The sequence below is a fragment of the Callithrix jacchus genome, chromosome 10 (genome assembly GCF_049354715.1).
Source record: "Callithrix jacchus isolate 240 chromosome 10, calJac240_pri, whole genome shotgun sequence".
Taxonomy (NCBI): domain Eukaryota; kingdom Metazoa; phylum Chordata; class Mammalia; order Primates; family Cebidae; genus Callithrix; species Callithrix jacchus.
Window position 1 is genome coordinate 103,702,341 of NC_133511.1, and position 72,089 is coordinate 103,774,429.

The 72,089-nt window shown below is 35.9% G+C and overlaps 1 pseudogene; it reads left to right on the plus strand.

The window, feature by feature from the left end:
• The first annotated feature begins 42,101 nt into the window (after positions 1 to 42,101).
• LOC118145674 (vacuolar fusion protein CCZ1 homolog B pseudogene) lies at positions 42,102 to 43,319 on the plus strand (annotated as a pseudogene).
• The last annotated feature ends 28,770 nt before the right edge of the window (positions 43,320 to 72,089 follow it).

The following is a 72,089-nucleotide window of genomic DNA, read 5'->3' on the forward strand; positions in this document are numbered from 1 at the left end:
TCCAGGAACTAACATAGTAAATTGTATTACCTTCATATTCAAAAATAGGAAACCATGATAATTGTCACTCTTATATTAGCAGTGAAATTCTGAGCTCAAAATGTTTGTCAGTCTTGGCTTTTTTTTTTTTTATAAGATGTATGTAATTTTTTTTTTCAAGATGTATGTGGTGATGGCATCTAAACAAAATTCTTGAGCCAATATTAACAGAATCAAAGCCAATTTCGACAATTCAGTATCTCCCTCATCTCAATTGCAGTTTAAAAGGAAATCATTTTTTTGTTTCTAAAACCTGAAACCAAGTAGAAACTGAGCACCCACCTTATTACAGAGACACCTGCTGAATTGTCCATATTCTTAGCTTCTGCCTTGATATAGAAATTATTTTAGAAATAATCATTGGTTCATTGAGCTCAAAATTCATGCTTGGTGATTTGTAAAATTTCAAATTCTTACCACCACTTTGAAAGGTAACTGTTACTAAACTCATTTAATGAATAAGCAAGGTGGAATTTAAAAAATACTGTTTAAGTAATTTTTAAATTACACGCCCATAATCCTAGCACTTTGGGAGGCCGAGGGGGGAGAATTGCCTGATCTCAGGAGTTTGAGATTGGCCTGAGCAACATGGTGAAACCCCATCTCTACTAAAATACAAAAAATTAGCCAGGTGTGGTGGCGTGCGCCTGTAGTCCCAACTTTTCGGGAGGCTGAGGCAGGAGAATTGCTTGACCCCAGGAGGTGAAGGTTGCAGTAAGTTGAGATCCCGCCACTGCACTAAAGCCTGGGTGACAGAGGGAGACATCATCTCAAAAAAATAAAAAATAAAATAATAATAATTTTCAAGGTAGCTAGCAGAGCAGAACTCAACATAATACCAATGGGATCTGATAATTATTAATGATTATGCAAGTTGATATAATTAATATTACTGGAATAAACATAAATAGAGCTTATAATGGTCTGGCACTGTTTTACGTATTAAGTTTCTCAAAAGTATTCTGCCCACCTCAAAATATGTTCATTTTACAAGAGGAAGCTGAAGAAGAGATAGTACAAGTAACTTGACAGTGCCTTAACAGGTAGGACTAAAACCTAGATATTCTGGACATCAAATCTGTGCCCTTACTACATTACCCTACATTCTTAAATCCATTAACTCTTCTGATTAGAATTCTAGTTCCGTCCCAGGACCAAAGCCTTACTCAAAAGCCTGGCCTAAAGGCTAAAGACAAAAGACTTGCTAACATCCAAGGTTTTGGACTTTGTCTGATTCTATCACCATTCAATTTTGCTTGTCTAAGTAGGGACACTGAGAATAACTCTTGCCTGAATTGCAGTTGTACTTGCCACTGCTTTAGATTCACCTACCCAGACAACTCATGAGATAGAATTTTCAAACCTATCAAATGTCTCCAGAACTTCTATCCTTTTCTCTTGGGTATCTATGGTACTATGGTGTACATTAAACCTAGAGAGAATCAAGACCAACCCCCTCACTCCTCTCTGGGAGAGCAAAAATATAGAGAGCTAAATGTTACCTCTAGTCATAAGTGCTAGGTGAAGCAGCAAAGGAAAAAGGCCTAACAGAGTACCTATATAAATTGGTTATGAGTAACATATAAACAAGGAACAATAAATTGTGAAAGGCTGCCGGAGGCCTCTGAGGAGGAAGGCCTCTCCACGCCTCATGTTCTGGTTCAGGGTGACCTAGGCTGTGTTACCATAAACATTATGCTGAAGGACGTAAAACCTCTTCGTAGCACTATGACATAGCCAGACATGTAGGCTCCTTATAAGGCCCACATTCCGTCAGCCGCACATTGATAATAAGCTAAAGATAACCACATGTTCTTGTTTTGTGAAACTCCCAAACCACCACTGTTATCAATCCTTAGAATGACACACCAGTTCCCTCTCACTGTTTCACCCCACCATCACGTCACCCTCTCCCCACCATCACTCCACCCCACCCTATAGATCAAAGTTATTGTCATCAATAAATAGTGTGGATGATCAGAGATTGGGGCCTTCACTGTCTCCCCCAAAGTAATAAAGTGATGGCCCCTGGTCCCACTTTCTCTCTCTTTATCTGTCTTTTTCTCATTCTTCTGTCCTATTGAACTTGGGGTACCCATGGGTGATGTAGGGCTGGTTCCCTACATTAAGGAAATGAGTAAAAGGAGAATCTGGATATGTTTTTGGAAATGTGTTCTTGCCCATCATTTTAGGCTATGACATTATAGTTACAATATATGATTGGCATGCCTTGGCTGGAAATGTGATCTTGCCTGTAATTTTAGGCTATGATAGTATAGTTAGAATACCTAATTGGCATGCCTTCCCTGTAATTCTGTTCTAGAGGCAGATATTTTGAAAAACAATTTAAGGCCAGGTGTGGTGGCTCATGCTTGTGTGTTACCAAAATATAGTATAAAGAAACATCTCTTTTCTGTTCCATTGGTCTACATTTCTGTTTTGGTACCAGTACCATGCTGTTTGGATTATTGTAGCCTTGTAGTATAATTTGAAGTCAGGTAGCCTGAGGCCTGTGAAGAGGGACATAGGTAGCTTGATGGGGATAGTGTTGAATTTATAAATTACTTTGGGCAGTATGGCCATTTTCACAATATTGATTCTTCCTAACCATGAGCATGGAATGTTTTTCCATCTGTCTCCTCTCTTATTTCCTTGAGCAGTGGTTTGTAGTTCTCCTTGAAGAGGTTCTTTACATCCTTTGTTAGTTTTGGCTCTCTTTAAGTCTCAGAGGCAACACTACACATCTATAATCATCTGATCTTTGACAAACTTGACAAAAACAAGCAATGGGGAGAGGATTCCCTGTTTAAGAAATGGTGTTTGCAAAACTCACTAGCCATGTGCAGAAAGCAAAAACTGGACCCCTTCCTGACACCTTACACTAAAATTAACTCCAGATGGAATAAAGACTTAAACATAAGACCTAACAGCATGAAAACCCTAGAAGAAAACCTAGACAAAACCATTCAGGACATAGACATAGGCGAGGATTTCATGACTAAAACACCAAAAGCATTGGCAACAAAAGTCAAAATAGACAAATGGGATCTAATTAATCTTCAGAGTTTCTGTACAGCAAAGAAAACAATCATTAGAGTGAATCTGCAACCAACAGAATGGGAAAAACTTTTGCAATCTACCAATCTGACAAAGGGCTAATACCCAGAATCTATAAAGAACTAAAACAGATTTAAGAGAAAGAAACAAACCCATTCAAAAGTGGGAGAAGGACATAAACAGACACTTTTTAAAAGAAGACATATATGAGGCCAAGAAACATGAACAATTTCTCATCATCACTGGTCATTAGAGAAATGCAAATCAAAACCACATTGAGATGCCATCTCATGCCAGTTAGAATGGCGATCATTAAAAAATCTGGAGACAACAGATATTGGAGAGGATGTGGAGAAATAGGAACACTTTTATACTGTTGGTGGGAGTGTAAATTAGTTCAACCATTGTGGAAGACAGTGTGGCAATTCCTCAAAGACCTAGAAATAGAAACTGCATTTGACCCAGCAATCCCATTACTGGGTATATATCCAAAGCATTATAAATTGTTCTATTATGCAGACACATGCACACATATGTTCATTGAGGCACTATTTACAATAGCAAAGACCTGAAACCAACCCAAATGCTCATCGATGACAGATTGAACAAGGAAAATATGGCACATATACACCATGGAATACTATGCAGCCATAAAAAACAATGAGTTCATGTCCTTTGTAGGGACATGGATGAATCTGGAAACCATCATTCTCAGCAAACTGACACAAGAACAGAAAATCAAACACCACATGTTCTCACTCATAGGCAGGTGTTGAACAATGAGAACATATGGACACAGGGAAGGGAGCATCACACATCAGGGTCTGTTGGGGGGATTAGGGTAGGGACAGTGAGTTGCAGGGATATTGGGGAGGGTTAACATGGGGAGAAATGCTAGATTTAGGTGACGGGGGGATGGAGGCAAGAAACCAACTTGCCATGTATGTTCCTATGCAACAGTCCTGAATGTTCTGCACATGTACCATAGAACCTAAGGTGCAATTTTATACATCTGTGTGTGTGTATATATATTCACCCACCTTGGCCTCCCAAAGATGTCCTAAATAAAGAGATGTTTCTCTCTCTCTCTCAATCTCTCTCTCGCTCTCTCTCTCTCTCTCTCTCTCTCTCTCTCTATATATATATATATATATATATGTATGTATATATACATGTATATATATGTATATGTGTGTGTATGTGTGTGTGTATATATATATATGTATGTATATATACATGTATATATATGTATATGTGTGTGTGTATGTGTGTGTGTGTGTGTGTATATATATATATATATATATATATATATATAGAGAGAGAGAGAGAGAGAGAGAGAGAGAGAGAGAGAAACATCTCTTTATTTAGGACATCTTTGGGAGGCCAAGGTGGGTGAATCACCTGAAGTCAGGAGTTCAAGACCAGTTCAAGACCAGTCTGGCCAACATGGTGAAACCCCTTCTTTAATAAAAATACAAAAATTTGCTGGGTATGGTGATGTATGCCTGTAATCCCACCTACTTGGGAAGCTGAGGCAGGACTGTCACTTGAACCAGAGAGGCAGATGGTGTAGTGAGCCAAGATTGTGCCACTGCACTCCAGCCTGGGTACCAGATCAAGACTCCATTTCAAAACCAAAAAAAACCAAAAAAACAACAAAAAAGCAACTTCTGGGTAAGTGCTCTCAATTTTTTTTCTACTACAAAAAAATGAAAATCTTATGCAAAACAGAGTAGTCACTCTCCTCTCAATAGCATTCCTTCTATCAAGAATCAATAACAGAGCATAATCCCACTTGCTTGAATGCTATGATGTAACAGTAATTAGGTGTGTTAATGTATGATGTAAGGAGCAAGGTGAGCAATCCATCATAGGAATATGGTTGTTCAAACCTTCATAAGTCCTGGATTTTAGCCCACATCTGGATCTCTATAGCTTTACAATGTAATTTGAAATCAAAAAGTATGATATCCTAATGCATGAGGTAAGGAACAAGGTGGGCAATTCATCATCAGAATGTGATTGTTCAAACTTTCATAAGTCCTAGATTGTAGTCTACATTTGGATCTCTATAGCTGTATAATGTAATTTTAAATAAGGACGTGTAATGTTCCCAGTTTTTTTTTTTTTTTCAAAAATACATTGGCTATTTGAGGTCTTTTGAGGTTCCAAATAAATTTTAGTTTTTTTTTCTATTTCTGTCCAAAAAGACATTACAATTTTTATAGGGATTGCATTAACTATCTAGATTAGTTTGGATAGTAGGGCATTTTTAAAACATTAGGGTTAGTGGTCATTTGATACACAGATAATCTTTATAAACATTTAAAAGCAGAATATTTATTTTATTCTGGATTATCAAATCTCTGCATACAATAATGTTGTTTAATTTATGTCTGTATTTTTGGTACTTAATTATGAGCCACACAGAATTGATGTCCAAGAAAACTTGTTGAAGATGAACTGAAAGAAGAAAAACGTGTTTTTCTACTGAAAGGTGCCAGTGTAACTTAAGAAGAAAAAAACTCACCTGATTATTAAAAGGAAGTACTGGATTTTAAGAGAAGTGGAAAATCCCTGTTTCTATGATGTCCTAAGTAAATAGATGTTTCTTTATACCATATTTTGGTAACACTCTAAAGAGAGAATGCTATGCAGACCTGTTCTGTCTATTTATATATTTAGTGTAATAGTATAATTATTGGATTACAGTTGTCATAGGGTGAAGAAGGGCATGGAACACTTTTGCTACAAGGTTAGAAACAAGAAAAAATTCACAAAACAAAAATTATTTTTATAAAATATTACTAAAATGTGGTAAATATAATACTTTGAATAATTGAATTCCAAAAAAGAAATACTTTATAAAAGAGAGAAATGTTTGTAAGGTCTCATGCCTGGGGCAAGCACCTGATCCTGATATAAGTTGTGAAGAGTACAGTTTGAAATAGATGGAGATACTTCCCGGGTATGAGGAAAAATCCAGTGAGTCTAAGAGGAACGTGTGAGCATTCCATATGGAATCTTTAGGGCACAAGACATAATAAAAATATTTTCAACTGGACAATTTTATCTCATGCCTACTATGATGGTTAATATTGAGTGTTAACTTGATTGAATTGAAAGTTACAAGGTATTGTTCTTGGGGTGTTGCCAAAGGAGATTTACATTTGAGTTGGTGGACTGGGAGAGGCAGGCCCATCTTCAGTCTGTGTTGGCACCATCTAGTCAGCTGCCAGTGCAGCTAGGATAAAATCAGGCAGAGGTGCCAGGCGCAGTGGCTCACACCTGTAATCCTAGCACTTTAAGAGGCCAAGGTGGATGGATCACTTTAGGCCAGAAGTTCAAGACCAGCCTAGCCAACATGTTAAAACCTATCTCTACTAAAAATATGATAATTAGCTAAGCATAGTGGTGAGTGCCTATAATCCCAGCTACTCAGGAGGCAGAGGTGGAAGAATTGTTTGAACCCAGGAAGGGAAGGAAGGTTGCAGTGAGCCGAGATCCTGCCAATACACTCCAGCCTGGGCAACAGAGCAAGACTTTTAATGAAGAAAAAAAAAGCAGGCACGGGAACTGGAAGGACCAGACTGGATGAGTCTTCTGGCCTCCATCTTTCTCCCTTGCTGGATGCTTTCTGCCCTCAAACATCAGACTCCAAGATTTTCAGTTTGGGGACTCTTGGACCTATACCAGTGGTTTGCCAGGGGCTCTTAGCCTTCAGCCACAGACTGAAGGCTGCACTGTCAGCCTCTCTACTTTTGAGATTTTGGAGCTTAGACCAACTTCCTTGCTCCTCTGCTTGCAGACAGGCTTTTGTGGGGCTTCACTTTATGATTATGCGATTCAATACTCCTTAATATATACATCTATCCTATTAGTTCTGTCCTCTAGTGAACGCTGACTAGTTCACCAACTGTTGTAGACTGAATTGTGTTCTCCCAGAATTCAGAATGTTGAAGTCCTAAGCACTCAGTGTGGCTGCACTTGGAGATAGTTGCCTTTAAAGAGGTTAAATTATATCCTAAGAGTGATGGCCTAATCCAACAGGACTGGTGTCCTTGTAGGAGGAGAAGGAGATACCAGGAATGCATAGCATAAATAAAAGGCCAGGTAGGGACAGAGCAATAAGACAGCCACTTGTCAGTCAAGCAAACAGGCTTCATGAGAAAATAATCTTCCTGACACTTTCATATTGGACTTCCAGCAAGCTGTCAGAAATACATTTCTGTTGTTTGTTTAAGCCACCCAGTTGATAGTATTTTGCTATAGCAACCATAGCTGACCTATGCACCTACTCTCTCTGCATTCCTGGTCTGAATTTTGCTGTAAAAGCTCATGACAGTGGGCTAACAAACAAGAAGTTGCATGCAGTTACAGTGCTTGGGATCTGGTGTCCTTTGAGTATTTAATACAAAGGTGGCCAAATAAAATATTACATTATAGTTCATATCCCTCTGAGCTCAAATATTATTTAGAAAAAGGAAGAGAAGGAGGAGGGGGAGGAAACTACCAGTGAGCTGGAAAGTTTCAGTCTGGTAGGTCAACTTTTGAATGTGTATCATTGTCTTCGTCTCCTAGAATTCAGTTTTGTGTAATCTTCTCCCTTCGATTGTGCTCTCGATCTGTTGATTTTCTTCAACAAATGGAATATGCCAAAGTGATGAGATGTTGCTTCCATGATCAGATTACAAAGACTATAACTTCCTTCTTGCTAGCACTCTCTCATTTGCTGGAACTCCTTTTTCTTCTCTCTTGCTTGCACTGATGAATCTTGTAGCCATGTTGTGAGGTGCTTTATACAAAGGCCTTTGTTACAAGGGACTGAGGGAGGAATCTCACCAAAAACTTATGGAGAACTAAGTCTTTAAACCCACAATTTATGAGAAACTGGGTCTTGTCAACAACCATGTGAATGAGTTACAAAGCATATCCTTTCTAGTTGAGTGTTGGCATAGATAGAAACTAGTACGAAACTCAGAGCCAGAGGTGCTAAGCTGTATCTGGTCACTGACCCATAAAGACTCTGAAATTGAAAAAACTATTATTGTTTTAAGCTATTTAGTTTTGGGCAATAACTTCCTTGACAATAGTAAACTAAAGCATGTGGATTAACAAATGAACTTCATCTGAATTCAAAGCACATCTCTGTGAGAATGGGAAGAAGTGGAGTGTGGAACTCATTTTCCCAAGTGTTGAACAGAGACAATGGCTTGCATTCTCTTGAAAAGAAGCAAACTTCTTACCCCATTATTTTATGTACAATAAGTGGAATAATCAAAATCAAAACAGTCTATACAAGAAGACTCAGCTATCTATTGGAATTAGCTGACCACAAAATTAAGACAGTTATAAATATGTTAAATAATATACAGAAAAATATTAATGTGCTTTGTAAAGGGATGGGCAATTTCAGGAGAGAAAAAAATTAAATAAATACAAAATTCTAGTCCTGAACAATAAAAATATTAAAGAAAACATTTGTAATCCAGAAAATTAAATTTTATAATATTATGCTATTTAAAACTGAATTATACAATCAAACTAAATTATATATAACTGAAATCCCAAAATGACTAAAAATGTAATAACCAAAAGTTTTAAAATATCATAACCAAAGTCTTTTCAAATGTGATGAAATACATTCAAAGAATTTAGCAAATCCCTGTAGGATAAATATAAAATTAACCAAACTAAGGCACATTATAGTAAATTTCAGTTAAAAAACAAGAAGTGAGAACTTTAAAATCATGAAGGAAAGATAAGACAATTGATTTAAATAAAATCTGAAATCATTCCTCACCTTTGAATTCTAACTTATGTGAATTCACATAACTTATGTCTAATTTATATTAATTCCTAAAAGGAATTTCTCAGAGTTAGAGAAATAATACTTGGTAAAATTTAGATTTACAGGAAGAAATGAAGGGTGCTGGAAGTGATAAAAATATATGTAAATACAAAAACTGATTTATTTAAAGTAGTAAGTGTTTAAATCAATTATCTTTAAAAGTAAATGTCCACAGAAATAAAATGTAAGGTGAAGTAGGACAAAACAGTGAGGGAGGTAGATTAAAGTATACATACAGTAATAATGAATTTCTATTTTTTTAAAATTAATATAACACTTTTAAAATAAAATGTGATAAATTAAGAAAATACATTATAATCTTTAGAGCTACCAGATGTCGTGAGTCATATAGGTAAAACAGATGACAGAGGGAGACAAGGAGGAGGAGACAGAGACAGAAGCAGATAAAGAGGTAGAGAAAGACAGAGGGAGAGTGAATAATAGAAACATATCAATAATACTAAGCTGAAATGGACAAAGTATTCAAATAAAAGGAAAAAGTATTCATAGTATCAGAAATGTTCATAGGAAATAGTATAGTAGATGTAAACATAAAGAGTTCTTTTTTAAAAGGCATTTTCATCGTACATGGTTCTATTCTTAAAAGTACAGTAAGTCAAGTTTTAAGAATTATAAATATCTGTGAATTGCACCAAGTAACTTATATTTATTTACAGAGATAACTCACTTTTTAATCCCAAAAGTTCCCATGTTACCCTTTGGAGTCACTTCATCCCATGTGAAAAAACAACCACTGTTCTTATTTAAATCACCATAGGTTTGTTTAGCCTGTTTTAGAATTTCGGAAAATAAGAATCAACCAATATTTACTCAACAAAATGTCTGTAAGATGTATGCTTGTTGTTTTTTATAAAAATTAAATTTTCGGGCCGGGCGCGGTGGCTCAAGCCCGTAATCCCAGCACTTTGGGAGGCCGAGGCGGGTGGATCACGAGGTCAAGAGATCGAGACCATCCTGGTCAACAAGGTGAAACCCCGTCTCTACTAAAAATACAAAAAATTAGCTGGGCATGGTGGCGCATGCCTGTCATCCCAGCTACTCGGGAGGCTGAGGCAGGAGAATTGCCTGAACCCGGGAGGCGGAGGTTGCGGTGAGCCGAGATGGCGCCATTGCACTCCAGCCTGGGTAACAAGAGCGAAATTTCGTCTCAAAAAAAAAAAAAAATTATATTTTCATTGTGAGTTAGATCAAACTGGTTGCTGAGTCTGTCTTGTAGACCAGGCCAAGCAATGAATGAAAGGAGAACTCAGACACAGGGATTTTATGTAAGAACAGCTAGGGGAGTGCTGGAGAGTGAGCATCCCCATAGGCTGGAGCTGCTTGTTGTTTTTTTTTTTTTTTTAATTGCATTTTTTATTTTGGGGTACATGTGAAGAACATGCAAGATTTTTGCATGCGTACACACATGGCAATGTGATTTGCTGCCTTCCTCCCCATGACCTACATCTGGCATTTCTTGTATTTATTCAGTACTGGTGTAATGTCAAAGGCCTGAAGCCAACAGAATTTGCAGGTAATTAACATTGTTGTCCACCCTTGCAGGGAGCAGTTTCACCTGCTGTTGATCAAAGATTGGTCTCCAGATGACATTAAGTAAATACACTTATGTAGATAGATTTCTTTACACTCCCTTATTACCTAGGCCTCACCCTTAGCTTCAGGTAAGAGAATTAGCTGCCTTCAGCTTTATTCTCACCTGAAGATTTGCAGGGCCTTCTGACCTTTCAAAAGGCCTGCTTCTTTCCCTCTAGCCTCTCCCACCACTCTGACAGATGATCTTTTACATCTCCCCCTTTTCTGTTTCTTTTTGCATCAGGTTTGTTGACTGAAGATTACAGATGTGTGCTGCAACAGGGTTGTCAGGCATAATGGTTACAGCTCATTTTCTGGCTTTGCATTTTAGAATTAATCCTTCCTAGCCAATCAGTCATGTTGTAAGAGGCTGGAGGAGGATGTCTGCCCAAGTAACAGGGCGGAAGAAAGGTAGATTCAGAAGATGGGCCCAATAGAGAGTAGCAGTTGCAGGTTGCAGGCAGAGTGAGAGAATAAGAAAGGTTAATACCCTACAAGAAAGGTTAAATACCATACAAGGGTTGGAATGTACAACAAAAAGCATAGCAGGCAACAAATTATCTGGAGTAAATGGTGTCTGTTTCTGGAACAGGAATTGCTCAGCCTCCTGAGTTGTCTTCTTCAGCATCCCCCATGTAATGTCTGGGGCCTGTGTCATCTGAGGAAGCCACATCTCCAGGGCTGTGGGTCCTGCAGGGTCTTTTCTTTCATTTCTGGTACCATGTTGGGTCCTAGCCATGCCATGGTATGGTTTGATGGGTCACACTGGAATCCAAAAAGAACCTGAGGGGATGTGAACATAAGCATATCCTCTTCTCCATGTTAGCAAATTATTTGGACCACACCACACATTACTATTTACATCTTTCAATAAAACTGTGGGTTTTATGTCTTGAGAGGTTTTAGCAAAGTGCTTTTCTATAGCTATTTGAAATGTATTATTTAAATTTAAGAAACTAAGGATAGATAAGGATTGTGCTGGTAGCGTTGCAGGGTCCTTACCCATATTCCCCCTTTTTTGTTTCTTGAGTATTTTTTTTTTTTAGACAGAGTCTGGAGTACGGTTACACTATCTTGGCTCACTGTAATCTCTGGCTCTGGTTTCAGACAATTCTCCTGCCTCAGTCCACGAGTAGCTGGAATTACAGGACATGTGCCACCATGCCCAGCTTTTTGTATTTTTAGTAGAGAAGGGGTTTCACCATGTTGGCCAGGATGGTCTCAATCTCTTGACCTCATGATCTGCCCACTTTGGCTTCCGAAAGTGCTGGGATAACAGGCGTGAGCCACTGTGCCTGGCCTTTTGGAGCATATTTTTAAGGGTGGAGTGGCCATGTACTACTATGGCCTGTCTTTGGGGTTTATACAGGATGCCTGTGGAGCGCAGGTACTCCATGTGTGATAAAATTGTTGAATTTGTGACCTGGTGTAAGCTGCCATTATCAGTTTTAAATTTTGTGAGTTACCCTATAAATGCAAAAGTTAAAAGAAGATGTTTAATGACATATCAGGTGGACTCTCCAGGAAGAGCATGTGTGCTAATTAGGTGGGAATTGCTATCAATGGATACATGTACATATCTTACTTTTCCAAATTCAGGAACATGTGTAACATCTGGTTGCCATAACTGATTAGGTTCTAGTCCTCTAGGGTTACCACCTGTTGAAGGAGGGGACAAGCCTGTGAAATGGCAATCTGGGCATTGCAAAATAATTTGTTTAGCTAGTCTTTGGGTAAGTTGAAATTGTTTAGTTAAGTTTCTGTGACTTTGGTGGAAAAATTGATGTGGTTGGGTGGCTGGGTCAAACAGTGACATCATAACCTGCAGGCCTGCTTGATCATTGCCTGGTCAAACAGTGATGTCACAACCTGCAGGCCTGCTTGAACATTGCCATAAACCAGTGCGTGAGACAGCCAGCTGTGGGCTTGAATATGCCTGATAAAAATAGGATGTGTTTGTAGATCTAGCAATTGCTGAAGCTGAAGAAAAAGTGCACACAGGGTGGGCTTGAGAGTGGACTTAACAAGGGCTGTCTGAAGGTTCTGTAATAAATAAACAGAGTAAACAGTCACTAACAATATTGATAGGCTGAGCAGAAAATGTTTATAGGGCCTGTATTAGGGCTCCAACCTCAGCTCTCTGAGGGCTAGTAAATCTGGATGGAAAGAAGGAGCTATGCGGTTCCCACCAGATAGCCGCTTTTCCATTTTTACCAGGGCCATCAGAGAATTAGCTGCCTTCAGCTTTATTCTCATCTAGATCTTTGCAGAGACATCTGACCTTTAAAAAGGCCTGCTTCTTTCCCCATGTATCCTCCCACCATCCTGACTGATCTCCTTCAATTGGTGACAATTAAGTTTAAGTCCTTTTTATTCTTACTGAAAATTTTTTGGTATGTTTTTCTAATAATTACTGGGAGAGGACTGTTGACCCTTTAGAGTAAACTTTGCCATAAACATTTTGTCAATTGTAGTGTTGTTTAATCATATACAAATTAGGAAATAAGGGAGAAAAGTTTGGTAATTGAATTTAAATATTTTACTTAATTTAAGTGTGTAAAGTTTGAGCTATCAAGATATAAGTAATGTGAAAATATTGAGTAGGTAGCTGGAGGTTTGAAAAAATAAGTTAATGCATATAAAATAATTAGTATAGCTCTTAGAGGATAGGAATGGCCTAATAATTATTAAGTACAATATTACCTATAAGGTTTAAAAATTATTCATTTCTGTCCTTAGTTGTAAAGAATGAGGATATACTACAATTTCCTTTTTTTTTGTTTTTTTTTTTTTTTGTTTTTGAGACGGAGTTTCGCTCTTGTTACCCAGGCTGGAGTGCAATGGCGTGATCTCGGCTCACCGCAACCTCCGCCTCCTGGGTTCAGGCAATTCTCCCGCCTCAGCCTCCTGAGTAGCTGGGATTACAGGCATGTGCCACCACGCCCAGCTAATTTTTTGTATTTTTAGTAGAGACGGGGTTTCACCAGGTTGACCACGATGCTCTTGATCTTTTGACCTCGTGATCCACCCGCCTCGGCATCCCAAAGTGCTGGGATTACAGGCTTGAGCCACCGCCCCTGGCCCTACAATTTTCATTACTATCTTGGGGGAAACAAAAACTCTTGACTTTCAATATTATATAGTCATATAGGCTTTTAAGCAAACTTAAACATAACATATATATATATATTAACTATAGTCACCATGTTAAACAATAAATCTCTTGAACTTATTTCTTATGTCTAACTAAAATTTTATATGTTTTCTCCAATAGCTTCACAACATTTCTCTCAGCCCATAACCATCCTAGCCCCCTGGTAGCCACCATTCTCTCTACTATGAGATCAACTTTTATATATGCCACATATGGGTGAGATCATATGGTATTTGTCTTCTTTCAAAATGCTAAAAGTGTGGATGGAAAGTGTTCTCTCTACAAAAATGATAACTAAGCGAAGTAATGCGTATATGAATTGGCTATATTTAGTTATTCAATATAGCCTGTTCATATACGCATTACTTCAAAACATCATGCTATATACCACAGGGCACATAACAGACCATTAACTTTCATTATGCTGAAGTTTGCTATCGTACTCTGTACTTTTCTCTATACTCTCTCTTTTTTTTTTTATAAATGTGATATTATGATCACTTTCTCATTTATTTATTTATTTATTTTTAGTAGAAAAATCTAATCACTGTTTGGGAGTGTCTTAGAGGGATAAAGAAACATAGGGTCAGACTAACATGGGAAATAAAAAAAGGAAAATACAATGTTAAATTTTACACTTTCTGTTTTAGTTCACAAAAATATTTTTTTTTAAAGAAAGGAGAGAAGGAAAGAAAGAAAAAGAAGGAGTGAAGGAGAGGAAGAAAGAGGAAGAAAAAGAGGGAGAGAAAACGGGAATGTTGCTTTATCCTAAAAATGGGTATTGAATACTTCTTATATGCCAATAATTGTGCTTAATAATGGCCGATCAATATTTCATTTAAACCTATGAGTAGGTGCGATGTGGTACTGACAAGAATGTATATTTTGTGTATTTAAAGTGGAAAGCTCTATAAATGTTTATTAAGTTTACTTGTTCTGGATCTGAGTTCAAGTCCTGGATATCCTTATTAATTTTCTGTCTCATTGATCTATCTAATATTGATATTGAAGTCTCCCACTATTGCTGTGTGGGAGTCTAGGGAGTCTAAGTCTCTTTCTAGGTCTTATGTATCTGGATGTTAGGATCATTAGCTCTTATTGTTGCACTGATCCTTTTACCACTATATCTTTGTTCCTTTAAAATCTATTTTATCAGATGCGAGAATTGCAACTCCTGCTTTTTATTTATTTATTTATTTTTGCTCTTCATTTGGTTGGTAAATGTTTCTCCATCCCTTTGTTTTGAGTCTTTGTGTATCCTTGCATGTGAAATGGGTCTGGATGTAGCATACCGTTGCGTTTTGGCTGTGTCTTTTGATTGGGTGATTTAGTCGATTTAAATTTAGGGTTACTGCCATTTGATGTTAACTGGCTGTTTTATCCATTCGTTGATGTAAATTCTTCTTTATGTTGATGCTCTTTACTTTTTGGTATATTTTTAGAAAGGCTAATACTGGTTGTTTCTTTCTATGTGTAATGCTTCTTTCAGAAGCTCTTGTAAAGCAGGCCTGGTGGTAATAAAATCTCTGAGTACTTGCTTGTTCGTAAAAGATTTTATTTTTCCTTCAATTGTGAAGCTTAGTTTGGCAGGATATGAAATTCTGGGCTGAAAGTTCTTTTCTTTAAGGATGTTGAATATTGGCCCCTACTCTCTTCTGGCTTGTAGGGTTTCTGCTGAGTGCTCTCTATATTCATTCCCCCATTTCTGTTTTTGACTTGGGTGGATTCAATGGCTACATGGCTAGAAAATCTAAAAGCACATCTTCTAACAGCTTTGATATTTATTATACTCCATTTCATACACATATTTCTACTGTGAGATGCAGGATCTGTCATGTTATATACACTAAATATGTACGATTTTATCTGTCAATGTAAAAAACAAAATAAGGTTCATTTTTAAAAAAGGAAACACTTGGGCCAGGCACGGTGGCTCAAGCCTGTAATCCCAGCGCTTTAGGAGGCCGAGGCGGGTGGATCACGAAGTCAAGAGATCGAGACCATCCTGGTCAACATAGTGAAACCCCGTCTCTACTAAAAATACAAAAAATTAGCTGGGCATGGTGGTGTGTGCCTGTAATCCCAGCTACTCAGGAGGCTGAGGCAGTAGAATTGCCTGAACTCAGGAGGCAGAGGTTGTGGTGAGCCGAGATAGTGCCATTGCACTCCAGCCTGGGTAACAAGAGCGAAGCTCCGCCTCAAAAAAAAAAAAAAAAGAAAGAAAAAGAAAGAAAAGAAAAGACTCAAGATATTTTACTTAGAATTTAAAAAAGTATGATTGTTACCTTGAGGAACATACATTATATTCTATTTGGAATTATTAGACATCTTTAAAGAATAACTCCAAAACACATTTTTTCAACATATGTATTATATTCCCCAAGCTTTACGTAAACTAAAATTTTACTACTTTTCACAGACTTAACCTCATACAGAGAATATTCATTGATAATAAATGTACTGATCAAGAAGCATTTATTCTTTGAGCTCAATAAAAATTCTACTTTTCTTTTCTGAAACATGATGTATTGGTACCCTCTCTCAGCCTAACATGACTCTTTTTGTTTGTTTGTTTTCTTCCTGATATATCTTAAGTTTTGTAATTAGTTGATTTTGCTATTTAGAACAAGCGCCATGATGAGGATTGTCATAAGAAGCATTTCTTTCTATCCAGAGAGAAATATGTGTCATGTTTTTCAGGAGCAGCATCTCAGATGATGACAGGTTCCAGCATCTCCCTATTATGTTTATGAAATGGAGTATAATAAATATTAAACCTATTAGAAATGTGGTTATAGATTTTCTAGACATGTAGCCATTGAGTCTACCCAAGTTAAAAGCAGAACTGGGCCGGGCGCGGTGGCTCACGCCTGTAATCCCACCGCCTCGGGTGGATCACGAGGTCAAGGGATCGAGACCATACTGGTCAACATGATGAAACGTCGTCTCTACTAAAAATACAAAAAAATTAGCTGGGCGTGGTGGTGCACGCCTGTAGTACCAGCTACTTGGGAGGCTGAGGCAGGAGAATTGCTTGAACCCAGGAGGCGGAGGTTGCGGTGAGCCGAGATCGCGCCATTGTACTCCAGCCTGGGTAACAAGAGCGAAACTCCGTCTCAAAAAAAAAAAAAAAAAAAGCAGAACTGGCAGAAGGGGGGTATGTATAGAGAAAAGTGGCAATTACAATAGCAAACTTTTAGGTAATGAAAGTTAATGGTATCAACTTATGTTCCCTGAGGAGAGGGAGTGAAAACATGAGTATCAGAGGAAGATAGTATTTAGAAAAATAATGCCACATGAATGTTTTAAAAGTAACATTAGAAAGTGACAGAATTAGTCCAAAAAAGTGGACTTCTTTATCCAATAGGAGAACTGTGAGGGGCTGTAGAATATACTTCTGTAATTGAAGTAAATTAGTCTTTGACTCTACCTACTGACCTCCACTTGAATAACATGTCCTGTTCATTTTTCAGATAGGAAAAATCTTCAAGTCTTTGTCATAAGCATATTTTTGTAATATGTTAGATTCTATATATACTATAAGAAAAAAAGTATTTTTTTTTCAAAATTCTAGGGGGTAGGGGATATGTAAATATCATTAGAATAAAGAATAGTAGTTTCAATACAAAAGAAAGTTTCAGATTCCCCATGACTGAAAGGCTGAGCTTTGCTGTGGGGTTTATTCAAATGAATAATTCACTAAGCTACTATGAAACCCTGGTGTACCACTGGCTTCCTTTTCATGGGTTACACAACCAAAAAGTGAAAAGAGCATCTCACATAAAAATTATACTTTTGTGAGACGTTATGAAAAGTATGAAGGGTGTATAATATGTGTCCTCAAAGTGTGATCTCAGAACTAAGTGCACTTGAATCATTTGGTTTTTGATGAACAACTTATATATCTTGGACAATCTTCAGACCAACTGAACAAAAATTTCTGGATTTAGGACTGGGATTCTGGACCTTACTACTTGCAAAAGAATCTGCCATGCATTCCAATGCTTGAGAATCACAAACTACTCCTGTAAATATTCTTAGAAATATGTTCTGAAGTATCTTGTTCATTTTGACATCACTTACTATATCCCTCAAATGCTGTCAGAGATTAGTTTCCTTTACATTTAATTTAACATCTAATTAATGCATAAGTAAACTTTTCAACTTTTATTGCAGAAAAATGTATTTTGTGATGCAGTTCAGTTAGTAAGTTAATGATTCATGAATTAAATGATTTATAGAATATGACTATAATTCTATTATAGTTAACTTTTTAAAATTTTATTTTTAGTTTTTTATTTTTTTTTGTTACATTTTTAAATTGCATTTTAGGTTTTGGGGTACATGTGCCGAACATGCAAGATAGTTGCATAGGTACACGTGGCAGTATGTTTTGCTGCCTTCCTCCCCTTCATTCACATTTGGCATTTCTCCCCAGGCTATCCCTCCCCAGCTCCCCCCACCGCTGTCCCTCCCCTATTCCCCCCAATAGTGTGTAGTGCTCCCTTCCCTGTGTCCATGTGTTCTCATTGTTCATCAACCACCTATGAGTGAGAATATGCGGTGTTTCATTTTCTGTTCTTGTGTCAGTTTGCTGAGAATGATGTTCTCCAGGTTCATCCATGTCCCTACAAAGGACACTAACTCATCATTTTTGATTGCTGCATAATATTCCATGGTGTATATATGCCACATTTTCCCAGTCCAGTCTATCATCGATGGGCATTTGGGTTGGTTCCAGGTCTTTGCTATTGTAAACAGTGATGCAATGAACATTCGTGTGCATGTGTCCTTATAGTAAACCAATTTATAGTCCTTTGGATATATACCCAGTAATGGGATTGCTGGGTCAAATGGAATTTCTATTTCTAAGGCCTTGAGGAATCGCCACACTGTCTTCCACAATGGATGAACTAATTTACACTCCCACCAGCAGTGTACAAGTGTTCCTATTTCTCCACATCTTCTCTAACATCTGTTGTCTCCAGATTTTTTAATGATCGCCATTCTAACTGGCATGAGGTGGTTATCTCAATGTGGTTTTGATTTGCCTCTCTCTAATGACCAGTGATGATGAGCATTTTTTCATATGTTTGTTGTCCTCATGTATGTCTTCTTTTGTAAAGTGTCTGTTCATATCCTTTGCCCATTTTTGAATGGGCTTGTTTGTTTTTTTTTCCGGTAAATCTGTTTGAGTTCTTTGTAAATTCTGGATATCAGCCCTTTGTCAGATGGGTAAACAGCAAAAATTTTTTCTCATTCTGTTGGTTGCCAATTCACTCTAGTGACTGTTTCTTTTGCCCAGCAGAAGCTGTGGAGTTTGATTAGGTCTCATTTGTCTATTTTGGCTTTTGTTGCCAATGCTTTTGGTGTTTTGATCATGAAGTCCTTGCCTACTCCTATGTCCTGAATGGTTTTGCCTAGATTTTCTTCTAGGGTTTTTATGGTGCCAGGCCTTATGTTCAAGTCTTTAATCCATCTGGAGTTAATTTAAGTGTAAGGTGTCAGGGAGGGGTCCAGTGTCTGCTTTCTGCACATGGCTAGCCAGTTTTCCCAACACCATTTATTAAACAGGTAGTCCTTTCCCCATGGCTTGTTTTTGTCAGGTTTATCAAAGATTGTATGGTTGTAGATATGTTGTGTTACCTCCGATGCCTCTGTTCTGTTCCATTGGTCCATATCTCTGTTTTGGTACTAGTACCATGCTGTTTTGATTACTGTAGCCTTGTAGTATAGTTTGAAGTCAAGTAGTGTGATGCCTCCCGCTGTGTTCTTTTTGCTTAGAATTGACTTGGCTATGTGAGCTCTCTTTTGGTTCCATCTGAAGTTCAAGGTGTTTTTTTCCAGTTCTGTGAAGAAAGTCAATGGTATCTTGATGGGGATAGCGTTGAATCTGTAAATTACTTTGGGCAGTATGGCCATTTTCACAATATTGATTCTTCCTAACCATGAACATGGAATGTTTCTCCATCTGTTTGTGTCCTCTCTTATTTCGTTGAGCAGTGGTTTATACTTTTCCTTGAAGAGGTCCCTTACATTCCTTGTGAGTTTTATTCCTAGGTATTTTATTCTTTTTGTAGCAATTGTGAATGGCAGTTCGTTCTTGATTTGGCTCTCTTTAAGTCTGTTATTGGTGTAGAGGAATGCTTGTGATTTTTGCACATTGATTTTATATCCTGAGACTTTGCTGAAGTTGCTTATCAGTTTCAGGAGTCTTTGGGCTGAGATGATGGGGTCTTCTAGATATGCTATCATGTCATCTGCAAATAGAGACAATTTGGCTTCCTCCTTTCCTATTTGAATACCCTTTATTTCTTTTTCTTGCCTGATTGCTCTGGCTAGAACTTGCAGTAGTATATTGAATAGGAGTGGTGAGAGAGGGCATCCTTGTGTAGTGCCAGATTTCAAAGGGAATTCTTCCAGTTTTTGCCCATTCAGTATGATATTGGCTGTTGGTTTGTCATAAATAGTGTTTATTATTTTGAGATATGTTCCATCAATACCGAGTTTATTGAGGGTTTTTAGCATAAATCACTGTTGAATTTTGTCAAAGGCCTTCTCTGCATCAATTGAGATAATCATGTGGTTTTTGTTTTTGGTTCTGTTCATGTGGTGAATTAAGTTTATAGACTTGCATATGTTGAACCAGCCTTGCATTCCTGGGATGAATCCTACTTGATCATGATGGATAAGCTTTTGATGTGCTGTTGCAATTGGCTTGCCAGTATTTTATTGAAGATTTTTGCATCTATGTTCATCATGGATATTGGCCTGAAGTTTTCTTTTCTTTTTGAGTCTCTGCCGGGTTTTGGTATCAGGATGATGTTGGTCTCATAAAATGATTTGGGAAGGATTCCCTCTTTTTGGATTATTTGGAACAGTTTCAGAAGGAATGGTTCCAGCTTCTCTTTGTGTGTCTGGTAGAATTCAGCTGTGAACCCATCTGGACCTTGGTCTTTTTTTGTGTGGTAGGCTCTTAATTGCTGCCTCAACTTCAGACCTTGTTATTGGTCTGTTCACAGTTTTGGCTTCCTCCTGGTTTAGGCTTGGGAGGACACAAGTGTCCAGGAATTTATCCATTTCTTTTAGGTTTACTAGTTTATGTGTATAGAGTTGTTTGTAATATTTTCTGATGATGGTTTGAATTTCTGTGGAATCTATATGGTGATTTCCCCTTTATCATTTATTATTGCATCTATTTGGTTGTTCTCTCTTTTCTTTTTAATGAATCTGGCTAGTGGTCTGTCTCTTTTGTTGATCTTTTCAAAAAAACAGCTCTTGGATTTATTGATTTTTTTGAAGGGTTTTTCGTGTCTCTATCTCCTTCAATTCTGCTCTGATCTTAGTTATTTCTTGTCTTCTGCTGGGTTTTGAATTTTTTTGATCTTGCTCCTCTAGCTCTTTCAATTTTGACGATAGGGTATCAATTTTGGATCTCTCCTTTCTTCTCATGTGGGCACTTATTGCTATATATTTTCCTCTAGAGACTGCTTTAAATGTGTCCTAGAGATTCTGGTATGTTGTGTCTTCGTTTTCATTGGTTTCGAAGAACTTCTTTATTTCTGCCTTCATTTCATTGTTTATCCAACCAACATTCAAGAGCCAGTTGTTCAGTTTCCATTAAGCTGTGTGGTTCTGACTTAGTTTCTGAATTCTGAGTTCTAACTTGATTGACCTATGGTCTGAGAGACTGTTTTTTATCATTTCAATTTTTTTTGCATTTGCTGAGGAGTGCTTTACTTCCAATTATGTGGTCAATTTTAGAGTAGGTGTGATGTGTTGCTGAGAGGAATGTATATTCTGTGGATTTGGTTTGGAGAGTTCTGTAGATGTCTATCAGGTTTGCTTGTTCCAGGTCTGAGTTCAAACCCTGGATATCCTTTTTAATTATAGTTAACTTTATGGTTGAAAGCATTCTGTGTTCTTTTAACCCTTCAAAAGAGGATAGAACACATTTTGTTAGAAAGTATCTGATAGAAAACTCATTAAGATAGTTTCCTCTATCACTAGAAAAAAAGAGTGAATTGAAAAAGACAGTGATAAATTAAAATCCAATAGACAAAGATAAGTAAGTCTGAAATTTATTTGGGCAAAGGAAAGAAAATGCTTATTTTGAGCCAACTCCACCCATATTAGAACTCTTTCAGATGATTGAAATTTCATTCAAGATTAACCAGTTCTTAAAAATTTACCTGCAAACAGTATTACCAGACCATTATTAATGATGTACATAGAACAATGAAAATATCTGATATTGAAATGTATGGCAGCTATTCTGGTCTTCAATTTTTATTTTGCAGTTTGAGACCTTCATATTCAAAAGATGCAAAATTCTAGCTTGGTTGTGTATGCTACTCATGTTTGTGAGTATCTCAAGGAGGAAACAGTGATCTAAAGGCTATTGCCTTAAAGACAAGCCAAATAAGTCATCCTTGAGGTCAGAAATTCAAGACTAGTCTGGCCAACGTGGTGAAACTCCATCACTACTAAAAATATTAAAAACCAGGCAGGTGTGGTGGCAGGTGCCTGTAATCCAAGCTACTCGGTAGGCTGAGGCAGGAGAATCACTTGAACCTGAGTGGCGGAGGTTGCAGTGAGCCAAGATAACACCATTGAACTCCAGCTTGAGTGACAAGAGTGAAACTTCATCTCAAAAAGAAAAAAGAAAGCATGTATGTTTATCTACAACACAAAAAGTCCAGCGGTTGAAGAAAATAAATATGAGTATAAGTGTGAAACATTTCACAGAAGAGTGTGGCATTCAAATGACCACCATCATTGAAGTTGTATGCTGAAGGTGCTGAACAGAATTTAATTTAAAAAATGGGAAAACACTGCATAAAGCTTAAAATGAAGATCTCAATTGTGTATTGAAATAGTGGATCTGTCAGTGTCACAGTGAACACATGCCACTTAATGGTGTGCTGGCAATGAAACAAAGATTAGCATGACTAACTGAAAATGGAAGGGAACTGTGAATATTCAACAGACTGGTCACAGAAAATTAAGAAAACACATGGTATTACATTTTTAAAAATTTGTGCTGATAAAACATCTGCTGATCATCAAGCAGCAGAGAAATTAATCAATGAGTTTCTTACAATGGTGAAAATATGACAACAGAAGAAGTCTAAAATGCTGATAAAAAACCTGTTTTGGCATTATTACGCTGGAAGGACACTTACTACAGCTTATGAGCCAGCCAGCAGAAATTAAGGATGTCAAGGACATAATAACTGTGCTGGGATGTGCTGATGCAGCAAGTATATGTAAGTATAAACATGCTGTGATAGGCAAAAGCTTGCATCCTCACTGTTTCCAAGGAGTGAAACTTTTACAGGTCCATTATTATGCTTACAAAAGGAGTGGATCACTAGGGACATCTTTTCTGATTGGGTTCACAAACATTTGTAAAAGCAGCTTGTGCTGACAGCAGGAAAGCTGGTTTGGATGATGACAGCAAGATTTTTTTTCTATTCCTTGACAACTGTTCTGCTCATTCTTCAGCTAAAATTCTCATCAAAATATAGCTGATGGCAAGAAAGGCAGCAAACCACATTGCCATATATGTACCTATGCAACAATTTTACATGTTCTTCACATGTACCCCAAAACCTAAAATGCAATTAAAAAAATATGTATATATAATAATAATAGTAATGTTTACAATATGTACTTTTCTCCAGTGTGACTTCATTAATTCAGGCAAGTGACTGGAGTATCCTTAAAACAATAAAAAGTAAATTAAAAATAAACAAAACACTTTCTCGAACAGCATGCTAGCAGCAATGAATAGGCGTGTGCCTGTGAAAGGTTTTCTAGAGGAGTTTAGCATGAAGTATGTCATATATGAGTTGCCAATGCTGGGAACACCACAGTGAACAAGACCTCCATGGTGCATGACTAACACAACATACTCAATTGTAATAATAAACAGGGTGATGACTTTAAAAAATTCTGTTTGTCACAAGAGAAAAAAATGAGGTCTCACCTTGCATATGCAAAAAAATTCCTTCAGGGTCTATCAGAATGTAAGCTGGAAGAAGCAAATATCAAAGTTTTTAACAATAATAATGAGGTTACAGTTGTTCATTCATTGACTGAAGGTGCAATAGCCAAAAGGATTTTGAATGAAGGTGATCACGATAATAGTGATAACATTGTTAACACTGCAGGTAAGGTGCCTATAGATAGCATTGATAAAATGTGTGATGGGCTTATTGAAAGACTAGAGCAATAAGCATTCATAACAGAACAAGAAAACCTGATAGTTTATAAAATCAAAGAAAAAATATTTCATTTAGGAGTCCAATGACTCTGGAGGGAACATTTTAATAGCCATTCGGTAAAATGCCTCCTCATCCCTAGATGACTCTGGTCCCTCAACTCTTTCTGATGTTTCTTCTCAACTGAAAAAAAAGTTGAAATACAGTGTATGGTTACCTTTTAATCAAAACACAGCATTGAAGGCGGAGACAGGGAGGCTGCCATTGTTTTATTTTTGCTATTGTTTAACAATTGATACAGATATTCTGGTGGTGCTTCTGTGCTGCTTAGTTACCCTGAACACATTTTTTTACACTGTACTAGTAGTATACCAGTCATACATTTTACTGTTAAGTACTTGTGCATGCATGAGTGTAAGAAAATGATTGCATATTGATTGCAAATAAATTCAGTCAAGAGTGATGTTGAGGCCAAACAATCACAGATTGTTCACATGGGTGGCTAAGATAGTGACACCTTTTTTTTCCTATGATCAATGTACATAATCTTTGTTGCATGCACAAAATTATTAAAATATATAAAGTTACCTTTAGGCTATGTGTATAAGGTACATGTGAATCATAAATACATTTTGTGTTTAGATTTGGGTCCTATCCGCAAGATATCACACTATGCATTGGCAGATATTCTAAAATCTTAAAAAATCTCAAATCCAAAACATTTCTGGTTCCAAGCATTTTGGATAGAGGATAGTCAACCCATACAGAGAGTGCTTTGGACTCACAAAGGAGGAAGGAACTACTTCTAACACAGACACATATAGTAAACTACAATTAAATGAGGGGTTATGGTGGAAACTCACTAAATTCCCATCTATATCAGCATAAAAAGGGAAAAACAAAGATAATCATTCGGAAAAACACAGTGTAACCCAAATTGGAGTTGGTTAGAGAGAACAAAGTAATGACATAAAATTGCATGTGGTTTGATAACTTCTCATCGGATAAAAGTAAGCAGGAAAGATTTCTAATGCAAAGGGAGATGAATTTAGATCTCTTAAAATCCAATATGAGACAGTGATAATTAATTTATTCTGTCAATTTTTGTTATAGTCACCAGAAAAAAAAATGATATACTCTTGTGCATACTGTTGCATTCACTTCTGGGTGACAAGTTAATAGTTGACACATTCTGAGACATTGTACATAATTACATAGTAGTAATGGCTGCTAACATTTATAAATGCTTTCACTAAGTTGGAAAGTGTATTGGATATTTTTCATGTATTATCAATTCTCCAAATAATCCTATGCAGATGCAAATTACTGCTGAATTTTTAAATGATGGTGGTACAAACAGGTTTGTATTTATAAATGATGAATTTACAAATGATGATACAAAAATATTATAATAATTTCCCTTGGAAATAAAAATATATATACAAGATCAAATATTAAAAAATGAAGCACCATCTCAAATCTAGTTTATTTTCCTAAAGTTAAAATTTTCCATGTGCAGCCAATAGAATCAACTTATTTCTGGTCTTAACTAAGACTTTAGTTTGGTAATCATATTTGCTCTTCTCTGTTGTAAGGTTTTCATAAAATCAGTTTGCTATCTTACATCTTTTTATGGTGCAGACTCTAGCTCTTATATTTCTAGGCCCACATTATAAAACAGAATCCCCATGAAGCCTGAGTCTACCTCCTTTGACTTTGTCCAACACCATGTGTCACTTGGTCTTCCACTATAATTTCAGCTTATTTTCTTCTGGACATAAAGTTCATCACAAGAGGAGAGAAAGAAGACCAAGAGATCACATTAAAGCTATGAAAAATAAAGCCTTGAAATAATGTGTTTTTTCGTATGTAGCTGAGAGTAGGAACATCATACTTGGAATATTGGTTCAAATGCCACTTTGAATTGGGTTATCTTTGAACATGCTTTATTGGTTCTGAGTTTCAGTACCTCTCTGGATAGTCTGAAAACAAATTTTCTCTATAACTACTTCACTAATTACTTTAGTATGTACAATGTATTTTTTTATGTATTTCAATTCACTTTTTATGAATTTAAATTTGCGCTTTAGAAGGGCAGATTTGAAATGGTATAAAGTTTAAATTAGTTCCAAAAGAAAGTCTTGTACCACATTTTAAAAATCAGAACTAAATGGCTAAAATTATATTTTCCTTTTATTCATAAAAAATGAAAAATTTTATAAACTATGAATATATCAAAATCACAAATTCATAGCTTTGTGATATTCAATATTCAAATCTTATAATTTTAGGAAAGAAAAGTATTTTTCATTTAAAAATGCAGGATAATGCAAAATAAACAGATATATTTAAAGAAAATATTTTAAAAGGTATTAATTTAGTTAAGGAACAAGTATTAGGTACTTACTATTATGTCAGATAGTATGTCAACATACTTAGTTTACTTAGTGCTTATATGATAATAATGTGTACAAAATTTCAATTGAAATTCTAGTATAGCTTTGCTTTTGACTTCTTAGTATATACCACAGACTTGTGTCCTCAAGACTTCATGAATTTAAGAGTGGGAACCTCAAGTTAAACCATATACTTGGCCACAAAATTCATTCAGAGAAACAAGTGGGTCACAAGGATGATCTCTATTTACAAAAGAGAGTATTAGTAGAAATTTCAGTGAATCTTTGTTTTCTAATTTTCTTGATGTATCTCAAATTCCAAACCTCATTCTTCCCTACCACATAATAAATAGTTGTCATGCTTGTAGTTTGTGTAGACAGTCTAATTAAAAATATAACTTTCACTCCTACATTTTAAAAAATTCAATTTCTCCTGTCATGTTCCTTGGCAACTAATTGTGAGAATTTTTATGACTCAATACCCTTTGTCCAGTAATTCCATATATACCTTGTTCTTTCTTCCAATGTGTAATAAACATATCCCCTTTTCCCTCTATTTACATAAAGTTTAATTTGTTTTACCTTTTGCATCTCTGCAAGTGTTGGTTTTCCTTAAGGTCATATGGTTTTACTGAGAGGCATTATTTAATTAAGTAGTTTCTTCTGACAAATGAGGTCATGTGTGTGCTTCCATGCATGTATGCGTGTGTACATGCATGTATGCACTCATGTACATACTCTCACAAATGTCCAAACACTGAGGAGTTGTTGAACTTTAGTCCAAATTCAATGAATGGTTGGTTTGGCCAATAATTAAGGGATAAATGTATTTTCTTGAGACTAAGTTTTGTTTTTGTTTTTTTTTCCCCACAATTGAGTAATTGTTCACAGAAAATTATTAATTTCTCTTCAGTTTGAACCAGGTGGATTTGTGGTATAAAGCTATCTGCTATGATAAAGTGGAAGATTGTATTTTGTTCTTTTTTTCTCATTTAACGATTTATTTTAACTTGTTACATTTACTTGGTTATTTCTATTTTGTGTCAAGCTACGGAATAAACATTGCATAAAACTGCAAAGCTTAGTTTTTCAAATTCACTTGTTATGATAACTTATTCTATGTAGGAATTACATATTTCTATAATTGCATTATAATTGTTAGTATCAGAAAGTAACTTATAAGAAGGAATATAAGTAATTTTTATATTATGACACAAAGATGAGTAAACTCTATAAAAATACATATGCTGAAAGTTTCTGATTAATATGTTCAATGCCAACTGTTTCTCTCTTTCACACATAAACACATGTGCGCACATGCACACACACACACACACACACCCACATCCACATACAAGCACAGATGTTTAGCTGTGTAAATCTTGTAAGCATTACTCAACATCTTTGAGCTTCAATTTTTCTCATTTATGAATGGGAAAACATATATAAGAAACTTATAAACACCATAAAATAAATCTAAGTAATTAGCAATTCTCTGAAAAAGGAACACCCAGGCAAAACAATAGGTTCTACAGATAATGACCACAGCAATTATCTTCATGACAGCTGATTGCTAAGTTGCTTTGTACATAAATAGCAACATTAATATGTGTATTGACTAATCAAGGTCATTCCTTTGCAGAATTCTGTATGACACATTATCATACAATTGGAACAAGATCAATGCAATGAAAATAAAAATATTTTACTTCCTTTTATTTAATAAATGGTAAAATAAGTATTATATGTGCTATAAATACAACCAGTGAATTATGACTCTAAGATACTAAGATTTCAAAATTCATAATATTGTATCTTAGAACTGAAGTGACTAAGAATAGGCCTTAAATTAAATTATATCCAACCACACTTTACATACATTTCTACAACAACAGCTATACTACTACTATAACTACTACTGTTCTTAAATTTAATACTTGCTATTTACATGACATTGTGCTATCTGCCTTATTTTGATTGCTTAATTTGATCCTATAGTACTTTTTATGATTTCTTCTATTATAAAGATGAAGAAATGTAAGCCAAGGACTTTGAAGCAAATTGTCCCATCCAAGTCACCAAGTAGTAAACTAGAGTAATTATGTCCTGAGAAACTGAATATGGTCCAGTATCACATTTTAGTAGAAATGAGAGTCTTTGACAACAACAAAAACAATGATAGAAATAGATATATGTATTGAGAAAATTGTTTTTGTTTTTTATTGCTGACATAACAAATGACCATGGTAAACATACTTCATGTGGAAAATTACAGGATTAATTGTATTGAAACCCATGTCTGTTATTTAAAGATCTCCAGTATATAAAATTAATTATTTTGGCTGGGTGTGGGGGTTCATGCCTGTCATCTCAGCACTTTGGAAGGCTAAGGTAGCACTTTTGAGGCCCTGGGTTTGAGACTAGCCTGGGAAAAATATGTCTCTCCAAAATAATAATCATAATAATATAAAAATTAGCAGGGCATTGCGGTGCAGGCCTGTAGTCCCAGGTACCCTGAAGGCTGAGATGGAGGTTTGCTTGAGTCAGAAGGTTGAGGCTGCAGTAAGTAATGATTGCGTCACTGTACTCCAGCCTAGGAGAGAGGGTGAGACTTTGTCTCAATAAAATAAACAGTATTTTAAGCCTTAAATTTTTTTTTGGAAAATCTCTTTAATATTTAATGGTAGAATTTGGGTGATGCTGGCTACTTAGTAGAATAGAGGTAAAAAGAGCATTGTCATTCAAACCCTGTGTTTTGGAAAAGTGTGAGAACTGAATTCCTTATTTACATAGACATAGTACGATAAATACTCTGCCATTTTTTAAAAAATAGAAAACTCCAATGTCCTTGAATCTGAAAATGATCTTGGATATTATGTTTTCTTTAGTAATGAAAACTTCAGGCAGTCTTTAGATAGACTAATCCTTGAGAAAGAAAGATAAATAATTTCATATGAAAGAGATTGTTTACTGGAATGCTGGTGACCACAAAATGGGAGTGATTCAGATTAATATCTAAAGCTTTGAGGAGCCTTCTGACCTTTACTGATTGCATTACATAATTTGCCTTCAGCTGTTAGGGAGTTAAAAGTGACCTGGAGAAAATCAGTTGCTTTGTGAATCTCTGAGTACAATTTGTGTCACACACTTGAGCATGAAGTATGGCTGCAGAGACTGAGCTACAGCTTAGGAAAACTGCAGGAGTGATCCAGACTTTCAGGCAATGAAATCAAGACTAATTCATTTCAACTAAGTGAGCAACCTGGATGTCCTTGGGCATATCAAAAAGTTTAAAAAAAAAAAAAAAAAGAGAGAGAGAGAGAGAGAGAGAAATAATTCCTAGGAAAATAATGGGCTACTTAACAATTTGCAGGGTGGGGACTTCTATGAAAAAAGATGCAACTTCATTTTTTAGCAAAATTACTGAAGCAGGTCATACCCCACCTCCAGCCTTTAGAATTAAATGGATGGGCCTACATCCATGTCCTTTTGAAATTTTTATAATCAGAGACAGATACATGTTCTTCAAAATCATTCTGAATTTTAGAATAATCTATCTTTATTTAGTGAAACACATTTAAGGAAAAACAGAAGGAGATAATATGATTGGCAAAATATTCTAGAGAGAAGAAAATATCAGACTAGTTTTTTCAAACTACTCAAGCTGGGGACTTTCCATATTGCTTAATGTATAAGAGGGTAAGCTCTAGAATCAGAATGCCTGGGTTAGCATTTTCAAACTTTTACTTGCCAAGTTACTTAGACAAGTCACTCACCCTCTCTTCCATTTAGGTTTTTTAATCTGTAATTTGGAAGAAAATAATAGTAACACTATTATAGACTTGTCGTCAGGTTTAGTTTAATTGAGGGCTTATTTCTGCACACAATAGATGATCAATAATATTAGCAAGTATATGTTGACCCTCATTCAGTCATCTGAAGACAAATGTTTATGTTCAACAAATCCTAAAATCCCTTATGGTTCAATCCCACTAATTTTGATCTTTTTGTTATTGATAAAATTGATGAATGGAGCAACTATCTTATGATATTATGTTTTTAATTATGGTCAAGGAAAAAAAAATGTCTGGTCTCATCTCTGGCCCTAAGGAAGAGAAGCATAATTATTCAAAATCAGATAACAGATGTTATAAGATCTAATAATCAACACAGAGTCTTTGATTTTATCAGATTTTCTCCAAATAAATTCTGACATTATTTCACAATGTATCATACAAATTGAGTATCACATTATACTCACATCAGAAAATTCCATATTTATTTCTTTTTTCTCATTTGCAAATTTAATGTAACTCTGATGCCAAAATATGACAGCATACAGAAAGCAAACAATAAAGCAGAAACAGCAAACAAATTTTTCATAATGTGACACCCTGAAGCTGATTAGTTGTAACTGCTTTAGACTGCTGTGTGGATGAAGATTCCAAGAATGTACCTTGGCTTCATGGGAAGGGCTGATGCAATCTATTGGTGGTATCTGTAAGCATAGGAAATAAACCTGAAATCTCACTAGCCATGGGTGAAGTCACAAGTACCAAGGCCAGTGGCTTCACTGCCACAGTCACTATTGGTGCTCATTCCACCACCAAACCTAGCACCAATGCTCAGTCCACCACCGAAGCCACTGATGTTTGGTTCACTGCAGAAGCTAGGACCACTGCTTGGTCCACCATCAAGGCCAATAATAGAACAGGATCCACTATTGAAGCTGTTGCTGGAGGTGGGTTTGCCAGTAAAGCCAGTGTTTGGACTGGGGTGATTCCCAAAACCAATGATGGTACTCAGTCCTCTGTCAAAGCTGACATTAGGCCCACTGCTAAAGCTACTGCTGGTGCTGAGGTAATCACTAAAGCCAGCATTAGTGCCAACTTTGCTGTTAAAATTAGCATTGGTGAATTTTGTAAACAGGCAATCAAAATTCAGAATTATAAAAGAGGGCTCTAAAGCGCTAAAATAGGACTCAAAGAGCTAAAACTCAGAGAAAAACCTGTACATGTGAAACTTTATTTTGGGCACTTTATTCTGAAAAATTGGTCTACATGTCTGTTTTTATACCAGTACCATGCTTTTTTGGTTACTGTAGCCTTGTAGTATAGTTGGAAGTCTGTAGTGTGATGCCTCTGGCTTTCTTCTTTTTGCTTAGGATTGCTTTGGTGACTTGGTTTCTTTTTTGATTCCATAGGAATTTCTTTTCTAATTCTATGAAAAATGACATTGCCATTTCAAAAGAAATAACATTGAATCTCTAAAATGCTTTAGGAAGTATGAATATTTAATGACATTAATTCTTTCAGTCCATAAGTATAAAATATTTTTCCATTTATTTGCATCATGTCTGATTTCTTTCAGCAGTGTTTTATAGTTCTTGTGGAGATCTTTCATCACATTGGCTAGCTAGATTTCTAGGTATTACAGGCTTCTTTGTGGTGATTATAAATCTAATATAAATGTCAGACCTCACACTATGACAATCCTAGAAGAAAACCTAGGAAATACCTTTCTCAACATGACATCATGCTTAGCATAGAATTGTTGGCTAAGTTCCTAGAAACAGAAACTTACAGGTGGGGCCTAATTAAACTAAAGAGCTTCTGCACAGCAAACAACAACAACAAAAACCTATTAACAGAGCAAACAGAGAAGCTATGGAATGCGACAAAATATTTTGAAACTATATATCTAACAAAGGTCTAATATCCAGAATCTATAAGAACAAAGCAAATCATTCAACAAGGAAAAAACAAATAATCCCATTAAAAAATGGTCAAAGAACATAGACACTTCTCAAAAGAAGACATGCGAGTGGCAAATAAACATATATAGGTGATGGGGATGGCGGCAGCAAACCACATTGCCATGTATGTACCTATGAAACAATCCTGCATGTTCTTTACATGTACCCCAGAACCTAAACTGCAATATATATACACATACATACATATGAAAAATGCTCATTTTTAAATAAAATAAATAAAAATAATAATCAGAGAGATGAAAATCAAAATCACAAGATATCTTCCCACACCAGTCAGAATGGCTATTGTTAAAATGTTAAATAATAACAGATGCTGGCAAGGCTGTGGAGAAAAAGAAATGCTTATACACTGTTGGTGAGAATGTTAATTTGTTGAAAGCAGTTTGGAAATTTCTCAAAGGAGTTAAAACAGAGCTACCATTTGACCCAATGAGCCTATTACTGATTATGTAACTGAAAGACACATGCATGTGTATGTTCATCATAGTGCTATTCACAACAGCAGAAACACAGAATCAACCTAGATGCCCATCAGCAATGGATTGCATTAAGAAAATGTGGCACATATATACTATGGAATACTGTGCAACCTTAAAAAGAATGAAATCATGTTCTTTACAGCAACATGGGTGCAGCTGGAAGCCATGATCCTTAATGAAGTAACATCAATAGAAAACAAACCACTGCATGTTCTCACTTATAAAAGGGAGCAAAACACTGAGTACACATAGACATAAAGATGAGAACAACTGACTCTAGGGACAACTAAAAGGAGGAGGGAAGGGCAGGAGCATGGGTGGAGAAATTCCTATTGGGTACTATGCTGACTACCTGGGTGATAGGATCCATATTCCAAACCTCAGCAACATGTAATATATCCATGTAACAAACATGTACATGTACCCCTATATCTAAAATAAAAGTTGATTTAAAAAAAACTAACCATCAGCCAAAAAAATAACTAAAACTTTTTCATAAGTCTGCCAAGTCTATAGAAGTCCTACTAAAAAAAAAAAAAAAATATATATATATATATATATATATATATATATATATTCTTAATGCAATAAGAATTGCACTTAGGTTGATTCCGTGTCTTTGCTCTTATGAATAGCACTGTGATAAACATACACAGTATGTTTACACAATGGAATTACCTGTATAGTGTAACTGTGTGATTATATATATATAGTATATGTGTATATATATTACATGTATATATATTGTATATATATTTCAAGAAGTTAACTGAAAGAGAGAAGAACTGCCTAAAATATACATTTTAAGTTGCCTGGCTCATGCTCAGACCCTGAAGCCCTAAAGCCTAAGCCATTTTTTCTGGGAAAAAAAAGTGTAATTTCTAATATCATCAAAGTCCTTGAGTATAACAGAATTCTTCTATCTCTGACTTGATATCTGCACCACTAAAGGACAAAAATGTTATGACAAGCATGAAAATGTGTTAATCTGGTGAGTATAGAAACAATTCAGAAATAAAAACAGACTTTCAGAAGTAATCCTCCAATGTCTAGAGAAGACACCTTCTAATATGACTGAAACAGCCTGCTGATATACTGAAAATGTGGCAGACACCAAGTGACAAAAATGAATAACTTGTTCTAAAATGTAAAGTCATTTGCATTTTGAGAAACAAGTGCTTTTAAAGTCCAAGAGTTTAGAAACACACTGGGATTTGAGAGTGTCACAAACAAATATATTTAAGTCACTGCTCACTGGAGAAAGAGCTTCCTTATATACTATGTATGGTATAGAAGAGTTGCAATAGTTGCAAAGGTAGCAGTGGATCAGGGAGTGATCACAGAGCTGCCTTCAACAGATAGGGACAAGGATACTGAGTGGGGCACTTTGAGTGATGTCAATGGAAATTTGCTTTGTAGCTCCAAAGAAAATACATGAAATCAATGAAAGTGGAAACCTCAAGTCACCAAAATAACAGAGGATTGGAGGATCGGGTCTTCGTGTATTGAGAAATATGGGAACCAGCCAAAAATGGAAGAATATAAACTCTAAGCCTGTAAAATTAGTGGGAAAATGGTGGTAATACATGTGGATGGCTCCTCATAAGGTCCAAATCAGACAAGAACTAGGAAAAGAAATAATTAAGTAACCCTAATAAATCTTCCTAAAGTATCATAGATGTTAAAGTATGGATACATGCAAAACAAATATCATCAAGATGACCTATTGTATTTGTAATATCAAATTATTAAGGATTTTTTTAAATAAAGTAACACAGAAGTTTGATCCTTATGATAACAGAATCAGGGCAGCTAAAACACATGACTTAGTAACTGACTGTACCTGGGCTTGATATGGGGGAAAAAAGGAGATAGGGTTTGTATTCTTTAGTACACTATACCCTACATGACAAATGACAGTGGTTTATATACTTTTATAATAGATACCAAAGATATCTCCTAATAAAATATTTTGAGCAAGACTATATAGTATGGGTACAAAGTTTGTGAGTAAACAGTTACATGATGCTGGAGCTGAAATTACCTGTATGATGTAACTGTGTGACAATAATTATAGAGAAACAACAGTTGCAGCAGTAGTTCAGTGCCCAGAAATCCTAGCATTCTAGAACTGAGCACATTGAGAGAGATTAATCCAGACTAGTGTAGACAGTGTCTGCTGGCATTGCAGATGGCATAAAGCAATAGCACCCTTGGATTTTTTTTTTTTTCATATCTTGCATGTTGGGAAGGGAATGAAAGAATGAGTTACGCTTGCTGCAGTAACTTTATATCACTATTGAGGATGGCCAATCATGCTCCCCAAATGGAAATATTTTCACTTAAGAGTGAAAGGAGAGACTGGAAAAAAAAAAACAAAATAAAAAACTGCAGGACCGTTAAACACTTAGGCCATGGTCTAGAACCCTAAAATCTTTGAGAATGTTTCATAGGGCAGCTTAAATTGACACCAATTATTTCCATACAAAGTGCCATATATTTCTAACCCTTTTTGTTAATATGGAAAAAATTCTAGAAAAGCACAAATGTGCTTTTTGAATAATATTGGATGCCATAAAATATGCCAGTATACTGACCTCCATGTTTCAAATGCCCTAGTCTACCCATTGATGAGTCAATGGATGTCAATGCTATATTTAAGAGGTAAGCATTACCAAATATGTATAGTTGAGGAAGAGAAAGTAAGAACAAATTTAATCTGCCCATTAAGGAACATTTCATTTAAAAGATTGTTTTAATTGCCTTGGGAGGGAAATCTTTGAAAGTTACTGTAAGGTAGATGAAAGAAATCCAGAATATTATTATTATATTGTTGTTAAATTTTTTATTTTATTGTTTTTTGTTTTAAATTATAAAACTGGATTTGGCAGATTTTAGGAAATGTCAGCAAAGCCTCCTTAAGGCTGTCTCCTGACAGATGAAACCCTGTATGTATCTTTCTGAGCTAGACAAAGCATGTCAAACAACAGGTGAGTTTAATCCTATAAAATATTTTCATATTTCCCTCTTCCAGTATGTTAGAGAGAAAATTCTATGACTTCTGAGTGTGGTAACACAATAATAAATTCGTAAAACAGTATTCTTTAGGACATTCAGAGAGGGATTGTAAAAAGAGACCCAGGAAAGTGCAGAAATTGCAGGAACAGAGTTCAGAAAAATCTTAAAAGGACAAAACCCTTAGCTAGGAAATACTTGATAAATGGCTCAAAGTTGACAGATTGAAGGCATTTCAGAGGTAAGAGCTGGTTTATATATCAACAAATTTTCATAAAGCTAATCTATCCTTGCCTTTTCTGATAAATTCTAGTGCTTATTCTAAAATTTCTTCATAATTTTTTTGCTTTCCACTTGATAGATCAATATGCACTTTCAGTATTTCTGTTTAGCTTTCTACTTCTTCCTTTTTGTAGTTTCCATTCAGATGGGTTTTCTTACTGAAGACCATGCATTATTTTTTTTCTCCCAATTCCCCTATAAATTTAATGGGGAGTGACCTATTTTACAACTTAAAAGCTACCATATTCTGTATTCTAGATGCAGTGTCTGTGGGGCTTCTTCTTCTTCTTCTTCTTCTTCAAAAAAAGGTAACTGATTTGGTTACAGTGTGCTTTCTGAAAGAAAAGTGGTGTCTTAGAGAGTGGCAGACTCATACTGTGCTGAAAAGGCTCTTTGATCCAAAACAAATTGATGCATTTCTTTGGACCCTAGGGAATAATGACACTATTTCAATTTAAAATATAGAACCAATAAAAAATAGCTTACTTAAAAAAATAATCCTTGGCTATATGTAAAACAGAATCCTTTGCTGAGAGCTCAACATATAAAACTGGTTTTAAAATAATTCAAAATCAAGAAATAATTAGAAAAAATAAGGCATTTACCCTGTAATACTCTTATACCTCCAGTAAAAATGGAAGGTAAATTTGATCTTATTTGAGAATATTGATCTGAGGTACTAAATTTTCAAGGTCAAATATCACATGTTTTCACTCCATGTATCGGAACTAAAAAAGTGGATTTCATGGAAGTAGATACTAGAATAGTGGTTATCAGAGGCTAGCATGTGAAGGCAGGAGAAGGGACTGAAGAGAAGTTGGTTACAAGGTACAAACATATGGTTGAATAAAAGAAGTAAGTTCCAGTATTTGATAGTACAGTAGGAAAATTATAGTTAACAATAATTTATTATATATTTCAAAATAGCTAAAGGAAAAGAATTGTAATGTTCCCAACACAAAGAAAAGTATCAGAAGTTTTGGATATCCCAAATGCCCTGATTTGATCGTTATATATTGTGTACACATATCAAAATATCATGTATACCCCCAATATTTTTAAACTTGTTATATATCAATAAAAATATAAGATTTTAATTTGGCTATTTAATTTGATCAAATATGAAAGTAGTTTGTAAATAATATAATAATGTTATATAATAGTACATAATTTGATATTACTGAAATTTATAATTAATAGTGCATTTTTATAGACATAAACTCAATATTTCCCAAAATGTGGTCCAACCATATTGAATTTCAGAATCAAATGTAAATGGAAAATACAGATACCTTATGAGCTCTTATAGAATTACAGTGCACTCCAAGATACAAAATCTCTATAAATCTACTTCAACTTTTTAACTTCGGCTTTCTCTAGTATTTCCAAACGTGTTTCGCTGCAATAACCTCTGTGGTATCTATATTAGTCTGTTCTCACACTGCTAATCAACACATACCTGAGACTCGTAATTTTAAATTAAAAAAAAAGATATTTAATGGACTCACAGTTCTACATGGCTGGGGAGGCCTCACAATCTTGGCAGAAGATGAAGGAAGAACACATCTTATGTGGCAGCAGGCAAGAGAAAGCTTGTCTATGGGTATTTCCCTTTATAAAATCATCATATCTCATGAGACATATTCACTATCACAAGAACAGCAAAGGAAAAACCACCCCAGTGATTCAGTTACCTCTCACCAGGTCCCTTCCATGACAAGTGGGCAATATTACAAGTCAAGGTGAGATTTTGGTGGGGACACAGAACCAAATCATGTCAGTATCTGTATTTGATGTGTGTGTGTTTATGTGTGATACCAATCAGCATCTCACTGGACACTTGTATTTCTTGCAGAAAAGTTTGGAGTACACTAACTCATCATATAATGTCTAAGTCCTCCTAGTTATCTGATACTGGAAGTATTATCAATCATTAAATGTTTAGATTTTGACAATTATAGGGAATTAAATTAGTGGTTCTTGAACTATTGTAAAATGGCAGATAGTGACAATCACCTGAATAGCTTAAAAACAAACAAGAATATTGAATTTCTCTTTTTTCTTGGAAAGTCTGATTGAATAGCTCTATTGATTATAAATAATTCTTTAGTTACAAAGAGCTTCCTAATGACTCTGATAAGTTACATTGGTGAATAACTGAATAACTAATATTCTTATACTAATATAATTCACTATTATACTAATACTAATACTAATACTAATATAATTCAGGACTAATGTAATTCACATGTTTGGAAAGACACTTTTAGACTATAATTTTATGATCATATGAAATCTGTATTATTCAGGTAATTATCCTAGCAAATAATGTCAGGTACATGCATTAAAATGTCTGAGCTCAGGTCATGGATTATTTTATTGATTTAGAGATTGTTGACAAACTTTTTCTTGCTACTATGTGAAAGAAAAATAAGATAGAGACACAGTCTTTTCATCTGATTGATTGTGCAAACCCCTCCAGCCAAATTAATATGTTAAAACCTAACCACAGATGTGATGGTATTAGAAGGTAGAGACTTTTGGAGGTGATTTAGTTATAGGAATATGATTAGTGACCCTAGTAAAAAGGTCCTAAAGAGCAACCTTGCCCCTTCCACCATGTGAGAACACAGCTGGAAGTTGCCATCTCTGAACCATTATGGGGGAACCTCACCAGACACTACATGTGCCAGACACCTTGGTCCTTGACTTCACTATGTCCACAACTATGAGAAATAAATTTCTGGGGCTTATAAGCTACCCAGATGATGATATTTTCTTATAGCATCCTGAGTGAACTAAGATACACGGGATGGAGAAAAAACTGCTACATCGGCTACTGATAGAGCCGTTGGAAGATAAGACTTCGGTTGATGGCTAAGTGCTGTTATTAATACTCTATTACTAAATTATACATAATTATGCACATATGCTAACAGCTGGATCAATTACAGGATTCACTGTAAAATGGCAGAGTATTATAGAGCACAGCAGAAGGAAAATTTAAACATCTGAAGCCTCCAGGTTGGGACATCTCAAAGTGAATACAGGAAGGGATAAAACTGAACATGTTTATTACTAATTTTCTTTTTCAAGTTTAGCAACCATATTGGATATATTGGAAAGTCACCTTTCCATGTGTAAGGAGAAATAAGTAAGGAACAGAAAGAGAAGAAAGGAGTACTAATTTCTATCAGAAAGCTTCTTGCTATGAAAACATAAGCACGGATGACAGAATGGCTTGAGAAAAAAAATTAATGAGTTATGATGCCAAACCAAATTCTGCCTACCTGGTTTCCAGACCAATATTTTCAGGATTATTTTTTTCCAAAAACAAAGATGGCATAGATGTTTATAAAATTGTCAGTTTAATTCCTTGTTTTCTCATTATCCAGTTCATTTGTTCGATAATTTTTATTAGACTTCGACTTTGTGTCAGAATGTGTTAAGGGAGGAAAATAAAATAGTGAATATGACTCATTATAGCCTATAATCTAGAGTCACAAAGTAAATAATAAGAGCATGCCATAATAAATATAATGATTGCAATACCTGGATTGTTATTTAGAAAGAAGAATAAGGATATTGTGATGGCAAGGATAATGGAATGATTCATAAAGAAAGTGATTTCTGTCCTCAAGCTCAGATGACAATTGGGAGATAACAAGTTAAATGCTGGTGTGGAGAGCAGGGCATTCCAAGCATGGACAAAGAACAACAATAGAGAAGAAAGAAGCACCATAATATTTATGGGATATTCAGAATGTTTTGTTGTGTAACTGTAACACTAAATGAATAAACGGGGATTGTAGCAATCAGGTTGGAGGATTAAGCTGTGGTCTGATTATGAATGGCTTAGATGTTTCAAGGTTAGAATCCTAGAAAGTATCTTACAGGTGATTGAGAGCCAGAATGAGTTTGAATTCTTTCAACTGTTAATAAAAGAAACACAACTGAACATAACCCAATCCAATAAAGAAAATGTATTGCCTCACATAACCTTAAAATCCAGTGTAGGGGCCTCTAGAGGCTCATAGATTATTATCAAGTCAGGTATGATGGCAAGAGCTGGAGCAACATTTTGAGATTATAGGTGAGGTATTAAAGATAGAATATCAGAAAGTTAGAAAGAGCCTGAACTCTTGACATTTGAAGCCATTATTATCAGCCTGGACTACTGGTGCTTAAATTGCTATATGAGGGAAAAAGAGTTATTCCTTTATTTAGTGTATCCAACTGTATATGTTACTTGCCGTTAGTCATTTAGTAACCACCTCAGTTATTGGATTGACTTTTTGCAGTATGAAAATGCCTGTCTTCAAGAGACCTTTATTTTACTTAATAATGGCCCAATAGTGCAAGAATAGTGATTCTGGCATATTGTTATAATTGTTCTATTCTGTTATTAGTTATGGTTGTTAATTTCTTAATGCATAGTTTATAAATTAAACTCTATCATAGAAACACATGGATAGGAAATACATAGGATATATGAGTTCGGGTGCTCTCTATGAGTTCAAGCATCATCCCTTGGGGATTTTGCAGGGGATGATGCTTGAACTCATAGAGAACACTCAAACTCATATATCCTATGTATTTCCTTCTCTGCTGTGATGATATCAAAGACAAGTTAGAAAACAGTGGTCCAAAAACATTTAATTAATTATTTAAACTTGCTATCAACCTTGGAAGGAAATGTAACTTACTTGCAGTAAGTAAGAATATTCCCAAAGTTCAGGCTGTTCAATCTCTTATTTACAATATGAGATGCTCTATTACTAACTCTTTGTTCATCATGCAGTTTCCTTATAAATACTCCTTTCCAATGTTTTCTAGCCAAAGTTAGTTCCCTCCACTGTAATAATTAATTTGAGGTAAATCTTTTATAATATCACTATTGTGAATGGCAGACTGACAGCACTGCCAAAATTATAAAGAGTTGACCCAGTATATCCCAGACTTCCTTTTTGAAAAGTCTACCTTTGCTCTTGACTCATATGACTTTAATTATCCCCAAAATAATAATAATTTGCAGGCTTCTATTGATATCTTGCTTCTACTTTGTTTTGTTCACCTTTTCTTATTCCCTTAAACTGGCTGAACACATTCTTTCTCCTGAACAAACACTATATTTTCTTCCTCCAGAGTACTCACATTCTCCCTCTCTTGAAATTAATGTTTTCCAACACTTACTATTATATGACTTTCTAAATAGTTTATCTCTGCTGAAAAGGAATCTGTAACTTGAAAAGATAAACTTTTATTTTTCCTTTCTGATTCTTGTTTTCAATGAATTTTTATCAATCAACTTTTCCAGAATCAATCACAGTATTTAATATGGCCTGTAGCATATTTCTCAAAACTGGGTGTTGAATAAATTCTTTTGAATCATTTTATTAATATACTCCTTTTTCTTCTCTTTAACCAACTTTCCTTAAGGTATCATACGTATAGCTTTTGAAATTAAAAAAAAATGTACAAAAGGTAGTTTTCATCATTGTAGAAAAATATTACAACACCAAATCACATTGGCAGCCCTGTTATTCATGCAAAGAGAAAGGACCAACAAGAACATGTGGTCAAAATAAACAAAAATAATCTGTATAATTATTTATAGTTGTAAAAATTTTTGAAAATAAAAAGTAAACTTGGAATTTGGATTACAATTTTGGTATTGATTAAACTTTCCAAAGCCACTCAATTTAGTTAGATCCCCTGAGTGGTAAGGTGTATGTGCATATGTTGCTGTTTTTCGTAAACCTGAATAATCAGATAATTAGCTGATGAATATGAAAGCAAGACATAAGAAGCTATAGCATATCAGGTTAGAATTAGTTGACTTATAACATCACTGAATATATACATTCCATTTATTTCAAACACCATGTAAAATAATTGGATTTAGGGTCAGAGATAACTGGGTTTAAATAAGGCTCTGTTTCTTGTGTGCTGTATCAGTTGAAGATATATCTAGCTTCAAGTTACAGAGAAACCAACTTACAGTAGTTTAAATTGAATAAAGTAATTTTACACACATAATATGACATTAAACAATAGGGAGTATAGACTCTGTCATTATCTTTGTTCTTCCTTTAGGGTGGCTTCACTCGTGTGTTAGTCTGCTCTCATGCTGCTAATAAAGACATATCTAAGACTGGGTAATTTGTAAAGGAAAGAGGTTTAATTGACTCACAGTTCAGCATGGCTCAGGAAGCCTCAGGACACTTACAATCATGGCAGAAGGGGAAATAATCACATTCTTGGAACTTGGTCTCAAAGATTCCAGAAGTCAGGATTCAGCAGCAAAGCAGGTCCTGGTCGCTCGACACATAGTCGTTCTGCTTGATCACATCGATCTTGTCCAGGAAGTACTGGGCGCAGTCAATCAGCTGGTACTCGTTGGAGTGTTCGTAGCAGGCACGCACTCCTTCATCCTCCCACAGAGCCTTGGCATGCTCGTAGAATTCCGGAGGGAAGTCGAAGTCAGGCACGTTCATCACACTCAGAATGTAGTCCACTCTGAACTGGTTCTCAAGTTGGCCAGCTCCTCAGGGGGCACCAGGTTGCTCATGGCGGCCACAATGGCTTTGATCGCCTCTTTCAGGTTGTTTTTGATGTCCTGCACTTCGGTTGCCTTCTCACCATTGCTGTTGCTCCTTGCAGCCTGCGGGTCCTCTTCGCTGCCCTCTCCATTAAACCCATTAACATGCAGGACCCTCATCTGCTTCACAATGGTGCTTTTACCGGATTCTCCAGCACCCTCAGGCGCTCCTTGGTTTGTCTCTTGGGCACGCCAATGGAGAAGAGAACAGAGAAAAGAGAGAGAATTGTGGGGTGCCCGGGTGTCCCTGCCCTATCCTGGCTCCGGTGGCTCTTGCCCGTGCTGGGCGACTCGGACTGTTGGCAGGAAGGGATTCTCCAATAAGAGCAGAAATGCCAGGAAATCTTCAACACTGTGGAAGATTTCTTACCGGACCCTTGAACCTTAATGATCCAGATGCAAAATGCAGATTCCCCAAAATTTTTGTAAATACAGATGACACTTAAGAAGAGCTCCATTTAATTGTTTACAAGGCCATAAGTGCAGCTGTGTACTTTATGATCGATGCCTCCATCCAGCCAACATTGGATTTTTACCGAAGACTAGACAGCATCGTTGGGCCCCAGCTCACAGTGCTGGCCTCTGACATCTGTGAGCAGTGTGTCACTCACTTCCGTGCACCCGGATTTAATGAAGATTCTCGGTGACATCAACAGTGACTTTACCAGAGTGGATGAAGATGAGGAGATCATCGTGAAAGCCATGAGTGATTACTGGGTGGTTGGAAAGAAGTCTGATTGGCGGGAGGTCTATGTTATTTTGAATCAAAAAAATGCAAACCTGATTGAAGTAAACAAAGAGGTCAAGAAACTGTGCAACGCAGTTCAACAACATCTTCTTCTTGGATTGACTGATAATGGTTAATCGAAAGCATATTTTAAACTCAGCAAACATTTTGTTTACCATTGCAAGTTACTTGTCATGACTGACTGCGTTGATCACAAGGGTAAAGCAATACTTGCTTTGAAGAATCCAATTTCTACTTGGTCTGCTAATCTGGGGTTTTTAGATTTTAAATATTTATGTGGAATTCATTAAAGGTAGTTGACTATATCTCTATCATTCCATTCTTTTGACATTATGTGAATATTTTACTGGAAAATAAGACTAATAAATTGTTAAGGTTTTTTTGTTTTTTGTTTTTTTTTAAATGTGAGATGTGAAGACATGGTGGCAGGAAAGAGAAGTGCCGAGCAAAATGGGAAAAGCACCTCATGAAACCATCAGATGTCATGATAACTGACTCACTTTCATGATAACATCATGGAGTAACCATGCCATGATTTAATTACCTCGCACCTGGGGCCTCCCATGACACATGGGGATTATGGGAACTACAATTTAAGATGAGATGTGGGTGGGGACACAGCCAAACTATATTAACTCATGACTGAAAAATGGCTACCACCAACAGCAGATATGTTCCCTCTTCACTTTTAATGGAGTAGAGATGACTATTCATTTAAGCAGAGAATAAAAGTGCTTTTCTTTAATCTGATTGAGCTAACATAGAAACATAGCCTATACGCCTATCTGTAGACCAGTAATAATCACCAGAAAATGCCATATGTTGATTGCTTAAAGCCAAGATTTCCATGCTGTCATTGAAGAAACAGATGGAGTGCTATAAATGGCCCAGACTAATAAAGATTATCTCTGGAAACAGAGTCGATGTAATCCAAGTCACAGAGATTACTTGAAGGAGAGATGGATAACTGAACACAGTATGGTTGAATGCAGTATACAATATTGCTTAACAGTTCCATCTATTTCTACAAGGGAACATTTATAACCTTTTAGTCATCATAGACTTCAAATGGAAAAATAGTTCTACACATAGTCGCTGAACAATTGTTTAAGTATTATTCCTTTGACTAGACTATCTTTCAAAATAGTCTAATGTTCTGGGAGGCTAATGATGGAGGTGCTTTCCCCTCCATCTGACATCATTATGCTTCTCTGCACATTAATCACTTAATGCAGTATACAGAAATAGTGTAAGAATAGAAGACTCTCTCACAATAGAGGAAATAAGTTTGGAATACACATATGCTTTCCTGTAAATAAAAGGGTGTATAAGAGCAGGATATTTTTATCTATGGCTACTACTATCATTTCTGAGCATAAAACAGTACCACATTAAATAATATTTTAATGAAATATTTTTAAATGAATCTTTCTTAATCATATAAACTAAAATATAATTTACCTGAGGATTTTTAAAAGTATGATTGATTTACATTAATACGAATTTTGTTAATATGAAAACTATAAAAAATTATGCTAATTAATTTCCAATTATATGCCAAAACTTTATGAAATCAAAATTGCTTTTCTACTAATATTTGATAATATTTTTAAATTATACGTTACTTAATTCTACTAGGTCTTGGACTCATTGGGAAAGATATTAATGAGTATGTTCACTTTTACTTTGCCTAAGACTTAATACTAAAAAGATAATAAAACAATTAGGGTATTTATTTTCTTATTTTCCATTAGAATTTAGAATTTCCTTTTCCTCAATGAAGGGTATACAATATAATCCTTAAATAATATCTTATGTTAGTAACTTTAAGATAATAAAATGATAATAATTTAATAAAACCCACTTATATTTTTGATAGAAATCCATGTATTTTAATATTTTAAGTGAATATTGATTTGTCAATAATTTTAGGGAAAAATCACATCATATACCAACCAAATGGTCCAACACATTTACTTATTTTCAGATAAATTTTTTTTTATTTTATCTGGTTTTGCCCTCTTTAGTTATATATTTTCACTGAGATATGCATTTTATTGCAATGTTTTCAAAAGTTGTGGCTAATTTAGTTCATCTACTTATGTGCAACTAACAGTTAAATGTTGATGGCTGGGAGGAAGAAATTTCGAACTAACTTGTCATATTAAGTTGGGTGAATCCCCACCTCCTTGGGCTGAGGCAGGGAATTGCTTGAACCTGGGAGCAGAGGTTGCAGTGAGCCAAGATTGTGCCACTGCACTCCAGCCCAGGAGTGCAGAGGTAGACCCTGTCTCAAAAAAAAAAAAAAAATCCTATCCTCTTAAGTAAAACGACTAATTTAAAGCAACAGAACTGCTGCAACTCAACGTTTCTTATCTCCAATAGCCTAGATTACCTAGGAAAATGAAAAAGAAAGACCAATTTTAGTTAGTACTTTTCAGTTTTTTCTCATAAAGTAATCTAGTCTGTTCAAGGAACCCATAGCTTTTAAAATCTAAAATCAAAGAAAACCATCCAGAAGCTATTTCTTGGCTGTGTATGCCTAAATTACTTTAGAAGCCAAGAATTCTCCTACTGCTTGAGTTGGCAGGAGCCCAGACTTAGGCATATAAGAATTTCTGGTCCAACTGCTCAGCACATATTGCATAGGGCATGCTATAACCTCTGGGGAATCATTACTCTCCAAACCATTAGAAAAACAGAGGGTAGGTAGTCGACAGGCAGGCCTCACACATAGCTAAACTGTATTGGCAAAGCTGTCCAGAAAATAAGCAATGCTTCAAGAAAAATTCAAAGGTGATATAAGAGGTAACGTAACTGAGCTAAGCTTACTACAAGTTGGAGTTACTTTGTAATAGCTATCATCATTAAATGTTGGGATTCATTTTGAACTTATTTTATCTAGCTTTATAAATCTCCCATCTTTAATCTAGAGAAACAATTATTTTGAAGTCAGAATGCAGTATTTTAGCACTCTTCACAACAATGAATTACTATTTTCACCATCAAAACTCTCTGGAAAGGTAACCAGCTAGCTTCAATTGTAATGTCATACTGTAGCAATATCTTACCCATCTAGAAACCACATGACCATGACATATTGTCAAGTAACTGGAACAACAACAAAAACTCTGCTAAGTCACAAACATAGATGACATACATTCATGTATGTAAAAATATTCTTATTCTATTATTACCTAATAAAACATTCCTTACGAAACAGGAGGGTTCCCTGATTCCCCTTTCAGGATGTGCGACAGGAATGTTGCCTGCTTCGTTGACCTGCAGCTCAAACCCCTAGGGACATCATGTGGACGGGCAGGTTCAGAGGCTGGCATGAGTGCTTTTGGGCTTCAACCCCATGGCAGCATCTAAGGGTGGATGTCTGTACTCTTGAAGCTGAAATGCGTGTGTTTTACCAAGTTCTTTCATGTTTCCTGTCTGTAGTTGTGTCAGCTCAATGGACCCTCTGCCTTATTGTAAGGGCAACGGGCCGGTGTGACAGCCTTCTGAGGCTCTCTGCCTTATTGCCTTATTGCAATAAGACAGCCCTCTGCCTTATTGCAAGGGCAAGGGGCCAGTGTGACAATATTCTGAGTCCTTGCCCAGTATATTGGAAGAATTGGATCACATGTGGGCTCTAAAGATGAGTGCAAGTTTTTATTGAGTGGTGGAGGTGGCTCTCAGTGAGATGGATGGGGAGCTGGAAGCAGGGCGGATGGAGTGGGAAGGTGTTCTTCTGGAGTCTGGCCACCCTTCAGCTGGACTCTTCTACCATCCCCGGCTGAACTTCCCTCAGCCCCCAGACATCTCTTTTCTTCTCTCTCTGACACATTGTTCTACAGTAGCTAGTCTGCTCATCTCTAAGTTCAGCCACATGTGTCTGTGACTGCTATGGTCTCTGGTTTATGTGGGGGCATGTTGAGGTGGTGGCAGGCCAAAAGCTACCATTTTGGCATGAAAATAGAAATGCCTGTCCTCATTTAGGGCCTCTGGTCTTCAGTCTTGAGGGTGTGGTCTTTGACGGGGAACCACTCTCTGTACCCAATATTTCCCTGTCTCCTGCCATATCACTGATATCAACACTTTTCATATTAAAATTCCACCTTAGTTCTGAATCCACAACTAACAAACAATTGTTTGATTATATTTTTACTTCTTAAAGTACTTCTCAGTGGAAGAATGTATTGACTCATAGATATGAGAGTTGGCTTTTTCATCAGTTATGTTATATTCCTTGTCAGCAATAGATTACAATTCAGATTTATATAAACTTGAGTCTGTTTCTGAATTATATTGTATAGAAAATATCTAATTTCTAAATCATTTTATACATTTGATAGGCAAGACCCTTACTATTCTTTATCATTGGCAATAATACAGCAGCAGGTCAGTTCTAATTTAATCTCTATTTGGAAAGGCCCATGGCAATCTGTAGAGAATACACAAATTTCACTGGAAAGCAATTATTCTGTTAATGGTGAATTAGACAAAGTTAAAACACCACCTCGAGAGTCTTAATGTGGTGATCTCTTGGCAACAACTCTTAATTCACCTACAGCTTTCTTCTAGTGTCAACAATATTGCTAATCATAATAATGACCTTAAGGAACCACAAAACTTCTGTATTTGTTCTTCAATCAAAAGAATAAATAATTTCAAATACTATCATCTTATTTTTTAACCTTTTGTTATTCATTGGAAGAAATTACTATGTAAAACCAACAGTTCACCTTCTATTTTATTATTTTAAATTATTTTAATGATACTCTACAGTAAAAATATTTAACAATTGAACATACCTTTAATATCCTTTTATTTAATAGTATCATATAATTTAACCTCAGAGATGATAGAAGTTACAGATTGATAAATATATGAGGAAATCAGAAACTTTGATTTAATTATTTGCCTAAGATCATTCAGCTAGAACCTAAGTGAGCCAGGACTAGAACCTAGGTCTTCAGTACTCAAAAAGATACATTTTGTGATCATAATAACTCATCCCAAACTAAGGTTTTAAGTGGATGACTGAACTGAAAATCTGATACCAGCTGGTGCCAGAAAGAGAAATGAGCAATTCTTAAATGGCCACCCACTTATGAGATAACAAACCAAAATTTTCAGAACTAGTTCAAAACAAATGAGCAGCCTTCCCCAGAATTCTCTTCCTCCTTAGAGAGAAAAGTTTGTGAGCTTCTATTCATAACCTCTGCAACTTCCTCTTTCATGTGTTACTCCACATTTTGCTTTGCTAACACATTTCCTTGGAAAACAAAGAACGGAATATGAAGTGAAATATGCTGCCTGCCTGAAAGGAGTAGGCAGTGAAGCTAGTAGTTCCTAAGTTTTATCAAACGATGACATTTGAAGCTCGTGTTACATATTTAGAATCTGGGAATATAAAATGATTTGAAAAATAAATTATTGACGTCACAAAACCATAAAATACTACTTTCATGGATTACATATATTTGTAAACAAAATATATACTCTTTAACAACCCACATAGTGGCACCATGTTCAAACACTGTCTTTTAACAAAATTCTGAATTCTTAGCAAAAATTATCAAATATTTTTGTTTGTACTCAGTTGTTGTTATTCCTCTCATAGCTAAGACTTGAGTGACTACTTATCCTAATATTAGGATACATATGTATTTCTTTAGGTCAATACAAACCAAGAAGTCTTGGCATATGTTTATTGTTCCCAACAAGTATTTATTATTTTACTTGGTACTCTAGGTGCTTCAGCACCTTCAATGAACAAAGATGCTTTATTTCCAGACTGCTCAGTCCAGCAAGGAGAAACCCACAAACAATAAGCAGTAAAAATGAAAGAAAAAAAGCATAATGAATTAGAAACATATGTAATACGGTAGGAGATGATAATTGCTGTGCAAAAACAAATAAATAAAAGGAAAATTAAGTTGGGATACCCAAGATTGGGTTCAAGATGAGTGTGCATAGAAATATTAAACAGATAATCAGGTCTGGTTTCAATGAGAAGACTTGACTTGAAGGAAAATTTGAAAGAGGTGAGAAAGGAAACCAAGTAGTTGTTGTTATAAGGTGCAGTTGAGCAAAAGCCCTGAGAGAGAAATGAGTCCAAATTTAAAGGGACAGTCAGGAGTGTGGCCGGAGTGGAATGAGCCAGAGGAGAGTACTAGGATATGAGAGCCTAAAGCAAAGTGTATGTGAGAAGACCGGGAGTTAGAAGAAAAAGAGAAATTAATCAGGACATTCTAAACCTTCAGAAGGACTTGGGCCTTTAATTTAAGTAGAATGCTAATGCAAGGCTTTATTTAGGGAAAGTAGTAATATGGCTTGACTTCCCTCTAGAATGGCACTCTGGCTGCCATGCTAAGAATCATCTGTGTGGCAATAAGAAGAGAAAACAGGCATCAGTTAGGAGACTCGAAATATATCAGGCACCTACAGATGAGGGGACAGGAGGAGAGAATTGTAGTAGCACATTTCTTCAATTCTTTTTTTACTTGGTTCCTTGGGTTTGCTAGTGACTGCCTTCCTCCACAGTCATAGTTACCACCTTTTATTTTAGAGAAAGAAAAGTGATTCATGAATTTGGGAAAAGAGCTGCCTTCTGTAAGTAATGTACTTTTGTAAAAGATGGGCTAGTAAAAGGCATAAAAGCCAAATTCAAGAGCAAACTTGGATAAATATATGTTATATTTGATTCCAGTGAAGAAATTTAATTTAAGTATATTTTCTATTTGGGCTTGTTAGGTTGCATATTCAGCTTCTTAACCACCCAGTGAGTATCAAAAAGGAAATTCAGACACTTGTTAATTCCACTGATACTTAATGTTTAGCATCAGATTTATGGCTTAGTTGTTAGAAGAGTTAAATGATTTTTATAAACCCATGTAAAAAGCACATGTACAAAGAAATGACGTTAAGTAAAATATTTTTTCTAGATGTACATTTTCAAACACTATTTCTGAATTTGGGAGATGGGTTGCAATTCATACTTTTAACTAAATATCTAGTAATAAATCATTGGCCTGTGATATGTTTATGTGTCTAGAATAAAATGTATTTATATAAACATATCTAAAACATTGTTTGCTCTAAGGTACAGAATTTTTAAAAAAGTTTTTGATAGAATTCAACATCCCTTCATGTTCAAAACCCTCAACAAACAAGGCATTGAAAGAACATACTTAAAAATGATAAGAGCTATCAGTGAAAAACCCACAGACAGCATCATACTGAATGAGCAAAAGATGGAAGCATGCATTCCCCTTGAAAACAAGAACAAGACAGAAATGCTCTATCTCACCATTTCTATTCAACATGGTTCTGGAAATCCTAGCAAGAGCAGTCAGGCAAGAGAAAGAAAAGAGTCTCAATAGGAAGAGAGGAAGTCAAACTATCTCTTTTTGTAGACAATATGATCAATATGATTTTATACCTATAAAACCGCATAGTTTCTGTCCAGTGGTTCCTTGATCTGATAAACAACTTCAGCAAAGTTTCAGGATACAAACTCAATGAACAAACATCAGTACCATTTATATACATCAACAACATCCCAGGAAGAGCCAAATCAGTAACCCAATCCCATTCACAACAGACACAAACAAAGAAGAAAATATCTAGGACTAGAGATAACCAGGGAGATAAAAGATCTCTACAATATGAATTATAAAATGCTGTTCAAAGAAATTACACATTGCAAAAATGAATGGAAAAAACATTCCATGTTCATGGACAGGAAGAATCATTATTTTTAAAATGGTCATTCTGCCCAAAGCAATTTAGAGATTTAATTTTATTCCTGTCAGATTCTCAAACTACTATTGACATTCTTCACAGAATTAGAAAAAAAATAGAACATTGACATTAAAGAACTTCTTTGCACACATAGATCAAAATATTTAGTATACATGAAAGATTGATTGTTCCAATTCACCTTGACTCTAAAATCAACAGTTTTTAAAATGGGCTGTTCAGAAATAGGAGGAGGTGAGGATCTAAAAACTACAACCATCTGATCTTCAACAAAGCTGTCAAAAACAAGCAATGAGGAAAGGGCTTCCTATTCAATAAATCATACGCAGATAACTGGCTAGTTATATGTTGACTATTGTAACTGGACCTCCTCCTTATATCGTATATAAAAATTAACTCAACATAGATTAAAGATTTAAATGTAAAATTCAGAACTATACATATCTGAGAAGATCACCTAGGTAATGTCATTCTGAATATAGGAACCGGCAAAACTTCAAGACAATGATGTCAAAAACAATTCCAATAAAATCAAAAATTGACAAACAGGATCTAATTAAATTTAAGAGCCTCTGCACAGCAAAATAAACTATCAAAAGAGTAATAAAAACAACCTACAGAATAGGAGAAAAATTTTGCAAAATAAATCTGACAAAGGTCTAATATCCAGCCTTTATAAGGAATTTTAACAAATTTATCAGAAAAGAAAACAAAAAGTGGGCAAAAGACATGCACACTTTTCTGAAGAAAACATACACATGATCTATAAGCATATGAAAAATATTCAACGTTACTAAACTTTAGAGAAATGCATATAAAAATCACAAACAGATACCATCACCCACCAGTCAGAATGGCTACTATGAAAAAGTGAAAAAAAAACGCTGGCGAGATTGTGGAGAAAAAGGAACACTAATACACTTTTGGTGGGAATGTAAATTAGTTCAGTCATTGTGAAAAGTGGTTTGTTGATTTCTCGAAGAACCTAAAGCTGAACTACCATTTAACCCAGCAATCTTATATTGGGCATACACCCAAAGCAATATAAATCATTCTGTCATAAAGACCACACATATATATGTTCATTGTGGCCCTCTTCAACATAGCAAGGACACAGAATCACTAGATGCCAATCAGTGACAGACTGGACAAATAAATGTGGTACATATACATGATTGAATACTACACAGCCATGATAACGAATGAGATCATGTCTTTGACTCAGCATGGATGGAGCTGGAGACCATTATCATAAACAAACAAGAACAGAAAATAAAACACCACATGTTGTCACTTATAAGTGGGAGTTAAACACTGAGTATGCAGAGACCCGAAGAAGGGAAAAGAGAGACACCAGGACCTACTTGAGTATGGAGGGTGGGAGGAGGTGAGGATCTAAAAACTATCTATTAGGTACTATGCTTATTACCTGGCTGATGAACTAATCTGTACACCAAACCCCTGTGACATGTAATTACCTATAAAAGAAACCTACACATGTACCCCTGAACCTAAAATAAAAGTTTAAAAATATACCACTAGAGAGATTAGAAAGTAAATTCAACAAATGTTGACGAGCCTTTGTTATGAGCCAGTCCTATGCACAATAAAACATAACATAAAACAAAATAGGTGACTACTTTGGTAATAATTGAGAAATTAATAATCCATCAGAAAAAGAAAGTGTAGAAGAATAGACTTACAGGGCAGAATGATCTGTCTGATAAAGCCTCTCAAATTGTACCTTTTTTCTTCTCTTGTACCTTTTCACTCCTATGCTCATGTTGGAAAAAAATAATTGCTTGGTGATTAAAAAATCTAAAAGTGATCTAGGTATGTGGAGATCTTAATGGTTAATCAGCCTATGACAATTTTGTCAGAGTCCAATTAAGATATTTAAGCTCTGTTACTGGAAATCCAGCATCAAGAAATTTTATCAAAGTTAAGGTATAATTAGGAAAAATATAGGTATACATGTACACGTAAGTATGTATGTGAGCATACATATATATATACTTTGTATGTATGATTTATATTAGTCATTCATAAATATTTCCAGGAAAAAGTACACATGAAAGTAGATGAATATATTCAAGTTTTTGAAACCAATGTTTCCAAGAGACAAAGAGTCAGCAAACATTTTATTTAAATGTCTAGATAGTCAAGATTTCAATAATACTTTTTGACGGAAACATTGCCAGTTAGGAGGCCAAGGCGGGTGGATCACCTGAGGTCAGGAGTTTGAGACTAGCCTATCCAACATGATAGAACCACATCTCTATTTAAAAATACAAAAATTAGCTGGGTGGTGTGGTATGCCTGTAGTCCCAGCTACTCAGGAGGCTGAGGCAGGAGACTTGCTTGAACCTGGGATGCGGAGGTTGCAGTGAGCCGAGATCACTGTACAGCACTCCAGCCTGGAAAACAGAGAGAGACTTCTCAAAAAAAAAAAAAAAAGAGAGAGAAACATTTTCAGCAGGAATTGTCCCGAAGTCCCGAAGGCCGTGGTTCAGGCCTCTGAAATAGACTATTAATTACTTAACTCATTGAGTCCATGCTTTAGTTATCTTCATATCCCTTGTGATTAAAAATTCTGCAAATTCTAGAAATTTAACGAATATTTATTGAAGAGTGTTAGCTACTAAGTAAAATTTAAGTCAGTGTATACTTATGGAGATGATACTAACTATCTATAAATCCTTTTTAGAAGAGAAATACAATAATCTAATTGCCAAGTCTGATATGCTATTATCAGTTTCTGGAATGACCAGCTCTTAATTCTAGATGCAAACTGAACCTAAGACTCTGCAACCAAGTTGGCTCAGTGAAAAGGAAATAAAGAGTGGCCAATTGCTTGGCTGAAATGGAACTGTTAAAAGAGCAATCTAGCCTTTTTTAAAGGAGAAGAAAGTACATAATGAACAGAAAAGACATGAAACTCCAAGAGCTAATGTTCAAGCATTAGAGATTTAGAAATACAAGCTTTCTTTCTCTGGCATCTGTAAGACTTTACAGTCATTATTCATTTTTTTACTATTGTCCATAAAATCTAAAGATAAAATGACTCCATAAGAATAATATGACTTCACAATTATCAAATATTCATTTTCATTCTCAATAACATGCAGTGTAAAGTATCTGTTTATCAACATTAAAGTCAAAAAATAGGGAAAATTTTGTATTAAATGAAAATAATTGATAAAAACATGTTTTATGGCACTGTTTAACTTAGAGCAATCTACATAAATTAATGACAGTTTACATAGCTCTTTAAAAGTTATTAAACATTAATATCATCTTCCTGATATATTATGGAGCAGCTGAAACTGATACATATTTGTAGAAGTTCTGATTTCAAGATTCAGAACGATGGGAGAAGGTCCTGACAAATTATTTGATCATTCTGCCCATCACAAAGGAAATTAAATAAACAAAATACAAACAAACAAATACATCAGTATAACTCTAAATGAATATATATGTATGTATGCATATGAAATTTCTAAACGTTTGGGGAAATGACATGTGCCATGACATTCTATTTAGAACATTCTAAATAAATTTTAAGATACATTTTATTATTTCTTCCATATGGTTGGATACTAAATGACCAAAAGACAGAGTCAGACATTAAGGAAATGAAAAACATAGGAAGAAGGTCTGCTAAATATACTTAATACAAAACCAGGTGGGATAACGGGCTCAGTTATAGGCAGTAGCTACCAGCACTCATGAAAATGTGAAGCCCGTTAACTATATTTAATATGTAGAATTAAGCAAGTCACTTATTTTTTATTAATACTAATAATGTATTAGAATCAAACCAGGACATGCGTGTTCTGCTTTACTAATTGACTAATTTATTTTATGTGGACACTCACCCACAGCACTTTATTTCTTGCCCTCCATATCAGAGCTGGGAGCAAGAATTTAAAAATAACTACCGTGTACTTTCTTCTCCCTCCTCTTCTCCTCCTTTCACCTTTGCCTCTCCCTTCTCTTCCCCTCCTCCTTTTTTACCTTTCTTCTTTTCCACTCTAGTCTTTATACTCCTCTATCTTCTTATTCAATACCTTGTTTTATGTTGTTACTGTTATTTTTGAGGCAAGGTCTCTCTATATTACCCAGGCTGGCCTCAAAATCCTGGGACCAAAAGAGCCTCTCATTTGAGCCTATCCAGAAGCAGGGACTATAGGCTTGTGCTGTTGTGCCCAGCTCAATAACTTTTTTATTATCGTATCTTACACATATATTCAATAATTTGTGTATTAAAAATTCTTTCATATAATGTGCATAGTTGGTAAAACGATAACTAAAAAATAAAATGGATATTAAAAAACTTTTAGTGGAGGAGGGGACTCAAGATGGCGCTGTGAGAACAACCCAGGATTGGAGCCCGCGTTGAATTCGCAAACGGTGAGTCAGTGCTGCATTTCCAGACTGATCTTTGTTGCCCACAGAACGGGGAAACTCCCAAGTATAAAAAGACACGGGACGCCAGGCAGTAGGTCGGCCTGGCGAAGCCGGCAGCCGGGGCGGCGGCGGCCGGCCCTACCCAGCAATCCCCACAGGGCGCGCTTGTCCGGCTGCCTTGTTGAACCGGCAACCTGAGACTTGAGAGGGCTGGACTTGAGACTGAACGAGACTTGCACAGTAGCCCAGCCCAGGGGATTGCAGGGACAGATCGCTTGGGATACCCAGTGGGACGAACAAAACCGCGATTTCAAACTATCCCGGGCAGACGGTCCGAGACGCTCTGTGGGGGAAGGGCGTCCACCACTACGGAGGCAACCTGCCCCAACTGATATACACGCCCACTGCTGAGGCAGCCAGCCGTTGCCGAGGCAACCCGCCCCAACTGAGATACACGCCCACTGCTGACGCAGCCAGCCGTTGCCGAGGAAACCCGTCCCTACTTAGATACACGCCCACTGCTGACGCAGCCTGCCGTTGCTGAGGCAACACGCTACAACGAAGAGACTCCGCAGCAGGGCGTGGCGGAGACCACAGCAGAGCCGGCAGGAACAGCGCGAATCACACAACAGCAGGGCGGAGCCTCGGCAGCCAAACAGTGGCTAGTCTGCCTTCGAGCTGGGCAGGACACCTGATCGGACATCCAAAAATAAAGCCCAAACCCCTCAACACAGAGCATTTGAGAAAAAAAAAAAAGGGTTGTTTAATGAGCTGTGTTGCAGCAGAATCAAACATAGCAGCCTAACAGCCCTGAATGAACAACAGAGCTCACAGCTCAGCAATTAAACCCCTATAAAGTACAAACTGTCTCCTCAAGCAGCTCCCTGACCCCTCTATATCCAAAAGACTGTCATTAGGCAGGCATCATCCTGGGACAAAGAGAGCAGAAAAAGAAACTGGTAGCATCCCTCACTGTGCCACGGCTACTAGAGGTGCACCCCAGACAAGCAGGGTCTGGAGCGGACCTCAACAGTCGTACAGCGAAGGGGCTAGACTGGTAGAAGGAAAACCAAGCAACAGAAATACTTCATCATCAACATTCTGGGTGTCCACTCAGAGACCCAAACGAAAAGTCAGCAACTACGCAGATGACCAGCAGACAAATCCACAAAGATGGGAAGAAACCAGCGCAAAAAGGAGGAAAACACCCGAAACCAGAACACATCGCCTCCTAGAAAGGACCAAGACTCCTCACCAGCAAGGGAACAAAGCTGGACGGAGAATGACTGTGACGAAATGACGGAATTAGACTTCAGAAGATGGATAATGAGAAACTTTTGTGAGCTAAAAGATCATGTATTAAATCAATGCAAAGAAACTAAGAACCTTGAAAAAAGATTTGAAAAAAGATTCGAGGAAATGATAACAAGAATGGATACCTTAGAGAGGAATATGAATGAATTAAAGGAGCTGAAAAACACAATACGAGAACTTCGCGAAGCAAACGCAAGTTTCAATAGCCGAATTGACCAAGCAGAAGAAAGAATATCTGAAGTCGAAGACCAACTCAATGAAATAAAACGAGAAACCAAGATCAGAGAAAAAAGCGCAAAAAGGAATGAACAAAGTCTCCAAGAAATGTGGGACTATGTGAAAAGACCTAACCTACGTTTGATAGGTGTACCAGAAGGGGACGAAGAGAATGAATCCCAGCTGGAAAATACTCTTCAGGACATCATCCAGGAAAATTTCCCCCACCTAGCAAGACAAGCCAACACTCAATTGCAGGAAATACAGAGAACACCACAAAGATATTCCGCAAGAAGAGCAACCCCAAGGCACATAATAGTCAGATTCAACAGGGTTGAAATAAAGGAGAGAATACTAAGGGCAGCCAGAGAGAAAGGTCAGGTCACCCACAAAGGGAAGCCCATCAGACTCACAGCAGATCTCTCGGCAGAAACACTACAAGCCAGAAGAGAGTGGGGGCCAATATTCAACATTCTTAAAGAAAAGAACTTTCAACCCAGAATTTCATATCCAGCCAAACTGAGCTTCAGAAGTGAAGGAAGAATAAAATCCTTTGCGAACAAGCAAGTACTCAGAGATTTTGTTACCACCAGGCCTGCTTTACAAGAGCTCCTAAAAGAGGCACTACACATAGAAAGGATCAATCAGTACCAGCCATTCCAAAATCACACTGAATGCTAAAGAGCTTCAACATAATGAAGAATCTACAACAACTAACAGGCAAAACAGCCACTTAGAATCAAAATGGCAGTATCAAATTCACACATAACAATCTTAACCCTAAATGTAAATGGACTAAATGCACCAATCAAAAGACACAGACTGGCAAATTGGATAAAAATACAAAACCCATCAGTGTGCTGTATCCAGGAAACCCATCTCACATGCAAGGATACACAAAGGCTCAAAATAAAGGGATGGAGGAAGATTTACCAAGCTAATGGAAAGCAAAAAAAAGCAGGAGTTGCAATTCTCATCTCTGATAAAATAGACTTTAAAGCAACAAAGATCAAAAGAGACAAAGAAGGCCATTACATAATGGTAAAAGGATCGATACAACAAGAAGAGCTAACGATCCTAAACATCTATGGACCCAACACAGGAGCACCCAGATACATAAGGCAAGTTCTTAATGACTTACAGAAGGACTTAGACTCCCACACAATAATAGTGGGAGACTTTAACACTCCACTGTCAATACTAGACAGATCAACCAGACAGAAAATCAACAAGGATACCCAGGGCTTGAACTCAGACCTGGAGCAAGCAAACCTGGTGGACATTTACAGAACTCTCCACCCCGAATCCACAGAATATACATTCTTCTCAGCACCACATCACACCTACTCTAAAATTGACCACATAATTGGAAGTAAAGCACTGCTCAACAAATGCAAAACAACTGAAATCATAACAAACAGCCTCTCAGACCATAGTGCAATCAAGTTAGAACTCAGAATTCAGAAACCGGCCCAGAACCGCACAGCTTCATGGAAACTGAACAACTGGCTCTTGAATGTTGACTGGGTAAACAACGAAATGAAGGCAGAAATAAAGAAGTTCTTCGAAACCAATGAGAATGAAGACACAACGTGCCAGAACCTCTGGGACACATTTAAAGCAGTCTCTAGAGGAAAGTATATAGCAATAAGTGCCCATATGAGGAGAATGGAGAGATCCAAAATTGACACCCTATCGTCAAAATTGAAAGAGCTAGAGGAGCAAGATCAAAAAAACTCAAAACCCAGCAGAAGACAAGAAATTACTAAGATCAGAGCTGAGCTGAAGGAGATTGAGACACAAAAAACCCTTCAAAAAATCAATAAATCCAAGAGCTGGTTTTTTGAAAAGATCAACAAAATAGACAGACCACTAGCCAGATTGATTAAAAATAAAAGAGAGAACAATCAAATAGATGCAATAAAAAATGATAAAGGGGAAATCACCACAGATTCCACAGAAATTCAAACCATCATCAGAGAATATTACAAACAACTCTATGCACATAAACTAGTAAACCTGGAAGAAATGGATAAATTCCTGGACTCCTGTGTCCTCCCAAGCCTAAACCAGGAGGAAGCTGAAACTATGAATAGACCAATAACAAGGTCTGAAGTCGAGGCAGCAATTAAGAGCCTACCTCACAAAAAAAGCCCAGGTCCAGATGGGTTCACAGCCGAATTCTACCAGACACACAAGGAGGAGCTGGTACCATTCCTTCTAAAACTATTTCAAACAATCCAAAAAGAGGGAATCCTTCCCAAATCATTTTATGAGACCAACATCATCCTGATACCAAAACCCGGCAGAGACCCAATGAGAAAAGAAAACTACAGGCCAATATCCATGATGAACATAGATGCAAAAATCTTCAATAAAATATTGGCAAGCCGATTGCAACAGCAAATCAAAAAACTTATTCATCATGATCAAGTAGGATTCATCCCGGGGATGCAAGGCTGGTTCAACATACGCAAGTCTATCAACGTAATTCACCACATAAACAGAACCAAAAACAAAAACCACATGATTATCTCAATTGACGCAGAGAAGGCATTTGACAAAATTCAACAGCCCTTTATGCTAAAAACCCTCAATAAACTCGGTATCGATGGAACGTATCTCAAAGTAATAAAAGCTATTTATGACAAACCAACAGCCAATATCATACTGAATGGGCAAAAACTGGAAGCAATCCCTTTGAAATCTGGTACTAGACAAGGATGCCCTCTCTCACCACTCCTATTCAATATAGTACTGGAAGTTCTAGCCAGAGCAATCAGGCAAGAAAAAGAAATAAAGGGTATTCAAATAGGAAAGGTGGAAGCCAAATTGTCTCTATTTGCAGACGACATGATAGTATACCTAGAAGACCCCATCGCCTCAGCCCAAAAACTCCTGAAACTGATAAACAACTTCAGCAAAGTCTCAGGATATAAAATCAATGTGCAAAAATCACAAGCATTCGTCTACACCAATAACAGACTTAAAGAAAGCCAAATCAAGAGCGAACTGCCATTCGCAATTGCTACAAAAAGAATAAAATACCTTGGAATACAACTCACAAGGAACGTAAGGGACCTCTTCAAGGAGAACTACAAACCACTGCTCAACGAAATCAGAGAGGACACAAACAGATGGAGAAACATTCCATGTTCATGGTTAGGAAGAATTAATATCGTGAAAATGGCTATACTGCCCAAAGTAATTTACAGAATCAACGCTATCCCCATCAAGCTACCATTGACTTTCTTCACAGAACTGGAAAAAACCACCATGAACTTCATATGGAACCAAAAGAGAGCCCGCATAGCCAAGTCAATTCTAAGCAAAAAGAACACAGCGGGGGGCATCACACTACCGGATTTCAAACTATACTACAAGGCTACAGTAATCAAAACAGCATGGTACTGGTACCAAAACAGAGATATAGACCAATGGAACAAAACAGAGGCACCGGAGGCAACACAACATACATACAACTATACAATCTTTGATAAACCTGACAAAAACAAGCAATGGGGCAAGGATTCCATGTTTAACAAATGGTGTTGGGAAAACTGGCTAGCCATGTACAGAAAGCAGAAACTGGACCCCTTCCTGACACCTTACACTAAAATTAACTCCAGATGGATTAAAGACTTAAACATAAGACATGGCACCATAAAAACCCTAGAAGGAAATCTAGGCAAAACTATACAGGACATAGGAGTAGGCAAGGCCTTCATGAACAAAACACCAAGAGCATTGGCAACAAAAGCCAAAATAGACAAATGGGACCTAATGAAACTCCACAGCTTCTGCACGGCAAAAGAAACAGTCACTAGAGTGGATCGGCAACCAACAGAATGGGAAAAAATTTTCGCAGTCTACCCATCTGACAAAGGGCTGATATCCAGAATTTACAAACAACTCAAGCAGATTTACAGGAAAAAAACAAACAAGCCCATTCAAAAGTGGGCAAAGGATATGAACAGATACTTTACGAAAGAAGACATATATGAGGCCAACAATCATATGAAAAAATGCTCATCGTCACTGGTCATCAGAGAGATGCAAATCAAAACCACATTGAGATACCATCTCACGCCAGTTAGAATGGCGATCATTAAAAAATCTGGAGACAACAGATGCTGGAGAGGATGTGGAGAAAAAGGAACACTTTTACACTGTTGGTGGGAGTGTAAATTAGTTCAACCATTGTGGAAGACAGTGTGGCGATTCCTCAAGGCCTTAGAAATAGAAATTCCATTTGACCCAGCAATCCCATTACTGGGTATATATCCAAAAGACTATAAATCGTTCTACTATAAGGACACATGTACACGAATGTTCATTGCAGCACTGTTTACAATAGCAAAGACCTGGAATCAACCCAAATGCCCATTGATAATAGACTGCATATACACCATGGAATATTATGCAGCAATCAGAAATGATGAGTTTGTGTCGTTTGTAGGGACATGGATGAATCTGGAGAACATCATCCTCAGCAAACTGACACAAAAACAGAAAATGAAACACCACATATTCTCACTCATAGGTGGGTGATGAAAAATGAGAACACATGGACACAGAAAGGGGAGTACTAAACACAGGGGTCTATTGGGGGGAAAAGGGGAGGGCCAGTGGGAGGGGGAGGTGGGGAGGGATAGCCTGGGGAGAAATGCCAAATGTGGGTGAAGGGGAGAAGAAAAGCAAAGCACACTGCCACGTGTGTACCTACGCAACTGTCTTGCATGCTCTGCTCATGTACCCCAAAACCTATAATCCAATAAAAAATTAAAAAAAAATAAAAATAAATAAAAAATAAAATGAAGGGGTACATGAAAATGTGTCTAACTAAAAAGGATAAACAAACAAGACATCAATAATAATAATTATATAAACTCTTCTAAAATCAACCAGATCCTGAAATGAAGACTGTGTTGCAGATCTCTTTGAAAAAGTAGCAAGTGTGGCAATAACATATTTGTACAGAAATTCTTCTTTTTAGGCTCTGACATTCCTAGACAGTTTTCTTTCCTCTAGATATTTTTCAATGAAGTTTAAAATTTATAGAAAAGCTAGTTGTATGTACACAGATAGATACATACATACATGCATGCATACATATATACACAGACAACATTTGTGCTTTGATTATTTTGTATGTGAAATTCAGGTGGTATTGGTTCTCCTACTCAGTCAAAATATGTTTATTAAAGACTTTTATGTTGCCATTGCTATAATAATTAACAATAATGTAGTAGGAAAGAAATTATATATGATTCCTAAAGGAACAAATGGTCTGTTAGATAAAGAAAGTAAACTTAAAATTAATGCTACTCTAGATAATCAGGGAAATAGTTAAAAATGTGAAGTCAGTTTTGATGTAGTATATTAGGTAATGCTTGAGTATAGGTGACTTTAAAAGGGTTGAGTCATCTTCAAAGGACTATGTAAAGTGTTCTCTTGATCATGAGTTGTATCTTAAAATGTCTATCTTCATACCTCATTGATTCCATGGTGGTAATGGCTTCCTAAGAATAAGTAGTCTGCTATCAGTTACCAAATAATGTCTAACTTTATCTTTATATAAATTCTCGTACTGATACTCTGAAACATTTTGGCCAGAATCATGCAGTTAAAAATTAATGAAACTGGTATTAGATTAAAACCAAAGGGGTTACTGACTGACAAGTGAATGTTCTTTCATTGTCTATCTACACACACACATAAACACACACACACACACACACACACACACACACATAGTGATTATGTATGTATTTTCAGTTAATTACCAATAACAGCCAATTTTATTTTCAAGTGAATCAGTGATTCTTATGATGGTCAAGGTTACCTATGTACAGATATGGAAGGTGAAAAGCTTAGTGACAGCACATACTGCAGCATTAGATGCCCTTTGTTATTTTATTTCAGCTTTATATTTAAAGCTTTATTATATTATAAAAATGGCTGAAGATTGGGAGTCTCTGTATTTAGTCTTAATTTGACACATGTTGATTTTGTGGCTAAACCATTTAAACAAAAATTCTAAATCTAAATATTCTTGAGTATAAATTAATAACATTTAACTAAGATTATTTGTGCAATGACCTACCTTTAGGAATTTATGATACTGAGGCTCACAAACTTTGCTTCTATCTACACTTTAAGACAATAAAGCATTTATTAAATATGGAGGTTATCTTAAAGCCATATGTAAGAAGCTACTAGCAGTACCAATTTTTTTGATTCACAGTTGTCAAAGAATTGACACAACAACCAAATCATTCAGTAAAATATTATTTTGGGATAGTTATTGATAATCATTAAAATAATGAAATGCTTTTAAGTTGTTTACTAGTTCTACCATTGTTTGTTCCAACAAAATTCTTTAATGTCCCGTAACTTCAGGTTAGCTTTTGGAATAAACTGAAATTGAGATTTGATCTAGTTTTGTCTTTGAAATTAAAGGCATTGTTCTTTGATTTAGGCAGGTTGATTAAAATCCTGTTTCACATAAGCCATGATCCCACCTCGTTATTTGTTCTTATCTTTGAAATATTAGTATAAAATCTAGGACAGGGATATCTCTTTTAAAATAATGAAACAGTATAAATTTGAGATGGATGGAAACAGACACAGAAATTAAATAGTTACCTATATTTATGGGTCACCCACTCACATCTTGAAGGTGGAATTAATCAGTAAAATTTACAAACTTGGTTTTGGAGATTCAAATATAAACACTTTTCAAAGTTTTTGTTGTGTCATAATCTGAAAAAAAATCTTTAAAATACATTCTTTTATTTCAACTGACTACTTGGCTATTCATATTAATAAAAATGTTTAATTAAAAAATCTACCACACCCATAGCCAATGTTTATACTTACTGGGCAAAAACTGGAAGCATTACCTTTGAAAAACAGCACAAGACAAAGATATGCCACTCTCACCACTCTTATTCAACATAATATCGAAAGTTATGGCCAGGGCAATCTGGCAAGAGAAAAATAAAAGGTATTCAGATAGTAAGATAGGAAGTCAAATTGTCTCTGTTTGCAGATGACATGACTGTATATTTAGAAGACTCCATTGTCTCAGCCCAAAACACCTTAAGTTGATATGCAACTTCAGCAAAGTCTCAGTGTACAAAATCAATGTGCAAAAAATCACAAGCTTTCCTGTACACCATTAATAAACAGAGAGCCAAATCATGAGTGAAATCCCATTCACAATTGCTACAAAGAGAATAAAATACATAGGAATGCAACTTACAAGGGATGTGAAGGACCTCTTCAAAGAGAACTACAAACCACTGCTCAAGGAAATGGAAAGGACACAAACAAAGAGAAATAATAACATACTTATGGATAGGAAGAATCAATATGCTGAAAATGGCCATTCTGCCCAAAGTAATTTATAAATTCAATGCTATTCCCATCAAGTGACCATTGATTTACTTCACAGAATTAGAAAAAAACTACTTTAAATTTCATATGGAACCAAAAAAGAACCCATATAGGCAAGACAATTGTAAGCAAAAAGAACAAAGCTGGAGGCATCATACTACCTGACTTCAAACTATACTACAAGCCTACAGTAACAAAAACAGTATGGTGCTGCTATCAAAACAAATGTATAGACCAATGGAACACAACAGAGGTCTCACAAATCACACTACATATCTATAACCATCTGACTTTTGATAAACCTGACAAAAACAAGCAATGGGAAAGGGATTCACTATTTCATAAATTTTGTGGGGAAAACTGGCTAGCCATATGCAAAAAAACAGAAACTGGACCCCTTCCTTATACCTTATACAAAAATTAACTCAAGATGGATTAACGACTTAAACATAAAACCTAAAAGCATAAAAACTTGAGAAGAAAGTCTAGGCAATACCATATAGGACATAGGAATGGGCAAAGACTTCATGACTAAAACATTAAAAGCAATTGCAACAAAAGCCACAATTGACAAATGGGATCTAATCAAACTAAAGAACTTCTGCAATGTAAAAGAAAGTATCATCAGAGTGAACAGGCAACCCACAGAATGGGAGAAAATTGTTGTAATCTATCCATCTGACAAAGGGCTAATATCCAGAATCTACAAAGTACTTAAACAAATTTGCAAGGAAAATACTAACAGCCCTACCAAAAAATGTTCAAAGTATATGAATGGACACTTCTCCAAAGAAGACATTTTTGTGGCCAACAAACATACGAAAAAAAAGCTCATTGTCACTGGTCATTAGAGAAATGCAAATCAAAACCACAATGAGATACCATCTCACGATAGCTAAAATGGTGAGCATTAAAAAGTAAGGAAACAACAGATGCTGGAGAGGACATGGAAAAATATATATGTTTTTACATGGTTGGTGGGAGTGTAAATTAGTTCAACCATGTGAAAGACAATGTGGTGATTCCTCAAGGATCTAGAACCAGAGATATCATTTGACTCAGTAATCCCATTACTGAATATATACCCAAAGAATTATAAATCATTCTAATATAAAGACACATGCACATGGTATGTTTATTGCAGCACTGTTCACAATAGCAAAGGCTTGGAACCAACCTAAATGCCCATCAATGATAGACTGGATAAAGAAAATGTGGCAATTATATACCATGGAATACCATGCAGCCATAAAAAAGAGTGAGTTTATGTCCTTTGCAGGGTCATGAATGAAGGTGAAAACCATCATTCTCAGCAAGCTACCACAGGAACAGAAAACCAAACACTGCATGTTCTCACTCATAAGTGGGAGTTGAACAATGAGAACACATGGAAACAGGGAGGGAAACGTTATACACATGGGTCTGTCTGGGATTGGGGGCAAGGGAAGGAAGAGGATTAGGAGAAATACCTAATGCATGTGGGGCTTTAAACCTAGCTGATGAGTTAATGGGTGTAGCAAACCACCATTGAACATGTCTACCTTATGTAAAAAATCTGCACATTCTGTACATGTAACCCAGAACTTAAAGTAACATAAAAAAATCTGTAAAATTAATTTATCAGCAAATATTTTAGATGTCTATTAGATTTTTTTCCTGTAAAATTACTGTTTGGGTTATTAAATGTACATTAGCAGTAGGGATTATGTTAATGAGAATAGAGCTTCACAAATTTTAAAATCAGTTTCTTGGTGTCATAAATAACTACATAGTTTGGGTGTTTATGAGAAGTCTCTTGTGCAATTGAAGAGTAGATATCAATCTGAGAACCTATTCCTCTTTATGGCAGAAAACAAGATCCATTACACTTTCTAATGTGAATTTTTCCATGGTATCTTCATTCCATCCTTTTTATCCTTTTTCTCTGATTGAAGTCAAGGACTTTCAAAAGATAATTGTAGAGGAGCTGCAGAGGAGGCAATGATAAAATTGATAGTCTGCACTTTAACTGGGATATTTTGGCTATAAAATTTCTCTACACTTAAATACTGTATAACTATATGGGGAAAAATAATGTGGGCCAACATAAAGAAAACTAAAATATCCAAAAAAATTTTGAAGAAAGTCATCTGTCCTTATGACTCCCTAATTTGATAATCCCATTAAATAAGTAAACTGATTACTATTTTTGTGATGTCATTTAAGATGATATTTATTTGTCAACTATTATAAAGGCAAGAAAACTTTGTTCAACAAGCCACTGCTGACCCATCATCTAGTATTTTTTAAATAAAATTTTATTAAGCATCTTTGTCTGCTCATTTGGATGTTGCTTATGGATGCTTTTGCACAATGACAGAGTTGAATGGTTACAACAGAGACCACAGAGTCAAAAAACATCCTAAGTATTTACTATCTGCTCTTTTACAGAAAATATTTGCTATTCTCTCATCTATAACATGGTATACTAGTCATCGATGCTGAAAAAATACCAAAACTTAGTAATTTAAAACAGTATCTTATGTAGTGTGATATATCCAGAATTGAGAAATCTAACCAGGCATTCAGGACTAGTCACACATCTGTATTCCTAGCTGTAAGGGAGGCTGAGACAGAAGGATCACTTGAGCTCAGGAGTTCAAGGTTACAGTGAGCTGTGATCATGCCACTGCCACTCCAGCCTGGGTGAGAGTGATACCTGTTCTGTTAAAAAAAAAAAAAAGTGAAAATAATGACTCAGCTGAGTGGTTCTGGGTCAGGTTCTCTCATGAGGTTGCAAGGAAAAGGTTGATCAGTGATTTAAATATCTTAATGAAAGTTGGAAACCTCCATTTCTTAAAACGATCCATTCAAAGAAGTCACAAAACATCATTTTTGCAATATCCTATTGGTTACAAGCTAGTCTTAATTCAACGTGGAAGAGAATAGACAAGTGTGTGAACACCAGCAGGTAAGGGACATCAAGTCCCTTGGATACTTGCTGTCACAGGTGAAGATACAGTTCATTACAAATAAATGTTATAAGACAGAGACTATAATACCATGCTTCATTACAAATAAATGTACACAGTAGATGAATGAGAATTTTGTCCCATTTTTTCTTTTATGTTACATGATACACAGTAAAAAAGAAAAAGAATGACACAGTAATTCTTCACATGTATAAAGTTTATTTGCACATTATATGTGTATGCCAGGTATCAGTAAATATTGTTCCAAAGACTAAATCTTGCCTTCTGCCTTACTATGCAAAAAAGCGATATTGGAACACAGCCATGCATACATGTATGTTGGTTTGTGTATTGTCTATAACTACTTTGGTGCTAAAATAGCAGAGATAAATAATTGTGATGAAGATTACATGGCTTATACAAATAAAATATATTCTACCTGGCCCTTTACAGAAAAAGTTTTCTGATTCTTGGTCTGTTCCATATGTTGATGTGAGTAGGTTTGAATTTATCACTGAATAAATTTGAACTACACAAAAGTGTGACCTAAGCAAATAGTCTCATTCATTATAGATCAATGGAAAACACTCCTGGCTATAAAACAAGTCACTTTCTAGGCAGATCACACACAGATACACCAATGAAGTACCAAGAACAATGACTACTTCAATATTTCAGAGATTTGGAAAGCTCTGATTAAAAAAAAAAAAAAAAGCTCTGATCAAGCGAATCTCTCCTTTTATTATCCAGTAAACTACTTTTTAAAAGATGAGATTTAATTATCTGAAATTGGAGGTATTTTGTGAGTGTTAGATTATTTTGCGTAACCAGAGATTCCACTTGTCTCCCTGCTTTATGTACTCAGACATAATACCTAATTTATAAGTAATGTCTGGTCTATACCATACAAATAATCAATTTTTTATAATGGTGTATATGCTGCTCTGTTACTTGGTATATGTAAGTACCTTCTATCAAACTTGATTTCCTGGGGAGGAAATGAAGCCTTTGAAAACTATATTCAGAACAAGGCTTAGTGGAGAGTTTTTCGCACAGTAGTTGTTAGCAAAGGCCTCTTTTTTTTTTTTTGAGACGGAGTTTCGCTCTTGTTACCCAGGCTGGAGTGCAATGGTTCGATCTCGGCTCACCACAACCTCTGCCTCCTGGGTCCAGGCAATTCTCCTGCCTCAGCCTCCCGAGTACCTGGGATTACAGGCACGCGCCACTGTGCCCAGCTAATTTTTTTGTATTTTTAGTAGAGACGGGGTTTCACCATGTTGACCAGGATGGTCTATGAACTCTTGACCTCGTGATCCACCCGCCTCGGCCTCCCAAAGTGCTGGGATTACAGGCATGAGCCACCGCTCCCGGCCAAGGCCTCTTGATTAACTATAAACAATGCAATATAATGGAATTTACTATATCAACTACTTTGAAGAAATAAAATAACTAAGATTTGATATTTGTCTAAAATCCCTCCAAAGAATTACTGGCCTGGGTCATTGAAAAGCGATTGAAAACGCTAAAATACACTTAACATTTCGGACCTATTTTGACATCAGGTAAGGTCCCAAATAATAAACTAGGCAAACGCTAAAGTGAATGATGAAGAGAGAGTTTCTTCCTAACTTTCATGTTTACACCTCATAGTTTTTCTTAATCTTAGTTAAGAGTAAGTACATAAAAACATATACAACCCTTTCAGTAAGAATATGTTGGTTAAAAATCAGGAAAAAAGATATCAAACACATTGTAACAGAATAGCATATAGAAAGAGAAGCCCCAAGTGTAATATTCCTCTAAAGGAAATTAGTATGCTGTCATGTGGATGAGGATTAATCCTTCTAAATCAGTGAGTTAAAGAAAAAGAATCAAGTGTCTGTAATCTATAACTAGAATAAAATTAATAGCATGAGTACTCTGAAAAACTTATAACTCAAGAAATCAATTAGTCAGTGGAGCAGATTTTTCTCCTTCGAGTGAATGTTGCATTCACTGAAGCAGTTTGATTATTTAGATTCATGTAACGTTTGTTCACTGCCTACACTATTCCAGGCGTTTTATCTAAGTCATTTAACTTAATCATTGAAACATGTATTTAAAGTTGGTATTACTGTATTTTATAGTGAAAGAAATGGAACCAGAGAGTTCACCTTGCCTAAAGGTATACATCTTATCAATAGTATAGCCTGATTTCAAACTCAAACCTTTTGGCTTTGAGTGTAATACTCTTTCCTCTGTCCCATTTAGGATCTCAATATAGTCAAAATATCCCCTATAATGATGCATAGGAAATAGTGATGCAGACATTCTCATACTGTAATGTGCATAAAAGATAGTTACAAATTTAGATACCTAGGCTCTACTCAAAATGTTTATATTTTGTCAGTCACACAAAGCCAGATATCTATAATTTTTTTAGTGAGCATTAATGCTCATTTAGACTAATTTGTCTATACTTCATCTTCGCCAAAGGGGAAAAAATTGATGCCATGGAGAAAAAGCAGCCTTTAATATACTTGGCTCTTAAATGGGAAAAGTGGAAAATTTGTATTGTTATAAAATGTAAAATAGTATATTGTATTTTAAAAGCAAATGCTGCTTATTTAAAATAAATGATTCCATTTCGTTGACTGAAGACATTTGTATAATTGATATTTTATTATGAAGGCAAGGAAACTTTTATAGTTCCTAAAACACAGAAACAGACTTTTAATATTAAAAAGCTATGTTATTTTATTATTTGATCAACATTCAGATTTAAGGCAAAAATTCCTTTATTTGTAGGAAATACCTTATTTAATTAGAAGTGAAAATTGTACAGGTCTGAAATATATTATTTTTACATTGTCACATTGATGGATGAGTTGTGCCATATAAATCTCTGCAGAAAAAAAATTTTCTTACGGCAATATAGAAAATGTGATTGTCAAAGTTACAGGGTTAAATGTTATATTTATACTTTGTATTGTTCCAAGGAATTTTAATTTCAAGAAGAATTCTACCTTTTGTTGCAGTTTCCTGTCTTTTGTTTGCTTATCAGTTTTGATCATCTCAATTCTTTAAAGTTTAGTTAGAATCTCCATGAACAAAACTTCCTGTTGTCTTTGCCTTTCAAAATGAATCAACCTGTCTTATTTTGTTGTTCTTGTTACCTGAACATAATATTTCCATAGCAATTGAGTTAATGTTGACTTCTAGGGGTCTTAATAAAATGGTATGTAGATTGTGTCACAGATTGACAAAAGTATTTAAATTATTATATAGAGGATATCTTTCAAAGATTATTTCAGTTGTTCATATTTCTATAGGGAGGTAGTTTTCTAAGGAAAAAGAATAGTGATATACAATCATGTATCTCTTAAAGACAAATATATGTCCTAAGAAATGAATTGTGAGGTAATTTATTCTTTGTGCAAACATCATAGAGTGTACTTGCATATACCTAGATGATATAACCTACTACATACCTAGGCTATGTGGTAGAGTCTATAGCTCCTACACCACACACCTGTACAGCATATTATTGTATTGAATACTGTAGTCATTTATAATACAATGGTGAATATCTGTGCATCTAAATATAGAAAAAGTACAGTAAAATTATGATAAAAAGAATTTTAAAAATTGTATATCTGTATAGGATACTTATCATAAATGGAGATGGCAGGACTGGAAGTTGCTCCTGGTTAGTGGATAAGTGAGGACTGAATGAATGTGAAGGCCTAGGATATTACAAGACACTTTCATACAACTGGCAACCCAGTAGGTTTGTTTACACGAGCATCATCACAAATATGTGAATAATGAATGGCACTATGAAGTTCTGACAGCTGCGACATCACTAGGAAGTAGGAATTTTTAAAATCAATTACAAAATCTTACAGGAGCACCATCATATATGTGGTAAATCCTTGACTGAAATTCTGTTATGCATAGCATGACTGCATTCTATAGGAGAGATCAAGAGAAATAAAAATGGAGGTTTCTCTTAGGAATATGCAATCTATCCTTTTAGAAAATTTAAACGTAATTCATGAGGGGAAATAATGCGAGAAAAACAGATCAGAAAACTTAAACAAAAACTAAAACAAAACGAAGGACTTGGGTTGAGTTTGACAAGAGAAAGATAAAGTACAATTAATGAGAGTAATTATTCTTCACAAAAATGTTTGAATTGTTTTTAAATTTTGTATTTAATGGCATTTATTCAGCATAGTTGTTTTCTCTTAAATTCTATCTAGAAAAGATAAAAGCCTTTTAATTCAATCCAGAGCATACTACATAATCTAAAAGAGGGGTCACCAACCCTTGGGGGCAGAGTGGCCTCTTAGTAACCAGGCTGCACAGCTAGTGGTGAGTGGCCAGCGAGTGAGCACATTACAGCCTGAGCTCCACCTCCTGCCAGATTAGCCATGGGATTAGATTCTCATAGGAGCACAAATTCTATCATGAACTGCGCATGTGAAGGATCTAGGTTGCACTCTCATGATAATCTAACTAATACCTAATGATCTGAGGTGGAACAGTCTCATCCTGAAATGACCCTGTGGTTTCCACAGTCTCATCTGTGGAAAAGGTGTTTTCCATGAAACCAGTTTCTGGTGCCAAAAAGGTAGAGGACCTCTGATCTCAAACTAGGCTTATTTTGTGAACTTTTGTTCATTTCAGAACATTTCTTCCTCATATTCCATTATATTTTTTCAGCTCAATTCAATCAGGTTCAAAGCATAGTGAACTATGCCAATCCAAATAAATCAATTTAATTGAGCACAATTTATTTAATCGTATTTGATGAATATAATATATTTTTCTGTTCTTC